Raw genomic sequence first — 72089 nt, forward strand, 5'->3', positions numbered from 1 at the left:
CCACTTACCGCTCACTTTACAGTATATCAGCTAACACAGGAAGTCCTTCTGAACATTCCCTAAAACACCTTGGCCAACACTCCACTAATCCTGGACTCTTCTCCCTACTGACTCCCGAACTGTGGCATAAACTCCCCCTTGCACTTAGAACTGCAGACTCACTCACCATTTTCCACCGCAGTCTGAAAACTCAACCCTTCACACTTCACCTCACCCCCTAGCACTTCTCTTTCCTTATCCCTTCTTGTCACCCATCTTGGTATGCTAATTATTCTATGCAGATATGTATTGGTTACTTGTTATTTGGATTTGTTTTGCTTGACCACAAATGCTAAGAATTTTATTTTTGATAGCACATGTTGAGACGATAGGTTTGATATTCACCTGAAGCCTTGAATTGCTTTTCCTTGTACTCTATTTATGTGATCATTTACCCTGTCGTTTGTTGACTATAGGGTTCATGACATTTACTCTGTTTTTGCGCTTGCAGGCAGCAGTGGCTCAGGAGGTACAGCAGCCACATGAGAATCGGAAGGTCCCCAGCTTGATCCCCGGCTCCTCCTGGGTTAGTGTCGAAGTGTCCTTGGGCAAGACACTTTAAACCCCAACTGCACCCGATGAGCAGGTTGGTGCCTTGCATGGTTTCCTCTGTCGTCTGTGTGTGTGAATGGGTGAATGTAATGCACGTTGGATAAAGGTGCTAAATGCACCATGTACCATACACTTGTAAGCCGCTCTGGATAAGAGCATCTGCTAAATGCCTAAATTGTAACTGAAATTCAAATGAAATGAAATTAAAATGAAACTGAATATTAGTAGGTTAATTTTGTCAGTGTTACCAGCTGGCCAATTTAAATACCTTATTTGGAATATGTATATGCTCATATTTCCCCTCTTTGTCTTTCATTTTGCTCTACATCTTATCTGTCCCCAAGCAATACAAAGGTTTGAGATACTACAGTACTTTGTTGAAACTCCTTCCTGAACAAGGAAACATAGAGGTGTTTGCCTGGCTGGCATCCTAGTTTCTTCGAGGCACTACAGAGTGTTCTCTTTGCTCCTGATTATGTGACTGTTGTTTGTTAACTATTAGGGCACCAGTTCTCAATATGGGGTCCGAGGACCTACAGGAGTCCTCAAGGGGGTTCCAGGGGGTCTTTTGAAACCCCCTGGTCAACAGTTTTTTTGTAATTTTTCTCACAACAATGCAATGCGTTGTGAGCTTTTAGAGCTTATATTTTCAATAAAATCTTTTCAAATGGGGATCTGTGGACATGTTGGGGTCCTTGACATGAAAATGTTTCAGGACTGCTAATTTATTACTATTGACCCTGTTGCTTGTTCATGCTTACTATGCTTACTCTGATTTTGCACTGGTAAGTCACTCTGGATAGTGATGGATACAAGCATCAGCTAAATGCCTAAATTGGAATTTCATTTGGGTTTGTTTGTTTGATTAGGTGTTTTTGGCACCCTCTGCTGGACACATTTGCAGCCAGTGTGACAGACAGACAGACAGACAGACAGACAGACAGACAGACAGACAGACAGACAGACAGACAGACAGACAGACAGACAGACAGACAGACAGACAGACAGACAGATATATTAATAGTTTCACAAATGCTTTCCAGCTCAACTAATTAATTAAAAGTGAATTCTCATGCTTAATTAAAGTTGCAATCCAAAAGTTCTATGTCCCACACTAGATTCAAGCCTAGCCCTTGTCTCCAGAGTGTAAGGCCGGAGATGTTCCGTTGGTAAGTCTTATGATGTCAAGGTTTCCACAGGTTCTCACAACAGAACGATGGGATTCAGCTCAACCCCTATATGGTTGAGCGGAGTCCCTCAGGGCTCTATGCTAGTATCTTTTCGGTTTTCTGTTACGCCTCGTAAGCTTGTCGTCCTGCTATTTTGAGCAAAAGCTTTCCCCACAATACGGATTCTGGGGTTTAAGTGGTTAAAAATTAAGTTATTTATTTCTGTGTTTAACTTGTTGCCAGTGCACTGTGATGATGTCACATGATCACATGTGGGAGCTTAGTGGAGTGTACCTCCCAGCTGTAGAAACATGGACTATGTGTGGTGTCCAGTGAAGTGCCCAGTTCTCCTGTTTAGGTCAAAAGAGAGGCAGAGGAGAGAATGGCACAGAGCCAGCCATAAAGAACTCACAGAGGCCTGTTTCTTCAATCAGTCAATCGTATTAATCAATTATACTGTAGAACATAATCTATAATTCAATAAAATAATTGACTAACAATCTATTCCTATTTTGGGCATGTACTGTACATATTTCTTTGTGTGTGAAAATAGCCCATTTTCAAGCTCACAAAGTGTCGCGATGTGAAGCGTTATGAGCTTGTAGATCGGCTATTATTGTACGACACTGTTGTTTGACTAAGTATAAAATTACACTTAAATGGTTAATAGATTCGTTCGAATCACATCATTTTTTTGGATTAATCGAAAAAGTTATTGATAGAATAAAAAGGAAAAAGAAAAGGTAGTTGCAGTCCTATTCTCTTCACATATAGGCTACTTATCCACCTTTAAACCTTTTGTGTTTTTTCTTAAATTAACACACTATTTGATCATAAAGCGTCACACAAAGTATCAAAAGTAGAAGATCCACAAGCTCGCGAAGTGGCACGCCTTGAGCTTGTAGATCTGCTATTTTTGAATTTGAATCCTGAAAAGGATTTGTTGGGGTTCCACCCAACAGAGACGATATGGAAAGTAATCTGAGATTTGAAAGTAAATAGGATGTCAGTTGATGATCACTTTTCCATGTTCCTACAGACCAAACAGCTCTGTTTGTAATGGTCATTTTAGAACTGGTTGGAAATGTGGATATTCCCTGTGTTCAAAATAAAATATATAGTCCTCCTCCTGGATAAAGTAACAATGGAACAATGGAACAGTGCAATTCATTATTCTGTTTTGATTTACTGGCATGCTTTACCTCAACAAATCATATCAGTGTCGTCAGATTTCCTGTAATTATTAAACAAATATATGATTACTAACAACGTGTATTACCTAGCATACACAATAAAAAATACAAAAAAGAAAAGAAAAACATGATCTAATGTGCCTGATCATTTTCAGATTGTGAAATGAACTAATGTGGTGGAATCTCTCGAGGAGCAAGGCACTTTGAGCTAAGATGACAGACCAGTCTGCATGTTCCCTATTTATTCAGCACGAAGTACATATTACAACAGTAGTTATAGGTCTAATCTAAGCAAGCGGATCAGTACACAAAAGTGTCCAGTAACAGATCTCATATGTGTCATCATGTTGCATTACTCTTAATATAGCCATTCAAGCAAACAGTGATGAAGCAATCTACTAACTAGTCTTAAGTCTGTCTGACCAATAAACAAATGTCTGAGTATTTACTCAAATACATACACACAATGTACAATATGAATTTTGCATATCAGTGCATGTAGAAATTCCCTAACACTAACATAACATTTCTATGCAGATATTAAATGTCCAGGCTTGAAACACTGCACTTAATTTAACAATCCCGTACTAGCTTAATGCTTTTCCAAAAGCTTGTTAAATCACACACACTCTCTCACACACACACACACACACACACACACACACACACACACACACACACACACACACACACACACACACACACACACACACACACACACACACACACACACACACACACACTAAGGGATTCACAATTAAGCTGAATCATGATGCAGGGGTTGGTCGGTTCACGTGGGCCTGCTAACAGCACAGTGTGTCTCTCTCCATTTTGATGAGAAGAGCCATGGAGACAAGACAGGACATGAACTCCACCAACAGCATGGCTGAGGGACTGCGGTACCTCTCTCTCTCTCTCTCTCTCTCTCTCTCTCTCTCTCTCTCTCTCTCTCTCTTTCTGTCTCTCTCTCTCTCTCTCTCTCTCTCTCTCTCTCTCTCTCTCTCTCTCTCTCTGTCGCTCGCTCCCTTTTTCTCAACTGCATGCAAACATGCATGCAAATATGCATGCAAACACACACATTATATGTGCATAATAGTACATCTCATCAATGTAATCTGACTGTCCACTTGCTCTAGTCATGCTTTGTTTATTTTTCATAAAATATTGTCATTGTATTTTCATTCAAATCACATGTAAATACAGACCTTTCAATTTTAGTCATCATTGCTATATTAAGTCACACTGTTTTTTCTTATCCAGTGGGAAGACTGGATAAGACTCTGGGCCATGTTGCCTTGTGCATTGAATTAAGTACTACATTTTAATGTACTAAATTCTATTCTTTTAGGTAGAGCACACACTCTTTGTGCTCTCTAAACGGCAATTGAAGTTCATCACTGATTTTAAATGCTCTCTTTAAAACTAGAACTACAATCACATCATCCATATTTTAGTCTCCCTGTACATCTTATAATCAATTTGAAATTTGCTCTCAGAACTTTAAAGTCACTGCTGGTCTGGCTCTTAGCTACATTATTTGCAGAGCTTATGAGCCTTATGAGGCAGCTTCCTCTTGACTGTCCAGAAAACAGTCCAAAGACCACATAATAGGTTAATCATCCAAATCATGAAAAAAAATCGATCAATCAATCAATGGAAAGGTTTAACCACTTTAACCCTATATGCAGTAGGCCTACAGTAGACTGTTTGAAAAAAGCAGATCTACATGCTCACAACACGTCCCATCGTGACGTGATGAAAAATTTGAAATATTTTCAAATCTTGTATAGGGGTCCCTGGCACAAAATCTTTTCAGATGAGGATCAATTTTTTTTAAAACAAAATAGCCGAGCTTGTAAATCAGCTTTCTTTTTGCAATTTTTTAGAAATTTGGGATGATTTTTGGAAGAGTTTGGAACACTCGCCCGTAATAACATGCTCAATGCAGGGACGCCAGGTTGAAAGTGGTTAAGCCCATGGAACAAGATGTGTCATAAGTTGTGAACCAGAGTCTGTGTGTGTCTCAAATTGGTGCCCTTGAAAAAGCTCAGAGGTACACATTTAATGACTCCTGGGCCTCAACCTTTCCAGCATCCTCTGTTTTCCTTTCCCCAAAGACCACAGCCAATCACCGGTCTGAATTCTTGCCACCTTTGAGGACATGACAACAGGGTCGGCTCAGGTCACTCATGCAGAAAAGTAGGGTGGAGAATCAGCACATTGCACGCTCTCAATTATCTACAGTTCTTCGTACAATCTTACGTATGGAAAGTGACTGCTCTGTCTTAGACAAGGTACACATATTATTTAGTGTGCTCCAGAATACATCCCAGCGATGGCTGTGTTCACAATTGAGCTCCTGAGCTTCCGAGTCGTCTTCTCGATCGTAGGAATTATCGGTAATACGATTCTCATCCTCGTCCTCATTCAGAACAGACTCTCCCGGCTTAAGTCCTTTGAGGTGTTCCTCCTGGGGCTGGCTGTGTCCAACTTGGAGGAGATCGTTATCGTAGATATCTATGATATTATCACACTCCTTGACGAAACAGAATCCCACATCAGCAAATGGGAGTGTCGGACAATGAAGTTCCTGACGATGTTTGGCGAGATAGGCAGCATCATCTTCACTGTGCTCATCAGCATCTTCCGTTATCAGAAGCTGAGAGATGCTGACAAGAGGGGCAACAGTCCAGTCTTCCTGGACAACATCAGGTCAGCCTGGCTGGTGAGCGGTTTTTGTGTGGTTCTCTCTTTGTTAATTAGCATCCCCACTTACACCACGGACCTGGACGGCCACATGGAGAAGGACAACCACACAGCTAACTCCAGCAAATGCCCCCCTGACTTCTTCGAGTGTCACATAGGGAATTGTCCACTACTCAACCGCTTATACAAATACATTTTCATCCTGCTCTGCAACCTGGTGCCTGTGTTAATCGTCACGTTTACAGGCTGCCTCATCGTCAAGGTTCTGCTGGGACAGAGGAACAAGGTAAAACCAGCAGAAAAAACAGCGTCACAACTGTGGGCCAAGAAGAGCAAGGATTCTAAGATGCAGCGGAGCACAGTGTCTGTCCTGTCAGCGATGGCATTGTTCCAGACAAGCTGGACTGCCTACATGGTCCTTCATCTGGCTCTTGACTCCGATGACTTTGATGGATACTACGAAGTAGAGTTCTGCCTCGCTATATTATATACAGCCATTAGTCCCTATGTGTACGGGATAGGAAATAACCTCTTCTCTTTCAAGAACTTTGCAAAGAAGTAATTAGAACCCCTTCTCCAGCCCTTTCCATTCTCTCAGTTTAAGGAGGGTGCCTTGAATTCCACCCCCACCCCCCAACCTTCTGATAAAGCAGAAATAATTCATGAACAAATCACTTTTGACAGATCTGTGTCAATACTGTTTATGTCTGCTCTTTGTGATTGATGAGACTGTCAAATTATTTACACGCAGGGATAGACAGACAGACATGTTATCACCTCTGGGTGGCATATAGCTTCATACATTCCAGCAATATCATATTCTAGAAAGAAAAAAAGCTAAACGCATTGTTGCTTTTGTTGTAATTCATCTGTGATGAAGATGTAGCCTACAGTAATAATATCAATCATGGTAATATTGTCTTGTGTTGTGTGAAATTGTTTTGACATTATCAGCCATTACCAGATGCTCAAGGATAGTTTAAACTAGCATTCTCTCACTATTAAATATCCAATATTATGAAACAGATTTTGTTCACATCCATAATATATATTTAAAAAATGTTTACATGCTATAAATGAAGCTATATGTTTATCTTAACTCGTTTTAGGAATAAAATACCCACCAATAAAACCATGTAAATAGTTAAAACGACATGCTCAAGTCAAATAAAAAAAGAGAAACACAAGATTACTGTGCCCAGCTCAAACATGTGTTATAGAGAACATAAAATACTGTATGCAGATGCCTTACACTGTATGTACTATATACAAGGGTAAAATCCTTTGGTTTAGGCTCCTCAACATTGCTGCAACCAGACAAAATAGCACAACATTGCAATAAAGTCACAATAGTAATACAAAAAGAGTAAATAAAAATTACTAAAATATAATACAATACAATAACAATTGCACACTATGAGGTGGCTAATTAGGTGTTGCGTGCATGAATCCTACCACTAAATATGTGTGTGTGTGTGTGTGCGTGCGTGCGTGCGTGCGTGCGTGCGTGCGTGCGTGCGTGCGTGCGTGCGTGCGTGCGTGCGTGCGTGCGTGCGTGCGTGAGTGAGTGTGCGTGTACACACATACACATATACTATATAAAAACAGTATGTGTTATGTACATTTATCTATATATGTGTGCGTATGTTTGTGTGTCTGTGTGTGGTGTGTGAGTACATATGTGTTTTTTGTGTGTACAATTATATTGTAAATATAAAGGGACCTGTGTGTGTTGAATGTGTTTAAAGAATATAATAATGTGAGGTCTATTTAAGGTGCTGTGTGTGTGTGAGGCACAGCTGCCAGTGTGTAATAGGCAGAGGCAACAGGCCCTTAGTGTCTATTGTTCATAAGCCTGGTTCCCAGGTGGAAAAAGTTGTCCCGGAGTCTGCTGGTCCGGGCCTTGAGGCTGCAGTACCATTTGCCAAACAGTAGCAGCTGAAACAGTCCATGGTTGGAGCGGCTGGGCTCTGATAATCCTTCCGAGTTTACTGACACACCGTCATGCAGTCACTATATGTTACCGTCATTCATTGCTGATTAGGGCTGAAATGTCCTATACACTGGCATGCTGCCAATAACATAGGCAAAAAATGCTAATAATCATATAACAATGATCTTACTATATGCCTTTCTTGAAGAAGGAACACATTAAAGAATGTTCCAGTGAGTTGAATGAAAATTGATTTTCTCCTTAAAGGTAGGGTAAGTGATATTTTTTGGTTAAAACAAAAAGTATTTTGTTAAAAGGTTAAAGCACTATATTCTGATAGTAATCATTGCTATAGAGTGTTTGTTCAGTAACAGGAGTCTCCCCGTCTCTCCAGCTCTTTAATAAACAGAAAATTAATTTTTCGGTAGGTGTCAAAATCTCAGCCAATCAGGAGAAAGTTCCCATTTTTAAGCTTCATTTTTATAGTGTTCCAGTTCCAATTTTGTCTGCTCATTTCTTAGTGTCATCACTTCAAATTTCACTTGTTAAATCTATATCCTGATTGAGTTCTCTATCCTGATTGGATAAAATCTGAAATGAAACTGAAACTGAAACGAAAATGCATTTTCTGTTTTATAAAGAGACAAGGAGACTCCTTTTACTGAACAAACACTCTATAGCAATGAGTACTATCAGAACGTAGAGCTATTTAACACTTATTTTAACCAAAGAAAATCACTTACCCTACCTTTAAGTATGGAGATGATATCATGGTGTGTCACGCATACTCACAAAGTCAAATCTTGTTTTAACTCAGAGAGAGTACAAATAAAAACGGCATCAAATCTAACAGATAATAACAGGAGGTTAAAATGTGAGAGTTAAAACTGCATAAAACATGTCATAAAATAATACAGTGAATATACAATTACACAGTGAACAGAAGATGAAAATGAAGATGATTAGCCTGGCATGGCCAGACTAATATCACTTTTTTTTTGCAATGGCAGATTCGTCTGGAACCAGGCTAGGCGTGCATGAAATGGCGAACCATTTCAAATGGTTCACAGGCCAGGGAGAAAAGGTGTGTTTTGAGTCTTGATTTGAAACTGTCCAGAGACGGAGCAGACCTGAAAGGAAAGGGTTAATAATGTTTGGGTATAAAAGGCAGCAACAGTAAAAGCTTGATCACTCTTTCACTTTCGTGGGACCACAAAGTGCATCTGGTTAGAGGATCTAAAAGTGGCCTAGAGGTGTTGAGGGGATAGCAAGTAGCTCATACATAGGTTCCGATTGGGAGCCAATGAAGGGAGGCCAGCATAGGGATGATGTTACCCACTTACTGTACGGGTGCCAGTCAGGAGTGAGTGACTGTGCACAGACACATATTTCCACCTGTGGAAATGCCATGGCTGCCTCTGGGACACCACAAACAGTAAGCTAGAGTCAAATAATTATCAATGCTGGACTTGTAATAAGTTACAAATAATCATAGACATGGGGAGGGAGGGAGGAGATTTCATTTTCCATAACAGGTTCTTCTGATGAATTCTATTCTCACAGACATCCATCAATGAATAATTTTGACCGAATGCCACCTGGTGAATCTCACCATAGTAGCCTGTATTGTTATCTTGGATTCTCACAGTATAGGCGTGGCTATACCTCCTATAGGGCATGTAGGCTAATAACAGGGGTTCCCAAACACTGGGTCGGGACCCATTTGCGGGTCGTGGACCCATTTTTATGGGTTGCGAGTAAATATCCCTTTATGTTCCATTTCCTACATTTTGTTTTTAATTACAATTATTTCTAAAGATTTTCAAAAAATGCCCCAAAAAAATCACAATTTTACATGAATTAAAAACAAATCAATGTTTTTTCAAAAGAATTTCATGTAGAAAAAAGTCCATACATTTGAAAACATGAAACTTTTAAGAATACAGATCTAGAAGCTCACAATGCGTTGCATCGTTGTGAGCTTGTAGATCTAATCGTTCATCTAAACTTTCATTAGTTTGGGTCCTGTGGAGACATGACATTTCTCTTTTGGGTCTATAGAGCTAAAAGGTTTGGGAACCTCTGGGCTATAAAATGCACATGGATGTTATACATGCTGCAACTGTGTTTTCTGAAAGACTGGGATTTTTATATACACACTACACGCATACATATAGCTTGTGCATCTGTGATTTTCGGCGCACGTGCGGCTCCGTCGTACGACGAAAAAATAAATCCCCCTCAAGCGCGTGAGACTTGAATAGATCCCATAGCCCGCAGAGACAGTCCTAGACCGTGATTGGTTGCTTTGTCAGCAACCAACGACATTGTTGAAGGGTGACTGTTGACTTTTACCAGGTAGCCATTAAACTGCAACGTTCAAACTCTAGTTTCTACTCTAAATAATTCCTAGTCTATATCATTTAGATCCATCTAGGCTACGAATGCTTTGGATTTCCCAGCAGGCACATTTGGTGAGGCTTTCAATGAAGCTGACTTCTGTTCATAATCATCAGTGGTGTAAAGTAACTATAAGTACATTTACTCAAGTACTGTACTTAAGTACAATTTTGATGTATTTTTTACTTTACTGTAGTATTTCTAATTTTCTGTACTTTTACTTCTACTCCACTAGGCTACATCTCAGAGGCAAATATTATACTTTTTCTCCACTAGAATTATTTGACATCTTTAGTTAGTTACTAGCCTATAATAGATTTTTATTATTATTACAAAACATACATTAACCACGATCAGCTCTGATATTTCGGCCGTTTGAAAATAGCCGATCTACAAGCTCACAATGGTTGCAATGCCACCCATTGTGAACTTGCAGATCTGCTATTTTCAAAAGATTTGTATACATTTTAAACTTGTGAAATGGGACAGACTGCATAATGAGTACTTTCTACTTTTGGTACTTAAAGGGATATTTCACTTTCAAAAAAACTTTTGGTCATTTTATCATCTACTCAGGCTTTTGTGAGCCCCCCAGACAGTTTTTAAGTTGCTTGATTCAGTATTTAGATATTTGATATTCATTTTATCAGACACGCCCCCTTCCTATACAAACCCATTATAACTTCAAACTCCATTTTTAACATGTTAGATTCATCAAAAACACCCGTCCTTGGTTCTGGTGACTCACCCTGCCGTCCTAATACACGAGGGGGCCGTGTTTTTTCGATAACTTTTTTCATGTATTTTTAATATTTTTTTGGGAAAAAAAAAATAATTAAATACAATAAAAAAAAAATGAAAAAAGTAATCGAAAAAACACGGCCCCCTCACGTATTAGGACGGCAGGGTGAGTCAGCAGAACCAAGGACGGGTGTTTTTGATGAATCTAACATGTTAAAAATGGAGTTTGAAGTTATAATGGGTTTGTATAGGAAGGGGGCGTGTCTGATAAAATGATTATCAAATATCTAAATACTAAATCAAGCAACTTAAAAACGGTCTGGGGGGCTCACAAAAGCATGAGTAGACGATAAAATTACCCAAAGTTTTTTTTTAAGTGAAATATCCCTTTAAGTAGGCTACATTTTGATACCAATACTTTTGTACTTACTCAAGTAAATCTTGAATTCCGGACTTTTACTTGTAACTGAGTATTTCTACATTGCAGTATTGATACTTTTACTTAAGTAAAAAAATGTGAGCACTCTTTCCACAACTATAATCATAGCCAACTGACCAGAAGGTTCGCCCTTGCCTTGAGTAAGTTAATAACATTATTAAGGACAAAGGACAATGCTAAAGAGATATAGATACCAACCACTGCCATAGAGCACCGAAGTCCTGATGTCACTCGTTCATCCCCAGGTTTGCGGAAGTAATTTCTCTATGGAGAATAACATTGGGTCATCTTAGAATCGTCTCATATAAGAATTGTGGTCCAAAAATAAACACCGCGTGTCGGCGTTATTGTCAGGGAGGAGGTTCTGTATCGTTTATGATAGTCAGTCACTTATATTTGATACAGTCTGTTTCTGGCGAAAATGTAACTAATTCGGCGGAAGTAACATTAGCGTTTTCTCACCGTCAGTTGATGCTTCATATCCATAAGAGTCAACCCGCCGGGGTCATGTGTTTATTTTTGGAACACAGTTCTTATTTGACGCGATATTAAATACGTCTATGGGATTCAGAACGGGGGTGGAAAACTGCGAACCAGGTAGACAAACAAAGGATGTGTAAATGACGTCAGACTTCGGCGGTCTATAGTAGCGTGTTAAGTAAGTGTGTGTGTGTGTGTGTGTGTGTGTGTGTGTGTGTGTGTGTGTGTGTGTGTGTGTGTGTGTGTGTGCGTGCGTGTGTGTGTGTGTGTCACACACTGTGAGCCACTGATAGTTGCGTCAATGAGGAGTCAGAAACACCACACGTCACGTGGTTCATGTATCGCGCGTGGCCGCGTGCTTCATCAACACCCATTATGAGGATTCAATGTTCGCTTCGGACTGCTAGTCTAGTCACACACTTTGTGTGTGTGTGTGTGTGTGTGTGTAGTACTAGTAGGCTAGTAGCCTAGTAGCCTATCTATTGGTTGCCCCAACGACGATGGCGTCTGCGTGTGTGTGTGTGTGTGTGTGTGTGTGTGTGTGCTGTCTCTCCCTCGCTCTCTAAACATGTTTCAAGCTATAGCCTACAAAAAATTAAACATTTTATACGGATGCTGGGAAATATATTTTTAAACATGATTTCGGCCACTCAATATATTTCTCTTGTGTAGGAGTGTCTAACTCCAAAGTATGTGTGTGTTGAGAAGCGTCTGGCTGCAGACCTGTTTCACGAGATGAGCTCAACACGGAGACCCTATTGTGTGTGTTGCCTGTTTTGTGCATTTATGGTGGTTCTGGTTCATCTTCCAGTTCCTTTTCCATGTCAATCCAGGACCTTTTCTTAGCACTGGGGAAGTCCTTTCCTTAAGCACCTCCAGTGAGTCAGTCACAGTGTGGGGTTGACATTGGCCACCACCCTGGTACTAGTAACTGTGGTTTTAGGTTTTGTATTCATGTTTTACTCATATGACTTTTTTTTTTTTTTTGTGTATTAACCACTTCAACCCTATCCCAATTTTGGGCATGTCATATATAGGCAATTTTTTGATGTAAAGAATACAAAATATATTATTTTTTTTTACAAAAAAAGCTGATCTACAAGCTCACAACATGTCACAGCGTGATGGGTTGTGAGCTTGTTGATCAGATTTCTGAAGTAATTTTGATATTCTTTTTTTTTTGTCATGTGGTTAAGTTGTTACACCTGGACATGGTGGGAGACCTGGGTGGGAAAGCACATGGGAGGTTAGGTGTGTTGGGTTGGGATTGATGTGGTTTTACTAAATAAATAAACTATTAGTATGAAATATATATATATTTTTTCTCATCTTTACACAAGTATATTTTTGCATTGGCTTGAACAAAATGGTATATACAACTAGACATAGTTTTATTATTTATAAACTAGACTAGGCATGGCTTCACATGAAAATGCAGTCAATTAATTAGCAGTCATCCAACTGGCTGGAAGCCCCCTACATAGAATATTCTACATCTTAAAATGTCAATTGAAAACATTTCATCAGTCTTACGGTAGTGGGACTGGGAGAATTGATTTCCTTAATCCTTTAGCACTGCCACTCGGCTACAGTGATATGATATATCTGATTCTTGAACAATGCCGTCACGAAGATAACATTGCTTATAAGGAGCTTGGCCTTGTGCTCTGCTGTTTGCACATAGCAAAGTAAACCAAGTTGTTTGGTTCGCTGTATGCATGTAGCAGTGTGAACCTAGCCTGGCTCCAGACGAATCTGCCATTGCAAAAAATCTAAGCAGTGATTAGTCTGGCCATGCCAGGCTAGTGTGAACCAAGTTGTCTGGTTTGCTGTATGCTCATAGCAGTGTAAGCCAAGTTGTGTGGTTTGCTGTATGCATGTAGCAGTGTAAGCCAAGTTGTGTGGTTTGCTGTATGCATGTAGCAGTGTAAGCCAAGTTGTTTGGTTCGCTGTATATATGTAGCAGTGTGAATCAAGTTGTCTGGTTTGCTGTATGCACATAGCAGTGTAAGCCAAGTTGTTTGGTTCGCTGTATGCATGTAGCAACCAAGTTGTCTGGTTTGCTGTATGCATGTAGCAGTGTCAGCTGAGTTGTGTGGTTTGCTGTATGCACATGGCAGCATGAGCTGAGATGTGTGGTTCACTGTATGCACGTGCACAGTGCGAGCCAAGCTGTGATTGGCATGGCAGCGTGAGCTCAGAGCTGTGTGGCTCACTGTATGTGTGTAGCAGCGTGAGCTCCGACGTGTGGTTCACTGTACGCACATAGCAGTGTGTGAGACTGTGAGGTGAACTGTGATTGGCATATCAGCGTGAGCTCAGAGCTGTGTGGCTCACTGTATGCACATAGCAGCGTGAGCTCCGGTGTGTCGTTCACTGTATGCACATACTGTGAGCTGATTGGCGTAGCAGCGTGAGCTCAGCTGTCTGGTTTGCTGTATGCAGGTGGCAGTGTGATTCCGAGCTGTGATTGGTCTACTTTTGTGGTGACAAACGATGATAGAGACAGACAGAGATACAGACAAACCCTGTCAGCTAAGTCCCCTTCAGCATCATGCTGTAAAAAGAGTCATACACAGATGAAAAGCTTTGTATGTATGAGCCATGTTTTATGTATATGGTGCCATGAAGTACAGTACAGCGTGCACATCCAACTCTGTCTATCAGTTTAATACAACAACACCAAAAATATATAATGCGAATCCTATTGTTTTCGCTGCTGCATTTATGAAGCACATTTTCTAAAAGCGCTTTAGAATTCGCCTGCAGATCAGTGGTGTAGTTTACGTTGCAGGTATCAAAATGCCATATACCCACTAAAACGCCAGGGTTTCCGCATAACCACTTAAAAATGTGCAGTCATACATAATAATATAATTTTGTGGCAACTTACTTTCAGTGATTTTGTTTTGAAATACATAGCATGATATTTAGACAGATGCTGTTTACCTGATATCCTAGTTTATTTGAAGTACTACCTTGTTCAATTTGCACTCCAAGTAGGCCTATGAGACTATTTACCCTGTTGTTTGTTGACTATGGTTCATGCTATTTACTCTGATTTTGCACTTGTAGATCACTCAGGATAAGAGCATCTGCTAAATACCTAAGCTGTAATCTGTCATTGTAAATTGCAACGGCAATAAAATATGTTTTGCAGGGGGAAAAGCAGCCCCTCTCCCCCATCCATTCACACTACCATTCATAGTCAAATGCAAAGCTCACACCAGTCAATACATACAGCAGTTCAAGGAACCAGCAGTTCCTACAAGGAACCAGCAGTTCCTACAAGGAACTGCAGTTACTACAAGGAACTGCTGGGTGGCCGTAGGCGAATGGGTAGAGAGGCCGCCTGGGAAACAGTCACAAACACTGGCAAGTTCACAGTATTCTGTAATGAATAAATGAATTGTGACAGAATGATCGCTGTTAAATACTGCTATTAAAACAGATAAGCCGCTTTCTGTAATATTTGCACAATTGTAATCCATGCTTTGCATTGAAAATTGCCAGCTGATAAACGTGTGCTCCAGGAGCCGTATTCCTAAAACATCTAAGGCTAAAAGTAGCCCCTAACTAGCTCTAACCTTAAGGCTAAAAATAGCTCCTAACTAGCTCAGTGTTGCTTATTATACATTGGGTATAGTTGTTAACACATACAGTCATACAGAATGCTCTCAGTTGTGTGGATGCATAATAATAATATTAATATTAATACTAATAATAATAATAATAACTAGAAAAAGTGCTCCTCGGAGCACAGGTCTCCGCCAGGTCAGGTAGGTTATTGTGGCCTCCTGGTGGCGCTATAATAGGCCAATGTGAAAAGGGTGCCATTTCTTTTTAGGCCTTGCATGGCAATAGGACACTGCATTCATGATTTGAGGCATTTTGTTCAAAAAATGTGTTTTGCTAAATTAGGCCTGCTGGTGGCGCTATAACAGGCCAATGTTAAAAGGGTAGCATTTGTTCCTCAACATAGTGTGAATGTGCTTGCAAAGTTTGACCGCAATCGGACTTTAAATGTGAATCTTAGCCAATCAGGATGGAATATGAAAAATGAAACAGATCCGGCTTGATCACATGACTATAGAGATCATGTGTACCGATTTGTGTGAAATTTGGATACAATTGGAAGGAGTAATAAAGAAATATGTTAAGTCGGCCTCCTGGTGGCGCTATAAAAGGCAGAAGTGAAAAATGCAGGGCAAAGGTTTTTCCTTGACCTCTAGGGAGTGCGCATACAGAGTTTTACACAGATCGGTGCAGTTATAGGTAAAAACACAAATGGGCCTGTTATAGCGCCACCATGAGGCTGATTTGAAAATTGGGAATGAGAATGTGCGTGCAAAATATCATGGAAATTGCATGCTGTGTTCATGATTTGTGGCATTTTGTTCAAAACGGATCACTCCTACAAACTTTGGAAGCCATTTTTAGCCAATCAATATGGAATCTGAAAAATCTGAAAGACTGGTTTTGTTTAATGACTATAGAGGTACCGATTTGCATGATTTTTGGGCAAAATCTGTAGGAGTACTGTCAAAAAATATTTTTTGCACAAAGCGGCCTCCTAGTGGCGCTATACAGGCCTATGTGAAAAATGTGAGAGGTTCTGCTCTGGCATCCAGGGAGTGTGTGTGCACAGTTTGGCTGCGATCAAGCCAACGGTGCCGGAGATTAGCTGTACACAAAATGACAGAATGACACACGGACGGACGGACGGACGGACAGGGGGTAAAACATACTCTCTCGCCAGGCCGAAACAATAATAATAATAACTTTAATTTAGCACCTTTCAAGAGACCCAAGGATGCTGTACAACAAAATAAAAATAAAAACTAGCTGCCCAAAGCCTTTGTGAACAAGTGTCTACTGTAGGGATATAGATATTATTGATATTATTATTATTATTATTATTATTATTATTATTATTATTATTATTATTATTATTATTATTATTATTATATTAATAGGCCATTCGTGAGTGTATGGGGGTGCTTTTGGGGTTGTCAGAACTGGGGTTGTCGCTCCGGGACAGGTGTATACAAAGCTGGGAGGGAATCATCACCCACTACAATAAACTAGACTACACCACTGCTGCATCTGGCAGAGGCAGCCAGCAAGGCACTAACCATGCAGTTTGGAGGTTCAGAGTCTTGCTCAAGGAAGTACACTACATTGCAGCACTATACACACTACACAGAAGTCCAAAAAAGTCAAAAGAAAATCCCTTGTGTTGGTACACTTTCTTCTTGTGCCAAGAAGAGAAACAAATCAAAACAAAAGCACAAATCTTTGAGCAAAATATATATATTTTAAATCAATACGTTTTAAATGGCATAATGCCAAGGACTTTCTATTAGAGAAATAATTGCCCTTCTATTTAAATTTGTGCTGTGGGCTACATTTTTAATTAAGCTGTCCCAGTCCATGGGACATAAGAAGGGCCCATTAAACTTTGACCTGCCCTTGAAAAACAGCCATCACTGCCATGCATGAGCCACATCTTAATCAAAGTGACCTATACGTTTAAATGTGATTAGTTTAAATTTAGTTAAGTCGCCAATTCAAGCGCAGTTAGTATGATAAAGTAGTATGACACAAATCCAAGCCACATGGGGACTGGGTAGAATAGATGATCACATCACAAGTTTTTTGTTAAAAGGTTAAAGTACTATATTCTGATAGTAGTCATTGCTATAGAGCTATGTTCAGTAGCAGGGGTCTCCCTGTCCCTCCAGCTCTGTAATAAACAGAAAATACATTTTCAAGTACTGTAGGCGACAAAATGTCAGCCAATCAGGAGTTATCAGCTTATTTTTTTTTTATAGTGTTGCAGTTCCAATCTTGTCTGCTCATTTCTTTGTGTCATCACTTCCAATTTCACTTGTTTAATCTGTATCCTGTCTGTGTTCTCTATCCTGATTGTGATTGGACCTGAAAATGCACTTTCTGTTTAAAAAAGAGATGGAGAGATGGAGACTGTTACTGAACAAACACTAGCAATGAGTAGTATCAGAATATAGAGCTATTTAACACTAATTTTTTAACCAAAGAAAATCACCTTTAATAAATCTACCTTATAAATAAATGTAAAACTCTTAGATTGAGATTGCTCCATCACCAAACTAGATAGATAGAAAGTGTATGAGTCTATACATTTTATAGAATTTATACAATTGCCCCTATGTGCCTCTTTCAGTGCCTACCTTTAAAGTTAAAGATACGAATGCATTTGAATTCAATAACGTGACTCCAGCTTGATATCGCAACGATCGCAACCATGGGCGAAAACCAAACAGGGTTAGCCTGACGGCAGTGCAACGTCATTGTGCAGCCCATAATTTAGTATAAATCCGTTGCTACAATTACACGACCATGTGGTCACTCGCCCCAAAAAACTGATCATGTGTAGACTACAACAAGCTACTGAGAGGTGTTGTTAGATTGTAGATCAATTATTTTTTGGCAAGCTACACCTTCGCACGACTAAAATGTTCGGACTCCACCTCTAACAATATTTGCCTATTTTGCAATCTCTGTTAAATATATAGGATTGGAGCTGTATAAAGTCACGCATTGGAAATGTGTTTCAAACGTTCAAGATCCACCCCAACCACGTAAATAAATAACACCAAGGCGTCCATTGAACATGGAATGAACCGTGCTGATTTGTCCACGTGGAAACGGGTTCGGCCACTTTAATCACGATTCACATCCTGCGTCCTGCGTGGATCGAGTCTGCGGCCGACCGCGAACGCCGCAACTTGGCGCTTAGTTATTTTCGATCAGTTTCAGTGCGAATGTGGAGACTATAGCTTACTATTTGCTTTACATCGTAACTATTTGTAATTGTGTGCGTTAAAGTTGTGTGGCGTGTTTATTTACGTAGCATATCAACAATCTGCGACTTGATCGTCGTTCATTCATCAACCACGCAAATCAACGAGGCGAATGAATGGCTCACGTTGGAACACGCTTCTCGTGGTAACGTATTTATTTTTAATCTACGTGTATGTAACATCAGTTCATTATTTGAGCTAGTCTAATTTTTTTATTTGTTTATTTTGTTGTTGCTCGGCCAAAACTAAAGTGTGAAGTCAACAGGGTCCATTGTTGAAGTGAAGTCCAACCCCCTATGTCCTTCAACTCATAACAAACTGTAGAAACTGAGACGGTGGCCATTTTCTCTGCTGCGGAGGTGATCAGAGTTGCCATGTCGACTTATTATAAGCGAATTTGGGCTTATTTTTCTGTAAAGTTGCTTGTAAAAAAAATGGTGGTTGCGGTTTTTGGGGGTTGTTTCTTAAGTGTACTTGCTTATTTAGGCGTGCTTCGATTTTTTTTTAAATTTATTATTTAAACCATTGGCTCTCAAATATTTTCATGAAAATGTTTTGTGCCCAGGGCAGGGAGCATTTGTGTTGTTAGAATGTTTCAAAAAACATTCCAAATATTCCACATTTTACTGCGAGAGTTTTTGAAATTAGCAGATCTACAAGCCAAGCTCACAACGCATCGCTATGCATATTAGGTTTAAAGTGCTCATGTGGTCTAGTTGCTTCTTTTGGGCTTGTTTTGCTAGATGGCTGCTTATTTCTCTCACAAAATATGGCAACACTGGAGGTGATTCCGCACAGTAAAGCCCTTAATGTTAAGTTGATTCCGAAAGTGTACGAATCACGTAACCAAATTTCGGGGGTTCGTTTGGTTATGTTCGTAAACTCTTGGAGATACAAATAGACAAATCAACACTGAGCATTTGAATGTGTGTGTTACAAGGGTAAATTAACACTCTTTGACTGGTGGAGACAGGCGGTGTTGTTGTTGTTGACAGGCCCTCGTCTCCATACAAAGTCCATTTTAGGACATTGGTTCCCAAACAGTGGGTCGGGACCCATATGTGGGTCGTGGACCAGTATACCCCTTTATTTTTTGTTTCCACATTTTGTTTTTAATTATTTTTTTCAAAATATTTTCAAATGATTCCCAAAAACGTCTACATTTTTCATTAGTTAATAACGAATTCAAACGTTTTTTTTTCCCCATTAAATTCCATTAAATTAGAGGGGGGAAATACTTACTCATTAGTGAAAATAGCAGATCTACAAGCTCAACTCGGTGCGAAGCAACGAGTTGTGTGCTTGTAGATCTGCTATTTTCAGTAGTTTGGGTCCTGCGGCAAACGTGTGATTTCTCTGTTGGGTCTTGAGCTAAACAATTTGATTGATGTAGCCCAATAGAGCTCTCGCTGTCTCGCAGTCAATAATACCAGAATTATTATGTTGAGATGATCTCTCTCGTAAGTCGTAACCATCCGACTTGAACTGTAGGCTGAAAAAGAGAGGAAGGAGCGCAGCGCATCTGTTTGGCTAGAGTAGAAATCTCCAACAAAGTGCTCTTTGGTACAACTGGGTGACAGAATTGATGCAAAAAAAAGGGATGAGACCAAGGCACTCTTGTGGAAAAGGCTTTTAACTCTTCCACAAGAGTGCCTTGTATTGGTCTCATCCCTTTTTTGCATTGAACTGTAGGCTATTTGGACACATTTAAATAAGCGAATTAGTGGTGTAAAGTAACATTTACTCTAGTACTCTATACATTTTTTAGGTACTTTTACTTAAGTGGAGTATATCCAATTATCAGTAGGCCTACTTTTACTTCTACTTCACAACATCTCAGAGGCAAATGTTATAAATTTACTCCACTACAACTTTAGTTACTATTTACTTTATAGATTTAGATTATTATTACAAAACATACATTAACCACTTTTTCCATCATTGGTGAATTATAATAACTACAGTGGGTGTTGATTATAGGCCTGTAAACTGGGCTTGCCTTAGCACTGGGTATCACCCTGTGGACAGCAACATCCCGACTAAAAATGACTATTCCTGACAATGACTAGTCATTTTTTACCGTTAGATTAACTTTTAGAGTCTTACTGTGTGACAGCCGACAGCAGGACTAGGGGTTGGTGGCGAAAATATTTTGATTGATTGATGTCGTTTATGTGTCATATAATAATTAAATAAAGTCAGATCTATGCCAATCCCTCTACATTCACATCATCCTACTGGGGCCAGTAGGCCTAGTAGTACTGGTAACCGGAACCGGAACCGAAAGTTTAGAAATAGGGTTCGGTTTTGGCAACGTTTTACTGAGGTTACGTTTAGGAATAAGGTTAGGTTTAGCCAGGCATAGTTTACTGAGTTTACGTTTAGGAATAATGTTAGGTTTAGTCATAGTTTAACGAGCTTACGTTTAGGAATAATGTTAGGTTTAGGCATAGTTTACTGAGGTTACGTTTAGGAATAGCTACCAGGTGAATACCGCCGGATTTGCGGCGGGGCGACTGTGTTTTGGGGCGAGTGTTTTGGTTTTCGTAGTAAGTTGCCCTTTATGACAACAGATATATATTTTTAAATCGCTTTGTAGGCTCCACTAAAACACTTTTATTTACCTTAATGCCAGTTTATGGGTGAGTTTAAGTTTATTAAACAATTAATGTGTCGATAATTTAACTGCACATTGTGCCGAATCATGACTCAAACGGACGTTGACGGGGTCACAGGACAGGAGCCATGATGAGCAGCTGGTTTATTGATAAGCATTATGGAATTAGAACTGCGTGTGTGTGCGCACGCGGACTATTGACCACGTGCAACCCGCAATGACCGTCCTATACATTATAGAGCGACAGAACTTTTTATTTATTTATTATTATATATGGAGGTCGGTGTTATTGTCTTGCAGCTAGTAGTGAGGAGGACGAGGAGGGGTATCGACCAGCGTTGCCAAGTCTCGTGAGAGAAATACGCCAATCCAACTCCAAAAACAAGCCAAATCTTGCTAGAGAAATAAGCCACATTGCACCTCGGAAAACAAGCCCAAAATATGGCCATATATTTCGAATAAAAAATATTAAATGCATATATAATTTATAATTACTATGTAGGTCTATAATAATTTATGTTTTGGTCATTTATTATAACATTACACACATACTTGAGCTGAGCCAGGGGCTTAATAAGTAGACACCAGACCGATTCTGTCACTCAATGTGATTCACACTCCTCCCCAAAACTACAGGGAATTATAGTATATACATCAAAGACACGTTGGCTTGTTAGGAGAAGAAACGCAACCCGCGACTCGGCATTTTTTACCGCAACTCTGGGGGGGAAAAAAGCCAAAAGTTGCGGTAAATAAGCTGACTTGGCAACACTGGTATCGAGCCGAGTCCCGAATGCACCATGAAAAAGTGACCGGTAAAGGAGAGGAGCGTGCGCATTGGCTGCAGCCATGGCGTTATTACGTCACGCCGAGGATGTGTGTGTGTGTCCGTGCGTGTGTGTGTCACGCGCGTGTGTGCGGTTCAGAGGGGGTGAGAGAAAGAACGTGGATGATCGAAAAGGTGGAACAAGAGCAGTAGAAGAAGAAGTGCACACACTACATACACACACACACACACACACACACACACACACAAGACAGAAGAAACAGAACAGAGGAGCTCCTCACTGAAGATCAGAAAGTAAGAAAGAGGGAAGAAGTCTGGCTAATATTTTCTACACGGACTTATAAGAGAGGGGTGAAGTTTTTTTGTGAGTTATTTATTTATTGCACGAGACCCCGGAGGAGGAGGAGGTGGGGGGAGAAAAAAATGCTTGCGGGATGGACTGTGACTCTCCCGCGTTTCCTCGCGCTTTTCCCGGGAATCACGCGCCATTGAAAAGGGCTGGTTGGTTGTCGCGTGCACGCGCTCTTCGGGTCGCCCTGGTGGTTGCTCCGGTCTCGTGCACATGCAGGGTTGCCATGTCCGCTCATTATAAGCGAGTTTGGGCTTGTTTTTTATGTAAAGTTGCTTGTATATTATTGGTTAGTTACTTGCGGGTTGCGTTAATTTTTTGGGCTCGTTTCTAAAGTGTAGTTGTTGCGTATTTGGGCTTGTTCCCTAAATGTTGTTTAAACCAGTGTTTCTCCAACATTTTCATGTGAAGGACCCCCAAATTAATTAATTAAATGTATTTGTCTGCGGACCCCCATGATCCATCTGAAAAGATGTTATGCCAGGGACCCTCCTATACAAGATTTGTGTTGTTAAAATGTTTCCAAAAATATTCCACGTTTTTCAAATTTTCTTCAAGATTTTTTGGGAAAATAGCAGATCTACAAGTTCACAACGCGTCGCATCGCAACGAGTTGTGAACTCGTAGATCTGCTATTTTCAGATAGCCAATGTATGTTTTAAAGGGCTCGCTTCTTTTGGGCTTGTCTTCATAGACCCCGGTTGCTTGTTTCTCTCGCAAAACCTGGCAACACTGGTGCACATGCTCGCCTCCTGCTGCCTCCTCTCTCTCGCATCGAGCGACGACTGGCGTGGCTCCGGCCTCCATTAGAGAATTAATGTTTACGCTCGAAGAATCCTCCGATCAGCCAGGGCCTTTCTGTTGTGTCGCGACGATCGAGCCACGCACGACGAGGACGCGCAACAGTTTTTATTGTCCCCGATCCTAAATAAACCGCGATCATCGAGCGCTGCAACTGCATTCGGCACGGCATAGAAAAGGTAAGGGTGTTATTTTGAAAGAGCAACTTTTTTCCCCCAACTTGCTGAGTGGTGTTGTGGTGCCTGGTGGTGGGGCCTCACACAGGACACACGGTGTGTGTTGTGGAGATCCAGAGGTGTTGTCAAACAACTTGGATGCCATCGATGGCGTTTATTTTAAGAGTGAAATAGCCGGTTGGAATTAGTGTTGATCACACAGTGAGCAGTGCATGCACGAGTCGCATTAACACCTTTTTTTTTGTCGGGTCACAGACGGCCCCGGTGTGACAATCATTCATCAGTTGTTCACCAGAGGCACACGAGAGCAGCATTACAGCATAGGTTGAATTTCGACGACCGACCCTGTCTGTATAGGCCGGTTGCTTTACACTGCACACAAGCAGGACAAGTGATGGATTTTTTTTGGGGGCTTAATTAGTGCAGCTTCTGTGTGTGTGATTGTCATGTGCATTGTTTGTATACGATTCGGTTTAGATCCGTGCCTCAGTCTGCAGTCAGTGGTCTGTCTATGGCCATTTGCACTCATCATCCCCCACTGGCATGGAAGAGGTGGGACAGACAGGTAGATGTACCTTTGTGGATGTGGGAGTGTAATGTTACATTTCTTGACCACAGATTGGATTAACTGGGTGCTATAAAGTGACTGCACTGGATTTTTTAATGGATTTTTATATATATATATATATATATATATATATATATATATATATATATATATATATATTTTTTTTTGTTTTGTTGTTGTTGTTATATTTACTTTCTTCAGTTGCAGTGCTATAATTCTTGTGTGCAAATGTACTCTATTTTGTGGTTTATAAATGCTATGTTCCTTTTTATATAGCACTATGTTTAACCTCAAGAGAGCCTAATTCAAACTTTTATACATAAATATATAAATAACTCCCGTTCAATGTATTTACAAACATCGATGGACAAACCTTTTATACAACATAAATAAATAACTCCCTCTAAATGTATTTACAAACATCGATGGACAAACCTTTATACACAAATAAATAACTCCCTCTCAATGTATTTACAAACATCGATGGACAAACCTTTATACACTAATAAATAACTCCCTCTCAATGTATTTACTAACATCGATGGAGACAACCAGCTATCCCTGGTGGGATTATCAATGGAAGACATGCAGATTTATTTTTAATTCATTAATTAATCAATTAGCATTTACATGTTCTCATACCCCATGGAACTCTCAACCATTACCAATATCAAGGCAGGTTTTTCTGTTGCAACAGCCTGGCTTCACGTGCGTGGAAAGTGAATGTTTAGTGCAGTAGTAACTTTATATAGACACAACCAAGTAAAATGTTTTCTTTTTATAAAGATTTTGTAGGTTTTTATCTGTTATGTGCAAGGGGCCAGCATCCGGGAAGGTATAGGAAGTGTGACAGTTCATGTGAATGGCCTGTAGTCTTGCTGTTTCACCGCTGTTTCACCGCTGTTTCACCGCTGTTTCACCGCTGTTTCACCCCTGCTGGTTGCAGAAGCAATTAGGCTCAATTCAAGGGGATGGGTTTTTGGCGAACTGTAACTAATTTTATTACCTTAATAAACATTGTCATAAATTCTATACGCTCCCAGTCGATAGATTAAAGTCTTCAATCACCATGATTGCATGATGCGTTTTGGTAAATTATGGTCCCATTTATTTTAAAATTAATGATAAAGTAGGGTATGTTTCTAGGGTTTCTATTGGTTCTACTGAGTGAAGACCCGCCCTCGCTGCCGTTTCAGCCAATAGCATTAATTTCCGTTTGCATTTCGGACCGGATATCAACCGGATATAGAAAGATGGCGGATTTGAAATCGCTGCAAAATAGGCTTCATTTATGGTCTGTAGAAACTAATGGCGTAACGCTGTCCATATGTATTTTTACGGTCTATGGTTATGTATTAACACACAAAAAAATACTGAACAGGTGGTTGCCACAAGGGGCAACCAGAGGTCACAAAATGGTTGCCAAGGGCAACCAGGCAACCATTGATGTCAAGCCCTGTTAGGTGGGAGGATGTTTGGTCCACAATTTCAAAATGACTCTCATATTCTTGCCATCTTGTGTTGTTTTTGTGACTAGTGAGGACATGACTTATCATTGACATGGTTATAACTCCACGAGAGAGTTCTACATATAGTGTGTACATTTGTACACTCTGGGTTGAATATGAGGGTCAGACCACCATTTAGGGCTATGTCAAGGAACTTTTAAATATACAAATGGCACCATTGCAACTAACGAACTATTACTCATTTCTCCCCAATTGCCAGGTCTGCTGTCATGTAACCAATTCCAGAGTCAAGTATTAGTTTGTAGGACTGTAAGGAGAGATAACAGCAACAGCAACAACAGCAACCAAATTTCTTTGGTTGTTCTCAAGAAAAGGTTGTCAGTCACTGATGCTCGTTCACATGTCAGCAGCAGACAAACATGGACACCTGCAGTACTAGCGCTCGGCTGTGCTCTGTGTTGCCTCAGGGTTGGTGCTACACTGAACACACTGGCTGAGTAATTGTTGGACATTAGAGCTGTGGAAGGGTAGCTAGTGATGTCAGTGTAGTTTAGTCAGTTTGTGAAAATCGTTTGATTATTGGATGTGGATGTGGCCTTTTACATAATGACTATTCATCTTGGTTACCGTTCCTGTACATTCATATTGAGACCACATATAGATGGACATATTGTATGAATACATTTAGTGAACTGCAGCTAAACAACAGCAGTTTTATGCATACCATTGCAATATATTGCAAACTAATATGCAATCGGTTTTACAACCATCTGCATATTTATTGAAGGACAATGTTTCAGAAAGCCTCCTGAACATTTATATTTGTATTCTGGTCCTGTGACAAATCTCAGGCATACCAGATATTAATAAATGACTCAAACTGTGCAAATAAGTTCCATTAGCTCTTCCCCTTCTTAAATAGTTTATTAAGTTAAAACAATGCTGGCCCTGGCCTTGGTGTAGGGCAGGCCATATTAGTGGTCGCCTAGTGTAACCATCATTTGTAGGGCGCAGATACAAACGTAACAGAGTCTCAGCTCCGTTAGCAAGCCCTATAGATGCTGTGCTTTTTCCATACACCCAATCGGACCAAAGCGGTTTGAACTGATTGACACTTTGTCTTCTTTAGAGCTCTGGTCTCTTGATAGTGGGGATAAAACGGAGTGCATTTTACTATTTTCTGTTTTGCGGTTTTGTTTGTGCCATTTTCTGTTTTGCTTCTAAATCTAAAAATGGAAACTTTGCACACCTGCCTTCCACAGTGACCCTGCTGTAGTCCCAAATTTGATTTAGCGTCTCACTTCCAGTGCTCAGTGGGATGGGCTCGGTGTGCGTCACAAATGATGCATAGTAGTCATGCATATCCAAATACCGTTTAAAGCAGGTGTTAGAAGACAAATAGAAGACGGCAATGAAAACATGAAAGGATGTCTGCAGACTGTAGCTCCCTTATGTGCAACTTATTGGTACATCCACACCAGTGATGTTACAAGTGAATGCCCTTCTTCAGACTTAAGTTATAATACATACAGAGATGCAGTTTTACTGTAAATACATACACTTTTGTCACATGTTGATACCAGTGCATCATAAAACACACACATACGTCATATTACATACATATTAAGAAAAATGACGTGTGTACACACACACATGTAATCTTTACACACACACACACACACACACACACACACACACACACACACACACACACACACACACACACACACACACACACACACACACACACACACACACACACGTGTAATAATAAACACAATTATATAGAAGGCCCCACAGAACAAAATAATAACATCAGGCCAATCATACCTTCGACATGGCTATGCTTAGTTCAAGTTTGGTGCAGTAAAAAAAAAAAGCCAGATATTTAATCAAGAAAAGGTCATTTGTGCAAGGACAAAAAATGAGAAAAGTGGGGAAGAATGCCCAATATAGAAGTATGTCAGTCATAATGTGTTATTACAACATTTCATTTCATTAAACTGATGTTAATTATCATCAAAGGCACAACATCTCAGTCACAATGTTGAGAAGAAATATATATATACAACCCACCCGTTAGGTGTGATCAGAAGAGTTTTTCTTCAATCAGAAAACACTATCCTTCATTGCTGTTCTTTATCAGTGCCCTACTATAAGATTAATATATCTTGAATGTGACTGGATGGATCTCCAGTAAAGCCTTGTATTGTTAGCAATCCTTTCCAATCTTTTCATATCAGCTGCCAGGGCTGTCAAAGTTAAGCCAAGTCATTTGCACCACAAAGTTGATCTATGGCTTTTTCAAAGTTGAAACTATGGTTTGGCCAGGATGGGGTTCAAAAGGTCATTGAAGCCGGTCCAAACCATGCCTTTTAAATGTAGATGTAATTAAATAAAACGAGAGAGCACCACGTGAGAATTGGTGACAGGAAACATTAAGCACGCAGGTCGCTGTTGGAGAATTAGATGATGTTGGAATTACGAATGAAGAGAAATGTCAATTATCTTTTTTTTTCCTGTGTGAGGTGGATAATGGATGTACATTCATTGTTTAAACATTGTGTCTATTTAAAATGAAAATGGATACAAAGCATCAGGCTGTGATTACTCAGTTCTACGTAATTGTCTTGCGAGTAACAGTATAGTTTGATAATGCAAGTCAATGTTTTAATTTTACAGCTGGCAATAATCTTAGACTGGAATTACTTTATGGTTTACATTTTGTATATTTCTAACACTAAGCTTTCGGGAAAGACTAAATCACATGTAAGGCACCAGAAATTGAGCACTTTGGATAAATCTTTCTCACCATTTCTTTCTCAGATAGTAAATGAAGTGGAAGGAGCAGAGTTAGCAGAGGAGGAGAGAAGGCGATCGTAGCGGAGATCCTGAACCTCCACAATGGACGCTGTACATTCACACCCACAGATGGACTGCGGGGCTGTGTCTGTAGAGGACATGGCAGAGAATCCCCTGGAAGTGGTCCCCCCCTCAGTCTCTGTCCCCCTGCCAGTCGCCTTGAAGGCCACCGCCTCCAGTGAAAATGCGATTGAGAACCAAGCAGCGTCCATGGCCAATCGCAGCTCTAGCCCGCCTCTGTTGTCGCCTGCTGAAGCTAGCCCGGCCAAACCTGCCACGACCATGCCAACGCTCACCAATGGGGTTATAGACACCAGCCCTACTATCATGGACATGGCGTCAGCTTCAGACTCCCTAGCGAGTGTGGAGATGAACCAGGTCAATGCGGAGACCGTGCCATCGGAGCCTCAGTCTACCGGGTCTGAAAACACAGAGGCACCGGTTGCTGTGTCGGAGAACAGCCTGTCCTCTACTTTAGCCTTCAAAGGAATCTCTGTGACTCTGGATAACGACAGGATATGGAAGGAGTTTTACCGCTGCGGGACTGAGATGATCGTCACCAAGCAAGGCCGCCGCATGTTCCCCTGCTGCCGATACCGCCTGTCTGGCTTGGAGCCCACACGCCACTACTCCGTAGTCTTGTCCATATCCCCTGTCGACCAGTTCCGCCATCGCTTTACTGGCAAGAAATGGCATTGGGAGGCCGCCGGACTGTCCGAGAACCTTGCCAACAACAGTTTAGTCCGGGCTTTTGCTCACCACAACTCTCCCGGCACGGGGGCACAGTGGATGAGCGGCCTGGTGTCCTTCCACAAGCTCAAACTGACCAACAGCCCTGGCGACGCGGACGCCGGACACATAATCCTCAATTCTATGCAACGCTACATTCCCAGGCTGCACGTGATACCCGTCCCCGAAGGGACGGGTCCCACAGTCGACCAGCCTGTCATCCAAGGACCAGAGAGCCTGACCTTCACCTTTCCACAGACGGAGTTCTACTCTGTAACGACTTATCAAAACCTCAGGATCACGCAGCTGAAAATTAGTCATAATCCATTCGCCAAGGGCTTCAGGGAGGCCATGCAATCATTTGGCCTCAGCAAGCCCACGTCAGAGGCTCTCCCCATGGGCAGAGAGGATGACCAGTCCCTAGATCTGACAACCTTTAGGCCCGGTGATGGAAGTGAAGAGCATCATGGGTATGTGGGAATGCTTTGTGGGTTCATATTTGATTAGCTGACTTCTCATTGCCATTTCTTGTTTGCTAACATGGTGTGTCTTATCCTACTGTACACATATCAAGTGACTTGTGTATAAGATATGGATGTGTACATTGTACATTATTTTGCAATTAGGGGTGCAGCAGTTAATCAAACTAATCGATTTAATCGAATATAGTGAAAAGATCTATCTATATAGTTTAGCAAAAATAGCAGTTCTATAAGCTCACAACGCATTGTGACGCGTTGAGGGCTTGTAGATGAGAGATTTTCACTATTTTTGCACGACATAGGTTATAGGACATTAGGGGTGTGCCGATATATCGTCCCGCGATATATCGCGATACGTTTTCGTGACGATATGTATCGTTTTGGGGAAAAAAAAAATCGTTTAAAAAAATATATATATATATATATATTTTTTTTTTACAATAATTATAATCAGGCATGCAAACAGCCCCGGGGTGAAAAGGGTGACAACATGTTTTTTTTTCGGGTCAGGTGTCACACTATTGCCCTATTTGGATTCAAAACGGCTATTGAAGCTGAAAAGCTACAAGTTCGCATATCTGAATAATGCAAAAACAGAATTATTTGTTTGCATTTGCTTTTTTTCTCCCCCATATATTTGTCATAATAAAAAAAGTGCGTATCGTATCGAAATCGTATCGAAGTTGTGAGCCAAATATCGTATCGTATCGTTTGGTGAAATTAGTGTATCGGCACACCCCTATAGGACATAGTATGAAATATTGCTTAAGTGGTTAATCTGACTAATCGATTTATTTGATTATAAAAATAATTCAGTTCAGCTATGTTCACTGAATGTTACGGTTCATTTGGTTGAAGAAAAACTCACAGCACTAACATTCTGCACAATCCAAGCTAATGACTTCACTGTAGAATCCTGAGTTAATTTCCACAGATATGTTGAACCATTTTGGGTCCATTTGTACACTCAGGATTCTACTGCGCTGCTTGTGTTAAGAATCGATTCATCGGTTGGATTTCCATTTCATTGTGATTGTCATCCTCTGTTCCACAGTGTGCAGATGAAGCATGCCAGCTCTGCTTCATTCTCTGGTGAGGAAGAGGAGGAGGAGGAAGAAGAGGCTGAAACGCAAGCCAAGAAGACTAGAGTGGCTGAGGAGAGCGATCCTGATATAGATGTTGACCACAGTGATGACACCGACTGTCTCCAGTACCTGAGAGCCCAGCTGACCCCTGTTCCTGAACAGCTCAGTGCGGACCCCCCGCTGACATCAACACCACATCGGCCCTTTCCTCTGGAACCGGTCGAGTGTGGGGGGCCACTTGTCTTCGAACGCCCCAAGAGACGGTACACCAGGATAGCTCCTAAGCCCACCAGCACCCCTGAGTGGTCGCCCGAATCCCCCGAACGCCCCAAGAGACGGAAGAGGGCTTACCGGCGATGGGGGACCTACCATGGACCAAGGGGGTGGGGGAAAGCCAAACCTGCGGTAGCCAAGCCCGCTGCAGCCGCCAAGCCCGCTGCAGCCGCCAGCCAGCTGCGGCCGTACCCTATGCAACCAGAACTAGATGACGTGGAGGGGCTACTGTTTGTGTCATTCACCAGCAAGGTAAATTATTAACTGCAGCCATTATTATTCGACAGAGATGGTTATTTTGACGGTTTATTATTATTTTATTTTTTTACAGTTTTGCCCTTCTCTAGGGCAGTGGTTCTCAAACTTTTCATATCATGGACCCCCAAATTAATGTGTTTTGTGCCAGGGACCCCCATACAAGATTTGTGTTTTGATGCTATATTAACAAATTTAGCTGGGGACCCCTGGCGGTCCGTGGATGCCACTTTGAAAACCACTGCTCTAGGCCTAGGGCTTAAAAATTCATGCCAAATAACATGTTTTGATTGATTGATTGAACACTTACCAGTTTGCAAAAAGTTCAGTGGTACAGTTATACAATAATGCTAAAAGGATAACACAAAAAGCCCTGGGGGCTTGTTTCCATTGTGCTCCTATGTATTCGATTCATCAGACATATAAAGACATACAATACTATACAATAAATCATCAATACTAGAAGCAAAATTGTAGACGGGTGCTCTTTTATGGTGGTTTTGAAGGAGGGTTGGGAGTCGCACATTTTGATGGCAAGGCATTCCACATTCTGGTGGCATAACAGTAGAATTAATTCATCCCCATGTTTGTGCCGAATCTGGGCATTGGTCCCGCGAGTATCTTGAAAATACAGGCCCCCAAGTTGTTGTACTCTGTCCTCTACCCTGAGCCACCCACCCTGTCTCCAGTGCGTTCCTACTAGTGATGAGCGGGCCGACCTGTAATCCGCGGGTGAACCCGCGGCGCGGGTGGTCGAGTCAGGATTTCAGAGGCAATTATGCGGGCTGCGGGTGAGCGGGTCAGCCGCTCTCACACCCAAAAAAAATATTATTATTAACTATTTTGAACAACATGCTTGTTTATTTAGCCCATGACAATGTTGTGCTACTGTAAACATTTAAAGCAACAACAAATCTGAGCTATTATGATGATGATTATCTTTTTTTTTTCATCGCGGGTCACGGGGCGGGTTGAGCCATAGATTTATATATGGGTTCGCGGGGTGGGTTGAGGCGGGTTGGGTTCCGGGGCGGGGCGGGTCATGAAAAAACCCGACCCGCACATCACTAGTTCCTACTGACCCAGGAGATCCTGCCTAAAAATCGTATTCTTTTGTTGACTTTCTTGATTGCGTTTGATGGCATTTTTTCACTGGAAAGATTATCTAAAATACAACCCAGATAGGCAATCTCTCCTTTCCTTGTGATAACATTGTTATTTTGTTATTGTTAGACTTTGCTTCTGTGAACCAGAACGCCCCCCCCCCCCCCCCTCATTCTGATAAAAGTTTATTTTCAAAACACTTTCAACCGGGTGTCCCTATTTTGGGCATGTGGAAAGCTAAACTTGTTGCCTTTTAGCGCAGTGTGAAAGCTGATCCATGCACTATGCAACATGCATGGATTAAAGTGCATATTCCATAAAAACCAGAATGGTCTCGGATATTTCATAAAAGCAAAGGTTAAAGCCTCAATCTGCAATATCCTCAAATGGTTGTCTTTGTGTAGAACAGCAAAAGCATAGGTTTAGAATGATAAAACATCATAATTCTACATATTGTGCTCATTGTTTAGGAAACGCCACGCTAGTGTGCAGGACTCCTTTCACGCTGTTTTCACAAATCACAGTTTTCAGTCGTGAGATACATTTTTTGCTTGAAACCCTGGATGTGTTGTGAGCTTGTAGATCTGGTATTTTCACCAGGCAGAACAGATGAAATATAAAGTAGGGGTTAAGTGTATTGTTGGTGACGGGTATAGACAGCTTAATGGGTTGTTATGGTTTTGAATTGAATCATTGGTCACGCCATTCACAAAGGGGTCACATGGTGTTGGTGCTACGTCAGCCAGCCAGTCAGTCAGTCAGTCAGTAGTAAAGTCAGCTGTTCACCTGCAGGTTTTATGACCGAAATGGAGATGGGGTGAACAGGGGAAGTCCAACTTTGCTGACCGCACCCTATAGCAAACGCAATGCTATGAGATGCTGCTAAATGAACTGTTTTTAAACGTTTCCCCGATTTAGCCTCTCGGTGACTACATAAGTTTGTTTCGATAGTCGCCATACATGTATAATGCAACATTGTGTTTTCTTCCATCATTCAACAGGAAGCTTTGGGGATTCATGTTGGCAGTATGTCAACCAGTAGCTCATTACCAGTGTCACCAGTGTCACCAGTGACTCTCACCCCTCAGCGTACTGGTGAGTCAAGTAGATATCTAATCACTACTTAATTTAAAAATATATATATATTTCATTGTTAATGGAGGAGGTTAAACGGCACAATTACATTACATTACATTACAGTCATTTAGCAGACGCTTTTATCCAAAGCGACTTACAATAAGTGTATTCAACATAGGTAGGGAACGAAAACTACTAATCACCAGAAGTCTTTAGTGCATTATCTGCAAAAACAAGCAACCAAGAGTATACCTAGCGCTAAGGTAAAAGTGCAATATATCAGCTACCTATTTCCTTAAACAGATGAGACAAAATAGCTAAATCAAATGAGCATGAGCTAAAACAAATAAGTGAATCGACTAAACAAGATCCAATAAACAATCCAATAATCCAATAAACAATACAGCAATAGAAAACAAGCGTTCGTACAACTAGTTAACAACAAGTAGGTCAGGCAGAGAGGAAGGGTAGTGTTTCCTGAAGAGGTGAGTTTTCAGCCTGCGGCGAAATATGGGCAGTGACTCTGCTGTCCTAACATCAGTGGGAAGTTCATTCCACCACTGTGGTGCCAGAACAGAAAAGAGTCGTGACCGTGTGGATCGGCCAGAAGGACCCTTGAGTGACGAGGCAATCAGTCGCCCCGAGGTGGCAGACCGAAGTGGTCGGGCAGGGGTGTAGGCATCGACCATAGCCCGGAGGTAGGATGGAGCTGTTCCTTTCACTGCCCTATAGGCCAGCACCAGGGTTTTGAACTGGATGCGAGCCGCTACGGGGAGCCAGTGATAAAAATAAAGTTTCTAATAAAGAGGATGTGTGTGTTCCAGCGACTGACGAAGACAAGATATATCCTCTGCAGGAGGCTTTGCAGCAGGACCTCAGGGTTCTGAAGCACAGACAGGTCATCCATCCTGTCCTGCAGGAGGGTGAGTGGCGTCTCACCATGCACTGTTTCTCACCGTTATGTTATGTTTGTTTTATTTGACATGGACATCACAAATTACATTGGACAAACCAGATGCATTGTTTGAGTGTTATAGCACAAGTGCTAATTTGTCTGACGTCTGGACCACCAGGGGTGTCCAAAAGGACCCTTACGGCTTTGTAACTCTGAGAGTGTACAAATGGAACCAAATGGGTCCATTTGGTTCCATTTGCACACTCTCAGATTAACACTGAGGATTTTACAGTGTAGTTTGGGGTCCCCCCAAAAAAGAAAAAATATATCAAATGGGGGGTCTGTGGCCTAATGCATATCAAACTGGGGGTCCTTGTAATGAAAAAGGTTGAGAATTTCTGTCATAATGTACACATGCACACACAAACCTATATCTCCCATCCGTATGGTTGATCACATTAGTGTAAGATGCTTTCTTACCTCCTTTGACCATTGTGTTTGTCCAATCTCTAGTGGGCCTGAAGCTGAGCCTCTTGGACCAGACTAAGGTCATCGACTTGCAATACCTGGGCGTTCGTCTGCCCCTGCCACCTCCAGTCCTCCCAGAACAGCCCGGTACGACTGATCCCACTCCCATCGGTACGTGTGCTTTTTGGAATGGTTTGCGAACACTAGGGACTAGCGATAATATCGTTGATCGCAATTATTTTTGCCACAATAATTGCGACATGTAATTTTCATATAGTCCCATCCCTAGCGAACACCAATTTGTCCGTCAGTCAAATGCATTAAGCCCCGGTAATTACAGCACTGACAGTGCTGCTGACACAAGATATGGGCAGAATATGTACCAGCCATGTTGTCCTTTCTGTTATTACAGTTCTATTAGATGAAAGAGACTCTGTTTTACATTTGTGTCAATCAAATGGCATTATCCCAGTAATTACACCAACAGAGTGCAAATTAACGCGTGGTGTTAACGGAGGTTGGATGCCTCACTGTGCAATTATTTCCACACTAATTTATGCGGAACCATAAACCGCTGGCCCAAGGGAAAATAGGCCAATAATATCATTAACTGCTATTTTACTAGTAAGAAACCTTTGGTATTTTATTTATTTTGGAACAGCGGTAGAATATTTTTTTTCTTTCACATTTTCAGCCGTAATGAATGCTGCCAGTGAGCATTTAATGAGCAAATACTTCAATGAGACTCCTGAAGCTCAATGAATGTAGTGCTCTACTAGTCAGCCATGCAGATGAAAAAAGGAAAAAGAAAAGCAAGGCAATTCAGAATGGTCTCTTGCCCCAGTTGAATAGTGCGAGTTTAGCGGCACTTAACAATGATATTGTGAAGCAGCGTATGCAGCCATTGTGAAGTGGGGTTTGTTCAAATCGACTGAAGTGGGGGGTTGAAGTGTTAGAATCGCAGCCGTTCACTGAGCGTTAACGGCATATGTTTCCTCCACAGCTGGGGGATTGTCTTTTGTCTCGCGGACAGGAAAGACCAGTGACCTGACAAAGATAAAAGGATGGCGAGACAAGTTCATTAAGGGGAACGAATCATCTGCTCTTAAACGTGACCGTAAGAGTTGCCCTCTCTCATCCTCTTCTTGCTGATTGATTTTTCCCTTTTGTCAAGTTATAGGATTAGCATGCGTATTCCTATTTTAAAAAGCCTTATTAAAATCGAAACGACTTAGGCATTGAGCTAAATGATTCTTACTGTGACGTTTTGGTCAGTAAATAATAATCGCCTTATCCCGCTCTCTCTCTCTCTCTCCAATAGGGTCACAGAAGGACCTATCTGCCTTCTGCAGCAACATGCTGGATGAGTATTTGGAGAGTGAAGCTCAGCAGATCAGCGAGCGTGCCGCTGCCTTCTCCACTAACTCTGAAGACTCAGTGTCGTACCGGCTGCCCTCCTCCAGCACCAGTTACGTGAAGACCCTGGACAGTGTGCTGAGGAAGCATCAAAACACCACACCAAAGCCAAAGGTGTGGTGGCCCCGGACCATCCGTCCCTGCCCTCTCTCTTTCAAACCCCTCCTGTATTCTGCCCTCGTTAGCCCCGTAAGCTCCGCCCTTGACGTGGCGGCGAAGACTAAACACAGACCTATCGCTCCGAAACCCACCTGGGGTTTGGCGGTGAAACCCACCTGGGGTTCGGCGGTTTCGGAGACTGACAACACGCCGGCGCAAAAGCCTGCTGCGAAGAGGGGCCGTCGGCCTAAAGTTATTCAAGAAGCCAGTCCTCCTTCACTGAGGTAATAGGGGTCATCATTGACATGGGACGTCCTTTCTTCACAGGTCTCAATTGTTTTGGGGAAATAACTTTACTTTCTACAGAAGATTCAACTTTTCAGTGTAAATGTATTTATTTTTTGGCTTGTATCAACAGCCACCCTGGTCCCAGCTTCTGTAAATTTCCTTCAGCACATAAATAAACTACATTGAACCTATTCACATTGCAGCCATTTTGCTCTTACTTCATTCTCGGGCGATGCCCACCCCCCGGATATGAAGTAAGAGCAAAATAGCAGCCATGTGAATATGTTCAGCTGCGACCCACGGTGTTCCCCTGCTCCCTCTGTCTTCTCCTGCACTGAACAGTAATCTTCTCTTAATTTTAATTTTCCTCCTTTTCACTTGTCTGTGTAGTTGCCCTCCGGGAACCAGCCAGAAACCAGTGCAGGACCGTTCCCCCCCAGTAACCGGCCTGAAACCAGTGCCGAGCATGTGGTCAAGCGCTGGCTACATCATGGGGCCGACACCTTTCAGACCATTAAAGGCCCAGGTCAAACTTCTGGAAATGGAGACGGGAGCCTTCAACCAGGGTCTCAGAAGAACACACCTGACCCCACAGAGGGTTTCCATAGCTCTGTCCGTTATACTGACGGCTCAGGTAACGGCAACGTCCACTTATAGTTTGTTTTAACCCTTGGACTGACTCAAAAAAGAGGCTTTTAAGTAAAGGTTAAATTGGAAATGAAATGTAAAGATGAGAAGGAGGATTTACAAATAGCGGCTCGTCTGAAATACTACATACTGATAGATTAGTAACTTGGTAACTATCTAGCTTTCCCGTAAACCTCTGTAGCAGAAGATAGTATAAAAAGACTAGAGATGGTAATTTAATATCCCTGGTGCTCCAGACAATGACTTGAAATATCTCTGACTATCTTGTGCTTTGGCTTTTGTGCCCACACACACACACACTTTGAGTCCTGTTTTGACTGACCTTGGCCCCCCCCCTTCGTACCAACCAGATGGATCACTACCACAAAGAGGATGTCCCAGAGTACCAGAAGCCCAGTGGGCCAGAGTGTGGGCAGGAGTTCTGCACACTGGGCTGTGTGTGTTCCAGTCTCAGGAGAGAAAACAGGGGACCACTTCACTGCCGGCGGCCGGACTGCATGTTTGGCTGTGCCTGCTTCAAGGGCAAGTTCATCAAGCGGGTCAACGAGGAGGAGGAGGAGGATGCGAACGTTTACAGTAAGTCTGGGTTTATGTTTGATTAACCCGCCCTCTATTCTTAGTAAAACAAGACTTGAGTTGCTCTGTACTTGGTGTGCTCTTTTTTTCCCGATCTACACCAGATCTCTCTGCCGAAATCAGCCGCTCTACAAGGTCACAACGCGTCGCGTTGGCAACCCGTTGTGAGCTTGTAGATGCTATCTTTGGCGAAATATATAATGCAGCATAATGGTGCGTTCACACGGGCAGATTAAAGATACAAAGATACAAAAATACACTGCATCTTTGTCGCTGTGTCGCTTTATATCTGTGTTGCTCAAAGCGGTCGCTGACGCCATCAAACGTGCGGACATCGGAGCTACAGTTGTAGCTTTGTATCTGGAAGTTGAACCCAGCTCAACTTGAATTTGTAGCTTTGTTTCTTTGTCGCTACAGCTACAGCTACAAACGTCGGATGTATCTTTGTATCGTCGCTGGTTTCCATTGAAAATGAATGGTAGCATGTATCTTTTAATCTGCCTGTGTGAACGCACCATAATACAGCAATCAAATGTGCAATGAGGGGCACGTTGATAACATGGCACAATTAGCTTTACCACATTTGCTATGTATTCATTTATTTTTCACGATTTAAGGTTTTGTTTTTAATACTAGCCTATTCTTTCTTTTTCTTGTTTTTGAATAAAAAATGTTCTTGGCATTTGTAATGATAATAATAATAGCTTGAATTTATGTAGCGCCTTTCATGAAACCAAGGACGCTTTACATCATGATTCATAAACGATGAACAACCAGCAAACAAAACACACAACCAAACAAAACAAACAACTATTTGCCATAAGCCTGAGAGAATGGGTGTCTTTTCAAGGCAGCCTTAAAAGAGAGGGTGTAAGAAGCCTGTATTTGATAGTGTTGAAAGAGACAGAAAGTACAGAGAGAGTAGGGGAATGACATAAGGCAAATGGTATCGAACCGGCATTTAGTGCTCATGTGGTAATGCACTCTAACCACTTGGCTATCGGCTCACCCTATCCCAATCATTCCTAATAAATACTCCCTCATTTTGGTTACAATTCCCTGCATATCTCGTGTTGACCACAACCTTCGATGATCCAACAATTAATCTCATACAACCTTTTTTATGCGTCGTTATAAGACTGTTGTGCAGAAATAGCTGATCTACATGCAACGCGCCCATGCAATGTGTTGTGAGCTTGTAGATTTTCTATTTTTGCAATTTTTGAATGTTTGTATGAAAATGAATGCACCAAAGTCGAAAGGGGTCAATAATGAAATGCTTCTGTCCCTCCCCAGTGGTCCGTAACATGGATGCCCAGCCCGACCCAGGCTCTCATTCTGAGGTACTGTGGGATCAACGCTCTGCTGAAGAAGACCCAGAACCCGTCTTCTCACCCAAGCGTGCCATGGATCTCGATCCGCCCCCTCGGATTCCACCTATCATAAAGCGCTACGTCCCTCGGCTCAGCGATCCGGTAATTTACAGTTCATAGTCTAAAAAACCTTTTAAAAGTCGGAACTTATTATGAAATCTATGTAAATAGTTATCTTTTCTGTTATTGCTGTTTTCAATTCTATACATTTATTGAATTATAAATTGGAAGAGCAGTTGTGATGAAATTTGTTCATGCTCCTTTATTCACATTTAGTAACTTTTAACCACTTATGCCCTATTTTATACTTTTCGCAAATATTTCCGAACGTATTACGACATGCCCCGAAATAGGGATGCCAGCTTGAACGTGTTTAACTCTGGACGAGAAATGACAGGTCTCTCAAACTCTCTTTGCAGATAAGGGAGGAAGATAAAGATCCTGTTTATAAGTACTTTGAGCGCATGATGACTTGCGCCCGCGTGAGAGAGTTCACCAACAAACCTGCTCCTGCTGAGCCCAACCCGCCCCAGTCCCCCAAGTCCACTACGCCAGCATGCCCGGTTCCCCCTAGCAGCAAGGATGTCCCCACCCAGAATGTCCCCACCCAGAATGTCCCCACCCAGAATGTCCCCACCAAGGATGTCCCCACCGAGAATGTCCCCACCAAGAATGTCCCCACCCAGAAAGTCCCCACCACCGTGCTGAAGATGAAGACTGCAGGTAAAGAAACACTTGAGGATTTTTGTATTTAAGTGAATAATTGAGAAGCATTACGAAGCGTTTGCAAATGTTAGAATTTTCTTTTAAACCGTATGCTGGTCTTTAATCTGACCTTGTATAGCACTTTGGTTGACGCTTGGTCATTGTAAATGTCAATGTGCTTTATAAATAAAGACTTGAGTTGAGTCTGTTCATGAATCCATCCCTTTACCTCTTCCAGCAGCACGGCCGTTGCCGAAGGACTCCACCAAAGGGCCTCCAAAAATCAAGCGGTTGTTGGAGGTGCAGTCAAAATGCCAGTGGGCCGCGGACCGACAAGTTGTACTGAGAGATCTGTGCAGTCGCATGACGCAGAACAACTTCCCGCCTGAATTCTCCATTGGACCTTACCGCATCCGCCTGATGGAGAGAATCACCAAACGAAATCACAGCTGGACCACCATGACATACAAGGTATGGAGTTGTCCCCGCCAGGCAGAGGAGGAGCACAATTCAAGAGTTGAATTAGCCTTTCTGATCCTAAATGGAGAGTATGCACATGCGTCACTTTTCCACCGGGACACGCCCCCCTCATCTAGACTGAGTGGCAAAACATTGAGTTTAGAAACGCTCGTTGGAAATCACTCAACGGTCCTGCTTAGCACCTGTTTCTAAATTGCACATAATGCAGGAGGCAGCAGGACGTTGGGTTATTGAAAACATGCGCTTCCAAACTCTGATACTTAGAAAAATAATCACCTGCACAGAATTTATTGACAGAAAGTAGCTCATAACATGTCTACGGTGGATTTTTATGAAACAAAAACTTTGCAAATAGAAAGAGGATAATTCAAGCTTTCCGTACAGCTGCCATGTTGGTGAGTTTAACATTGTTTAAAACAATCAGATAGGACTTTTCTGTTTGGACGTATGGGCTGTCAAGGCCAGAAAGTCGTTTTTTTGCCACTCAGTAGGGGTCCCCGCATAACTTCTGGGTACGATGATGTCACACGCATAGGCTCTATTGGGTTTTCTGGTAATGGAAGTCGACTGGATGCAAAGACCGTCCACAAACTACTTCCCGTGTAATGTTGGGCACCAAAGCAATGTTTTGGTAGTGTGTCCTTATGTCTGCACAAAAAAAAAGCTTTTATATCGCAAGATGGAGACTATGTGTGGGGGCTCTTTGCATTCAGTTCTTCCGATTAAGTATAATGAATTATTACTGCAAAACGAATGTGACTCTCCATCTCTGGTATTTCACAATCTCTTCCACTCTGCCGCCCTTCATTAGGTCCGCATCAGCAAGCCGAAGAAGAAGAAGGTTGAGCCGGTGAAGGTTGTGGAGGTGGAGGCTGAGCCGGTGGAGGCTGAGTCGGAGGAGTGGGGGTGGGACGAGGCGACCGACAACAACAGCTCTGAGGAAGAGCGAGAGCCAGTGGAGGAGGAGATGCCACCCGGAAAGCCAGAGATTCGAGTGGGAGTCACTCCCTTCCTGAGTGGGGTGCTGCCCGCTGGCCATCTCAGAGCCAGGAAGAGACGCGCCGGCAAGGAACCAGTGGGACTCGTAAAGGTCAGTCTGTTAGTAATACCACTTAGTTCTCAACAGCAGTAATGATGAGTTGGTCAATGACAACTGTCCACATAAGCCCTATTATTTATTTTTGTTATAATTTCTGATGGCCTCTAGAGCAAGGGTCTTCAACAGGGGGCCCGGGACCCCAAGGGGGTCCTTAGAGTTACTACAGAGGGTCCGCCAAATCTTTGTGTGATATGATTTATTTTTTTACCTTTTTCTGAGGAAAACCTTAGCCAAAAAATAGCAGATCTACAAGCTCACAACACCTCGCAGCGAGGCGTTGTGAGCTTGTAGATCTGCTATTTTTTGGCAAAGAGGCTTGGTGTAGAGCGAATAAAGAGCAGACCAAGTAAACCAAAAAAGTTTAATCTGAAACACAATTTTATACAATATAGAGGGGGTCCCTGCTTCATCTCTCACTCAGCTAGGGGGTCGTTGGCCTGAAAACGTTGAAGACCCTTGCTCTAGAGCTAACCAAGTCGAGGCTTTGAAGTGAATTCTGGGTATCGTACGTTAGAGAGCCATGTGCCGGTGTTCAGAATGGCACTGAATGTTTTCTTAGCCGGTATTGCATGTAATAAAAAAAGAATCAATGCAGTGCGTCTAAAGTTAAATTAAACCAAACAACAAATACAAATGTTATGTCAACTGCTGTAATCAGGAGTCTGTCCATGTACCTTTTCAGGGGTGCTGCTTTAGTGTTCATTAATTGCAATAGAAAATGACGATAGTCAAATACGTACATATCCATAAACCTAATGGATGGGTTGCCATGTCATTTGCTGTGAACCTTCACGATCAGTAGGTGTGGGGAGTAGCATGGCCCCTAGGGGCCACTAGTGGGGCTTTTAGAATCTCAGCACAGTCAAACGGCATTATGGGTGGGTTGGGTTGTGACGACAGGCTTTTGGGTATGTTCAATTAATACCTGAGGGCGGAGTGCCTGTGGTGAAGGGGGAGAGATTCATACCATAGTGAAACAGACAAGCGTAACATTATAGAGTGAAAACGTCAGGTGTTCAGGAGCTTAAACGTATAACGCGTCTCTCTCTCTCTCTCTCTCTGCCTTTGCAACAGGTGAACCACAAAAGCTACAATCAGGCGCGGCTGCTGCTGGGTGTTATGGGATCTCTGCACCCAGCCAATCGGCTGGCAGCCTACGTAACGGGACGGCTACGCACTGCAACCAAGCTTCCGTCGAAAAACAGTCACAAGAGACAAGAAGCTGACCTCGGCAAAAAGCCCGCCAGTTGTCCAAAGCCGGAATCTGAACTCGGCAAAAAGCATCAGGCCATTCGTCCAAAACCGCAACCCGACCTCAGCAAAAAGCCTGCCATTTGTCCGAAACCACAATCTGACCTCCGCAAAATGCCGGCCATTTGGCCAAAACCACAGTCTTACCTTGGTATAAAGCCCGCCATTTGTCCAAAACCACTAACTTACTTTGGGAAAAATCCCACCATTTATCCAAGACCACCACCAAACTGTAAAAAGCCCACCCCACTGATGGGCCTTACTCAGTTTGTAAAGCTTACAGACCAGGTTGCACCTCTTCCTCCTCCTCCTCCTCCTCCTCCTCCGCTGCAGGAGGCAGCAGTCAAGTCCAAGCTGCAGAGAGGACCAAGGGGACCATATAATGGTTAGAACACTTTTGTTTGACCGCTTGATTGTGTCATTTTGATTGATTTGATTTAGGACTACAACTATCGATTATTTTCTTAGTGATTTATCCTTTCAATTACTTTTTTTTATTAGCCCTTTAAGACCTGGGATGCATCTTGTGTCATTTTTAGATTTGAGCTAAAAAAACATTATTTTACACTTTGGCTATTCAAAAATAGCAGATATACAAGCTCATAGCTTGAGCTCATAGCTTTGAGCTTGTAGATCTGCTATTTTTGAAAATGTGTGCAAATCTTTGAATATATTATTTTAAAGCGAACATTTGTAACTCAAATCTTTGCTTCTGGGGGGTCCCTGGAACAACATATTTTGAGATGGGGGGTCCGTGGCCAAATACATATCATTTTGAGGGTCCTTGACATGAAGAAGTTTGAGAACCCACTGATATAGAAACATAACATTTTCAGAAACTGTTGGGATTTAGAAGACGTTTCTAGAATCGGAACCTCGGGCCTTAATGGGTTAATCAAATCGAGATGCACACTGCGTCCTCCCGGTGGGGGCTCCTCACTGGCAGGTGAACAACAGCAGTGGCAATTATTGTGTGTATATTATTAACCTCTAACATGCCGTCTCGTTTCTCTTCTCCAGTCGCCAAGCCTACTCCCACTCCCATGGTAACTTTCATCAGTAACCGCCACGGCGCTCTCATGCCCTCCGGCAACAACGCCTCCTCCTCGCCCATCTCCCTCACGGTCTCCCCGTCGCTCAAATCGCCCAGCTTCCTGGGACAGAGCGGGACGTATTCCTTCAGGATCTGCCCTCCTCCGGCCGACCAGAGCCAGACGCCCTCCTCACAGGGAGTTACCCTACCCGGGGGCTTCACTCTCATCCAGCTCCCTAAGCCTGAAGACGTACAGCGCGCACAACAGGAGGCCACTGCAAACGCCGAGGTTATTGAGGCTGCTAAACTCCAACAATTGAAACAAAGAGTTGTTTCTGATTCCGCCGCAGCCAATCCACACGTTGACAAACCTGGTTTGGTCTCAGACGGCGTTTTCCTCCGAAACAAGGTGATAGCGAGCATCAGATCCGGTGAGGCCGGCTCCTCCCCACAGCTGAATTGCGAAGAGACGATGCCGTCGGATGAAAGTGACGAAGCTGAGAAGTATAAAAGCAGCAAAGCGATGAAGGAGATAATGGACAGCGTTGAGAGGGATAAATGGAATAGACGGGTGAAGACAGAGCCCACCATTGAGACGGATAATTGGAATACAGGTGTGAAGAGAGAGCCAGACGATGCTTCAGAGTACATCTCTTGTTCTGATTCTTCCGACTACGAGTGTAATGTAAGAAAAAGTGTGATTGCATTTTAAATCACCACCACCTCCCCTTCTTCAGCTCCTTACACACATAAAGACACCATCTCTTCTAAGTTATCAACAGCTTTTCACAGTGGTTCCACGGTGTCTATGCTCTCTTGGTTTGCTATGTGAACCTGCACCTCTTTAACCCATTAAGACCTGAGGCCGATTCTACGAAATATCTTCTAAATCCTAATTGTTTTTTGAAAAAAACGTATATTACTATGTCAGTGGTTCTCAAACGTTTTCATGTCAAGAACCTCAAAATGTATATGTATTTGGCCATGGACCCCCATCTCAAAATATTTTGTTCCAGGGAAGCAAATATTTGAGTTACAAATGTAACAATGTAACGCTTGAAAAATATATATATTCAAAGATTCGCACAAATTTTCACGATTTCTCAAAAATAGCAGATCTACAAGCTCATAGCACTCGGTGCCGCGCTATGAGCTTGTATATCTGCTATTTTTGAATAGCCAAAGTGTAAAATAATGCTTTTTAGGTCAAATAAAAAAGTGACACAGAGGCGTTCCAGGTCTTAAAGGGTTAAAAATGTTAAACTACACACAGAGTTCTATAGCAATACTAAATATTATGTTAACCATTGCTGTGACATGCCTAACCTAGATGAGTTCATGCCACTGTTTAATCACAATGTTGTAGACATGATTATATTTCTAAAACTCAGAGCTACATACTTCTGTTTTCTCCAGGATGACTCGATAGACATTGAAACCGAGCAAGATACAGATCAAATTGTCTCTGAAATGAGGGCTTCTGCGAGGCACATATTGAGGATGGAGTCTGCTGAGGATTCTGGATCATCAAACGGACAGAAAAATAATAATAATAAGGTAGGGTCTTTGTCTCTGTGTTCCCTGGTGGCTGCTTGCATGTCACAACCTCTAATCTCTGTATGTTTCTGTATGTCTTTCTTATGCAGCAGTCACAATTAAACCAGCACACTAAGGCGGCAACAGCCAGGAACCATTCATAAAGAATCAAATGCTGCAGTGTCATTATTAACAATGGGAAGGATGTGCTGTCAGGGTTTTAGAACTACAAGCACAATTAAAATGTAACTTTAAGAAAAAATTCAGCTGGAATCTAAATTGTTCCTTAAACCACTTTAAACCTGGCACCCCTATATTGGGCAATTAAAATCTTTTAAACATTTCCCAAAATATGTCACATTGCAGTGTGTTTTGCGCTTGTAGATCAACTATTTTCACGCAACAGCAAGTATAAAATAGGGCTTAAGTGGTAAGACCAATTGACCAGCACTTGCCACAAGCATCTGATTTGTACTGTTTGTTCCAAAACTGTTAAGATATGCAATTTACAAATAGAGAGCATGATGTGTAACAATCCCATTTACTATTTCAGTGTGAAAGTCAAGTTTAGAATAATAGGTTGGATTGGGGGGGGGGGGGGTTTACCTCCTATCTAGCCTTGGGTATCATTAGTCTATTGTTCTCTCTCTCACTCACACACACACACACACACACACACACACACACACACACACACACACACACACACACACACACACGCAATCCTCCTATCGCAGATTTGTGATTGTTTTAAATTTGGTATTTTGTGGGCAGTCTCCATTGTCTGCTCTATTTGGGTCCACCGATCTGGGATTAATGGTTCAACATTCTTCTGTCCTCCCCAGCAATATGACGGTGAGGAATTACATAAACGGAATTGCCACAATTTGATTGAGAGACGGAGGCGCTCGGAGCACAGAGACCTGTTCACCAGGCTGCAGACCCTCCTCCGCAGTGACCCGCGCGTCCCCAAGTTACATCTCCTCTCTCAGGTAAGACACAACCCCTGAACGGCCAGCCATGCTGCTCAGTAGAGTACTAATAAGGAAAGATGTTGCCATTAGCCACGCAAAGACCCGTGCATGATACACACTTCATCCATGAGCCACCAGGTTACATGCAATTAACCATTTCGGCCTCACACGTCACGAAAATAGCCGATCTACAAGCTCACAACCCACCGCATCACGATGCGTTCTGAGCTTGTAGATCTGCTCTTTTCACTGTACAATACTGCTGTGATGTGTAAAAATTAAGCATATAGGCCTAGGCTATTTTTGCAGAATTTCCACTATAACGGCATGCACAAAATAAGGACACCAGGGTTAATGTGATTGAGTTAAACGGTTTGCTAGTTACAAGAATAGTGCTATAGGTTGTTGCAGTGCAGTACAAAAACATCTGCTGACTCATGCACAGGACACGGTGTTGCCATCATGATCTATGGTACTTTTTAATAGCATGACACGTAAACGTGTATAACAAAAACAGTATAGTATCCCGTCAGGAGGTTTGCAGTGACCCGCAAATAATTGTAATGCGCTTTTCATTCTATGCATGAACGATGCTGCTTATTATAACTCAAAGCTCAAGGCCGCTTGGATCGTTTGAATTGATGATCACCATTTGGGTCACTATCTATCCACTATGTTTCAGGCTCTGACTGAGATCCGCACTCTAGTGGAGACTTCAAAAAATCTGGAGGAGAACAAGAAGATGTTGACGGAGATGCAGTCTATCTACATAAAGGAGCTTTCCCGCTTGTCTGGTATAAAATCCTGTTTCATTTGTCCTGTTTCACACTATACTTTTGCTCTCTATACTTAAGTGCAAAATGAATATCTAGTGATAATGAATTATATATACATCTGGGGGACATACAGATAAACATTGTTCTAGACAATGGCCCCTTCTGTGCCATGCCATAAAAATCCATGACCAGATTTCATCCTATTTCACCCAACCCTGTTGCAGTACTTGAATCTGATGAAGTCTGTCTTACGTTGAACCTCATCTCTGCAGGTAAGCCGGAGGTGTTGATCAAGACAAAGCTGAAACAGATCTATGAAAAGAAGAAATTATTGGATGGTCAGAGAGCGGGTTCGGGGTCGCAAGAGGAGCCTGAAACGTCTACGTACCTGCCGACGCTTCCGCCGAAGCCCCAGTCTTCTTGGGGTTGCTCCGAGTCCCAGCCTCAGCCTGAAGGATCCACAGCTCGCCCTCCAGGCCAGGTCCCTGCAGTCCCTCAGTTCCAACTGAAGTACCAGCCTCAAACACTCACTCAAACACTCACCTCACTGAAAGGCCAGATGGATGCCCAGCTTCAAGCACCCAAAGGCACCGTGCCCTGCCGCACCCTAGTGCTAGTCCCTGCACCTAAAGATGCAACCAAATCCAACTCTGGAGATAAACCCAGTGTCTCTCTCAGTGTGGCCAACTCTGTAGATAAACCCAGTGTCTCTTCATCCTGTCCGTCGGAATCCGCCCCTCAAGCAGCTGGGAAGACGATTGCTCTTCCTCTGATTCGCTCAAAGACTGGCAGGATCATACTTCCCTCATCTCTGAGACCAGGTGAGTTGTAATAAGATGGGATAAATCTATTAGTTTATATTTGTTCCCTCAGATTTCCCTGATTTGGATTCCCTCTGACTTAATACTTGTACGTATGTGTGTCTTCTCACAGCTTCCGAAGGATACTATACACTGATGCTGATGGGATTAAACAAGAGTGCAGAAGAGCGGGAGAAAGAGCGGGTAGAGGAGCGGGAGAAGGCGCTCAAGGCTGCACGTCTGATGGCGCTGAATGACGAGAAGCGGGAGAAAGTTCTCACTGCGTCAAGTATCTTGGTGCTGAATGCAGAGGTGCGTGGGAAATCGCTAATTGCCTCAAGTAGCCCTGTGCCGAACGCAGAGGAGCAGGAGAAAGCGCTCATTGCATCAAGCAACTTGGTGCCTTCTGACCTCAACTTATCTGCAGACCAAGAAAAACCATGTTCCGAGCAGCCATCGGACAGCTTGGAGGAAGAGCAGAATTTAGACAGTACAGGCCCAGTGAAGGCAGAGAATGTGGTGTCCAATCCCCAGGAGAAGATATTCTCCGCAGAGAATGTGGTGTCCAATCCCCAGGAGAAGATATTCTCCGCAGAGAATGTGGTGTCCAATCCCCAGGAGAAGATATTCTCCGCAGAGAATGTGGTGTCCAATCCCCAGGAGAAGATATTCTCCGCAGAGAATGTGGTGTCCAATCCCCAGGAGAAGATATTCTCCGCAGAGAATGTGGTGTCCAATCCCCAGGAGGAGAAGATATTCTCCACCTGGGGATTGTTGGAGAAGACAAAATTGCCCATGAAACGGCCTCTGGTCGAGATCGCCCGTCTCAACAAATCCATCTTCTCGTCATCGGTGCCCCTACAGCCCGTCGACAAGATGGTGAACGGTGGCAGACTGCTGGTTGTCAGCAAAATTGGACAAACTGCCTCATTGTGTTTCAAGCCTGATGTTTCCCAAAGTGCAACTCTTGAAAAGCAAGAAGCAGAACTTTATATTGAAGTTCCTGAGCCATCATCTTCCGTAGCCCGTCGCGGCCCAGGTAGGCCTCGGAAGAATCCATTGGCTGCCCCCGTCGGTGAGCCGCCAATCCGCGTCATTCGCGTCATTCCAAATGGGGGAACCCGTTTCACAAAACTTACCACAAACACTCAAAGTAAACCTACCATAAACACTGGTAGGTTTAGTACAGAAAACCAGCCAGGGAGTACTGAGGAACAACCAGGTAGTACCGCGGACCATCCAGGCAGTACTGCAGAACATACAGTAAGTGCTGCAGAACAAACGGGTAGTACCACACCAGGCAGTACTGCAGAACAACATGGGAGTACTGTGGAAGAACCTGGGAGTACTGTGGAAGAACCGGGGAGTACTGCTGAACAACCCGAAAGTACAGCGGACCAACCCGGGAGTACTGAGGAACAACCCGAGAGTACTGAGGACAGCCTGGAAAAACTCACTGAAGCACCCAAAAGCCCGGCACCAGTCAAACGGGGTGTAGGGAGGCCCCGCAAGAGGCCCCGTTTGGATTCACCCAGCCCTGTGAGTCCAAGTAGAGTCACTCGGAGTGTAGACACACCTGGTCGGGGTAGAGGTACTACTACAGGTCGGGGTAGAGGTGGTAGGGGTAGGGGTAGAGGTACACCTGGTAGGGGTAGAGGTACACCTGTTGGGCAAACGGCAAGCAGTCCAACTAAGGTCGGTCGAGCTGAGCAAAGCCCTGCAGAGTCAACGTGCAGTAAAAACACTCCTGTTTCTAAGCCTAAAGACAGCCCTGTCACTGTCAACCCCACACGGCATATGACTCGAGGTGCTTTAGGAAAGGACTTCCCCAGTGCTAAGAAAAGGTCCTGGCTTGACATGGAAAAGGAACTGGAAGAGGGGGAGGTCTAGAGCTCACACCTGCTTACTGTCACTATATGAACTACTGCTAAATACGCTTAGGATGAACCAATGCATAATGACCCTTCAATCTCCCTATGCAGCAAAACGTATACTGTATGTTGGCATGTTTCAAAATACACAAAAATAGGCAACAAATATATTTTGGACACTCCTTAAACATATATTTCCAGGATCCAGAATATGTTTAAATGTGTTTTTTTGTCAAGTTTGTCAAAAAATATATATATATTTTGAAACATACATGTATTGTTAACACAATATGTCACAGTGAAACCTCATGCCACTATGGCTGTCTAGTGGTATCTCTAACATTATCCCTAATAATGTTATTAACTTACTCAAGGGGGTCAGTTGGCTATGATTACGAACAGAAGTCGGGTTCAATGAAAGCCTCACCAAATGTGCCTGCTGGTAAATCCAAAGGACCTGAGAACTATCGAGACTCCATCCTGCCACTAAAAGTAGTTGATTCTGATTAGTTTCAGTGCATGTTAACAAACCTCAGTATGCCCTTTTTCATCACACTGTGCAGAAAGGCGTTCCTTTCAACAATGAAGTCTTTGAACGAGTATTAACTCGATTTATTATGAATGTATAAAAGGCGAGGAGGTTGCTTCTCTGAACCCCATATTGGGGCAAAACGACTGGTGGGTTAATTTGTTCTTTTGTCCAAATGTAGTCCTTTTTTCCTTTGCCACTGGCATATAAATCTATATTCTGTTGATGTTTTTTGTTGAAGTAATTTATCATTGCCTCGTCTCACACAAGAGTGTGGATTTGAATTGAAAACCATGTTATCTGCAATGTTGTATTTAGACCTTTCTGTTGAGGTCTCAAATATTGTCTCTTGAATAAGGTTTGGATGGTGCTTTGTGTCACAAACACTGTAAAATATCTGTTAATCAGTTTTCCCTTTTTTTTTTTTACTGGGAAGCTGGTTATTGCTTTTGTCGTTTAATTTGTGTTTGTTCATTTGTTGCTGCACTTTATATATTTGGTAGACAACCCATAGTATACATTCTCTCTCATTAATGTGTATTCTGTTCCCTATATGTAATAAAATCTGCTCATGATAATGGTTAGATGAGCTTATTGGTTGAGTGAAAGTATGCAAATAAATGTACTCATGTTTAATATTTGATTTCACATCGTCTCACTCAAGGAATCAAAGATGACAAGTGTGTGTAAAAAGAGTCTGTAAATATCCCTTCACCCTTCATAATTTTATTTTCTCCCAAAAACCAACAAAAATATGAGTGGCCTTGAAAATGAATAAATGCATTTGTGGCACATTTCAGACATCAGCCTTCCTCCTTTTAGTTCACTTTGTCATACAGATCTATTGTGGTCAGGTCAAATTTGACCATTGTCAAGTTAAAATATTTCATAAATATTGTAGGTCTACTGTTGTTTTTTTTTAACCCATGAAACAACTCTTCAAAACGGCTATATAAACAACAAAACAGTGGTTATACATTTTTATTGTGAGGACACCTCTGAGCAAACAGTGACGCAACCTGATTCTCCAAATGACCTATTTCACCTTCCAGTGGACTGAAACAAATATTTGTTTAGATTTTTATCCCCTGAATGATTTAAAACTAGCCTACATGAACAAGGTTAAGCACTTGAAGGGAGTCCCCAGCTAAAGTAGTTAACTTCTTTAATCCTATTTTATGTTGGCAAAAAAAAAAGGTCTGTGGACAAATACATATATACATTTTGTCGGTCCATGTCATGAAAAAGTTTGAGAACCACCTACAGTCTGACATCCGGTGGAAAGAAGCAGTTGATGACGTAGGCCAGTGGTTCTCAACCTTTTCAGGCCACGACCCCCCAAAATAATCATATTTGAACTAGGGACCCCCCACCTGGACAAGCACTTGGAATTGTAGGAGTTGAGGCATTACATTTAGTTTGACTCGGTTCCACAGATATATATTGTGAAAATATCTGGCAATGCAAGGCGTTGTGGATAAGCAATTTTTTTGCCTCTTATTTTATTTGACAATTTGGCCAATGTTTCACCAGTTTGTGCAATTACGGTATTCTTTCTTTTTTGAGCTATTAAAAAGGTCTTAAACGTCCTCAAATTGTCACTCCCAAAATTGTCATCTGGGGACACCCCCCAAAATCAAATGGGGACCCCCCTGGGGGTCCCGACCCACATGTTAAGAACCAGTGACGTAGGCTTTAATGCCCTGTGACGATTACCATCTGTTGCGTTTCTGTATATTTTTTATATTACTGAATGAGAAAAAATGTGTATGTATATATATATATATATATATATATATATATATATATATATATATATATACACATACACGTATACACATACACATACACATACATATATATATATATATATATATATATATACACACACATACACATATTTACATGTAATTATATATATTTTTTAATCTTTTTTTTTTTTTTACAGTCGAACGATATGCTAAAGACTGTTTGGAGCACGTGGTTGTGTCATTGTTAGATTAAGAGAGGATTACGATGTAAGGTGTCCTCGATGGTAAATCAATGGGCTTAACACTAGCTATTATTTCAGATCACTCCACTGAACGATTGATGGTAAACGGGATTTACATACAGTCCACCACCATAGTTAGCAAGCAGTCAACGGGGGTTCAAAGAGATAGTTGTATTTACTTCCCCACATTGATACCAACCACAGTGCTATCAAACTGCCAACTATTGCTGATTAGTATTGAACACCCGTCACCTCTTTACACTCACCTCACCCCAGTCTGTAACTCTATGACCCCACCACTTCTTGTTGACATGTTACGCTCCAGCGGTGTAAAGTAACTAAGTAAATTTACTCAAGTACTGTACTCAAGTACAATTTTGGGGTACTTTTACTGGAGTATTTCCAATTTTCTACTTTTACCTCTACTCCATTACATGCAGAGGCAGACACCTGAGGCAAATATTGTACTTTTTACTCCACTACAATTATTTGAAAACTTGGAGATTATAATTATTTGAAAAATTATTAGTTACTAGTTACTTTGTTGAGTTCGATTTTTTACAAAACATGCATCAACCACTTTATCCCTCTACGACGCGTTGCAAAGCGACGTGTTGTGAGCTGGTAGATCTGCTATTTTCAAAAGATTGTTTATACATGTTTGGTGCATTTGGGAAATGGAACATTCTGCATAATGAGTACTTTTACTTTGGGTACTTTAAGTACATTTTGATGCCAATACTTTTGTACTTTTTTACTCAAGTAAAACACGTGTACTTTCTCCACCACTGCATACAATATATGCACGTTATTTAAATGGATAGACACTCTGTTTGTTTGTTTTTATTTCATTTTTGGGGGCTTTTTAATATGCCTTTATTTTAGAGAGGGATAGTTGAAAGTAGGCTGACAGGAAATGGGGAGAGAGATGGGTGACACGGGCAGCAAAGATCGTCGGGAACGGGAGTCGAACCTGCGACACGCTGTCAGGCTGGCATTGAATGGACCCGACGAATCTGCCAGTCAGTGCAAACAAAATAATTACCCTCGGAGTCGGCGCGTGGCTAGCCTGGTCCGTCACTCTAAGGCCCAGGCAGGCCAACATTATGTTTGTTTGACCAGAAATGTTTAGTTATTATATCGGGTGTCTCGCGTAGCCAGACAACTATTCCACAATCTGGATTGAAATTTGTGGGAGCTGGGAGTCAACAGTCTGGCTCGCGAGACTACATTTAGATGATAATCTCTCAAGACAAATTCTGCTAACAGCAGAATCTGTCAGCACCACTGTCCTAAACATGTAGTGTTGTCGTTAGTAGGAATGAACGCAGAAGCACCCGGGAGGAAGTGGACTAAGAAAGGGGAGGAGCCAACCCGAGTTCCTGTTTCTACACAAAAAAAGGAGCTTGTGCCCACAGAGACAAAACGTTTTTTCTATTAAACGAATGGGTTTCCAGATTGTTTAGAATGATGCATGATGTTTACAGATGCTAATGTTATGGTATCCTAGTAGTAGAGGCTACTTTGTTGCATTTTTGTTGCTTGTTGTTTTCTTTGCACTCCATTGGCCTTGGGTAAGAGTGTGTAAATGCCTACTTTTTAATATCCAGTGGTGTAAAGTAACTAGGTATATTTACTCAAGTACTGTACCAATTTGGAGGTCTTTTCTACTTTACTGGAGTATTTCCAATTTTCAGTATTTACTTCTACCCCACTACATATCAGAGGTGTACTTTCACTCCACTACAATTATTTATTTGAACACTTCAGTTACTAGTTATTTGGTAGATTTTGATTATTATTACAAAACACACATTACCCACTTCAGCCCTATATACACTTCGGCCATTTGAAAATAGCCGATCTACAAGCTCACGATGTGTCGCGATGCGACACATTGTGAGCTTGTAGATCTGCTATTTTCAAAAGATTTGTATACATGTTGCACTTGTGAAATGGGACATTCTGCATAATGAGTACTTACTACTTTTGGTACTTTAAGTACATTTTGATGCCAATACTTTTGTACTTTTACTCAAGTATATTTTTAATTCAGGACTTTCACTTGTAACAGAGTATTTATACATTGCAGAATCTTTACTTTTACTTAAAGGTAGGGTAAGTGATATTTTTTGGTTAAAACAAAAAGTATTTTGTTAAAAGGTTAAAATACTATATTCTGATAGTAATCATTGCTATAGAGTGTTTTTTCAGTAACAGATGTCTCCCTGTCTCTCCAGCTCTTTAATAAACAGAAAATAAATTTTTCGGTAGGTGTCAAAATCTCAGCCAATCAGGAGAGAGTACCAATTTTTAAGCTTAATTTGTATAGTGTTCCAGTTCCAATTTTGCCTGCTCATTTCTTAGTGTCATCACTTCCAATTTCACTTGTTTAATCTGTATCCTGATTGAGTTCTCTGTCCTGGTTGGATAAAATTGGAAATGAAACTGAAACTGAAACGAAAATGCATTTTCTGTTTAATAAAGAGGTGGAGAGACAAGGAGACTCCTAATACTGAACAAACACTCAGAATATAGAGATATATAACACTTATTTTAACCAAAGCAAATCACTTACCCTACCTTTAAGTAAAACATTTTAGTACTTTTTCCACCACTGTTAGTATCAGCAAATATTGAAATGTGCTGAAAATACCTCTTGGACAGACTGGACAACACTTACACAGGTTTATAAATCTCTGTTTCACTCTACCAGGTGGTGAACTTCACAATGAACTATACAGGCTACTTCAGAAAGAAAACGGGTAAGGTACTAAACAATGTAGTCTGATGTAGGACCCCAGGGGTCCTTGGGGGGGAGGGGGTTCCAAGGGGGTCCCCAGCAAAATGAGTTAATATATTATAAAGTTTAACCACTTTAGACCTACTGGCTGTTAGAAAATAGCCAATCTACTACAGCAGCTCTCGGCACATTGAGAGCTTGTAGATCTGCTAATTTAAAGGAATCTTGAATGAAAATGTATACATATTACAATATTTTAACAACACAGGTCTTGTATGGGGGTCCCTCCCTGGCACCAAATCATTTCAGATAGGGCCTAGCGGTCCGCGGCCAAATACATATTCATTTGTGGGTCCTTGACATGAAAAGGTTTGAGATCTGATGTAGACCTGCTGTATGTATGTATTTCAAGGTCACTAATTTTAATATCTCACAATTTAATCCTCTCGCTCTCGCTCTCGCTCTCTCTCTCTCTCTCTCTCTCTCTCTCATGCTAATCCTACTTCATCAGTTCAATGCAAATAAAGACTAATGTAATCATTGGTTTAATCAGGAAGCAGCTAACGTACTCAGATAACCTTAAACGACTGTCATTGATCTAAAACGCCACAAGGGCTCTTAAGGCACAGTGGAGTAAAGCTACAGGCCCTATATAAGTTAGAGAAACACACTCTCTCACACACACACACACACACACACACACACACACACACACAACAGCTAGAAGGAAGGCAAGCTGAAAGGTTTAATCCTCCTACATGGTTCTTTTATACCCAACAACACTCAGGGGATTTAAAGTACACATGCCTCGGAATGAGGATTTAAGCGCAAGTTTGTAAACCTGGATTTGAGTAAGGTACTGCAGTCTGTAACAAGCCCAGACACTGAGCTGCTTTGGTCTGAGAGTAAAGGTTTTTATTCCTCAGTGCGTCTCCACATAGAGCCAAGGCAAAATGACCGGCGATGACTCAACCATCAGACGGTGCATCAGAAAACTAACCTTACTGCGTTCTCCATCTGCCAAGCTCAAGAAGTCTCTGGCTAGAAAGGTGAGTGGTATTAACCCTTCCACACAATAGGATAAGACAAAGGAAAATGCATTAGTTCTGCAAGGACAAACATTTATTCATGAACATTAATATAAAAAAAAGAAGACATGTCTATTATGAAAACACAGACACAATATTGTCACCTTAAATGTATCCAAAGATATTAATGGCTACATTACACTCAAGACACTAGTCTACTAAATAATTAAAGGTAGGGTAAGTGATTTACTTCGGTTAAAATAAGTGTTAAATAGCTCTATATTCTGATGGTACTTATTGCTATAGAGTGTTTGTTCAGTAAAAGGAGTCTCCATGTCTCTCCAGCTCTTTATTAAACCGAAAATGCATTTTCAGTGCTCTCTCCTGATTGGCTTAAAATGTGTCACCTTAATGAAAATGTACTTTATTCATTCTGTTTACTAAAAAGCGGGAGAGACCCCTGTGACCGAACACACACTCTGTAGCAATGATTACTATCATAATATAGTACTTTACCCTTTTTAACAAAAAAAATAAAAATACCAAAAATATCACTACCTTTAACATTTTTAAATCACTGTAGAACTATAAAACATCTACTGGCCTATACTTGCTACCTTGTTTTAACCCAGACTGACTGTGACTTGCCAAAACTTTTGTCCAGTCTGATTTCTGTATACCTCTTTTGGTGATGGGTTATTATTCTAATTTCATACAGTTTACGTGTTTGTCTTTGCAAAGTAGATATGTATTCGCACATCCACTTAGTTCAGATGCAGGTGTGTTGGACTTGGACAGTAACAATCACAAAGAAACAAAAATCCTGCACACTGCTCTTGCTCAGCAGCATCACTTTTATTCAAGCATTGACAGACGTTTCGGTCCCTCTCTGGACCTTCCTCAAGAGTGTGTAAGACACGAAATTAAACAAATTGCAGTTATTCTATAACGTAAATACATTCTTGAATTGAGATGTTTTTGGGTTGTGTAGTTTTTTGTTTTACTGTAGTTGATGAGTCACTTTTAATCGTTAATCTCTTCTCAACATGGCTGGTGTGACACATTATAGAGTTATCTCTATACACACACCACTGCTCTAAATCAGTGGTTCTCAAAGGGTCATTGGGGGGGTTCCAGGGGGTCCCCAGCAAAATGTGTTAATACAGCATCACAGTAATTGCAACCACTTTATCCATATTTTATACAGGGACCCCCAGGGGTCCTTGAGTGGGTTCCAGGGGGTCCCCAGCAAAATGTGTTAATACAGCATCACGATCATTTTAACTACTTTATCTATATTTTATACGTTGGCTATTAAATAAATGGCAGATGTACAAACTTACAGTGTGTCACTTCGTGCCGTGATGCGAGCTTGTACATCTGCTGTTTTTTTGTTATAAAAAAAAAAAGATCTTGAAAGTATTTGATCATTTTGAATAATTTTGAATTATTTAACACAAATATCTCTTCAGGGGATCCCTGGCACAAAACATTTTCAGATGGGGGTCCGCAGCCAAATACCTATCATTTTGGGGGTCCTTGACATGAAAAAGATTGAGAACCACTGCTCTAAATAAAACATGGTTGTGCCATTATTGTGTGTCTGTCTCCCCACAGGTGACATTGGAGAAGGTCCTGGGTCTTACTACTGCAGGGAACAGTACCCTGACCTGTGACCCCTGCTCTGGCCTGGTGGCATATCCTGCAGGGTAAGAGACAGAGAGAGAATGTGGTGCATGAAACAAAAACCATCTATATACAGTACCGTTTCCTCTTGATAAATGACACCCACTGAAACCTTTATCTCCAAATCCTTTGAGCTTTGATTTATCAGTCCATGCCTGGCTGTCACCTCTTTATCACACACACTCTTGGCACATACATTTGGCTTGCAAATCTATGACAGCTGACTGTCATACATGTGTGATACATGTGTGATATCTGTTTGTGTGTGTGTGTGTGTGTGTGTGTGTGTGGGGGGGGGGGGATCACACACACACGTGTGTGTGATCTATGTCTGTGATATCTGTGTGTGTGAGTGATATCTGTCTGTAGGTGTAGGTGAGCATCATGTGATGTTTTATAGCGTGTTCATATGCACGACTCTACATAACCAGTTGCTGCTCTCTCAATGTCCATTTTATTGCATTTTATTTTAAACTAGTGTGGAGGGCACAGAAGAAAACAAATGCTAAATTTAAACTTTTAGCAGACCCTCATATACAGAGCGATTTATAAAGTGCAAGATCAGAGTAAATAGCATGAATCGTCAACCAATGACAGGGTAAGCAGCTAAGAAAACAATTCAGTGCTACTACAGTGTTACTAGGATAGCAGGTAAACATCAATCCTAGCATCTGTCTTAACAAGATACTAGTTAAATAACACAGCAGCTGTAAACAGGTAACAAGTAACAAGTAAACAGCATACTGAGCAAGTAACCAACATTACTGTACGGTACATCTCTGCATAACTAGCATCTATTGAAATAGGCAATTGTATTCGGTCATACACTGGGATCAATTCGCTTTTGTCAAGCTGCATATACAAGCTTGTAGATCGGCTATTTTTGGTGAACGTTACCCCCCAGAATAGCAATGCTGGGGTTCAAAGTGGTTAACAAAAGTGACATTGTAAGAGTTTTAAGCATATTTTTGATTATCGCGATAATATCGCAGTTATTTTGGCCACAATAATCGAATCGTCACATGAAATTTTAATTTGGTGCCATCCCTAGAACACAATGTTCCGTGGTTGTTTCAGCGACACCCTGGGCTGGTGTTTCTCAGGGTCTTGTGGTTGTTGAGATGCCGCGCCACGTGTTTATAGGCTACATAACACAGGGTTCATAACAAACAGGAAGTTTCAGCATAACAGTGCGCCTCCTTTGTATTTCTGTATTACATAACACTAAGCAGGTCAACGTGTGAACCTGAACAACAACACAATTAAAGCGGTTTATGACATGGCTACGGCTTGTGACTGTGTGTGTGTGTGTGTGTTTGTGTGTGTGTGTGTGTGTGTGTGTGTGTGTGTGTGTGTGTGTGTGTGTGTGTGTGTGTGTGCGCGTGCGTGCGTGCGTGCGTGCGTGCGTGCGTGCGTGCGTGCGTGCGTGCGTGCGTGCGTGCGTGCGTGCGTGCGTGCGTGCGTGCGTGCGTGCGTGCGTGCGTGGGTGATGATCAATAAAATAAAGTTTATTGATCTCTGGGGGGGAATTTAGGTGTCATAGCAGGATGAAACACAGGAGAGGTGAAAGTAAACCCCTGTCCACACGATTTGCGATGCAACGAGTTGCAACTTGCAACCACTTGCAACAGAATCGCCCAAACTGCACCGACCTGCAACCGGGCAGTTCAGACCGCTGCAATTTCTCTCTGCAATGTATTGCAACGGTTTGGTTGCATCATTGGTGTGGACTGGGCTGAAGAGTCAAGAGCCAGACCAAGATAGATAAGGATGAAAAATTAAGTCAAACAGTTAGTACTGCATGTACAGTCTATCAATAAATATAAGTATAAATGTACAGTCTATCAGCAGTGTCTATCAGCAGGGGCTATATGAGTGAAAGTACATCTACTGTATTGCCAGTCAATATATGAATGGATATATATGTTCAGACAGTGAAATTGAAACAGTGAATATGCACATTACTGTGTGTGTGTGTGTGTGTGTGTGTGTGTGTGTGTGTGTGTGTGTGTGTGTGTGTGTGTGTGTGTGTGTGTGTGTGTGTGTGTGTGCGTGCGTGCGTGCGTGCGTGCGTGCGTGCGTGCGTGCGTGCGTGCGTGCGTGCGTGCGTGCGTGCGTGCGTGCGTGCGTGCGTGCGTGCGTGCGTGCGTGCGTGCGTGCGTGCGTGTGTGTGCACAGCTGGATAATATAACATAAAATATGAGCAACAACTGATAGCAGGAAATGACATGAAATAACCACTATGATAGGGGAATGAATGCGTAGACCAAAACCAAATGACTGAATCATTTGAATGAATTAATCAGTCAGTCAATTTATCTATGAATGAGAATGACTGATTGAATAAGAATGTAATGTGAGTGAGTGAGTTAGTGAGTGAGTGAATGTGTGATTTTACCAACTCATGTTGTTGGGTTCTGTATTTTGTGTTGTTATGTTGGACTGTATGGTATTGTGTTGTGTAGTTGTGTTGCACTGTGTTGTGTTGTGTTGTGTTTTTGTGTTTCTAAACACTGTACAGTGCCGGTGCATGTGCGATACCACAAGTGTGATGAAACCAAACAGTTACTTTCATCACTTTAAATTGAATGTTCCAGTTCATACATCTATTGATTTGTGTGATTCGCGCGACCATAAACAAGTGTATGTGTTTTTTGTCGTCACATGGCTGATTTGTCACATCAACACAAAAGCACATTTTGTCTTTCTTGGCAATGACGTTTTCCATCAGCCACAGCCGTGACCTCAATACCAAGCTTTGAAAATATTTTCAAATATTTAATACAGATCAAAGCATTGCAGTGTAATATCGTAATGAATTATCATGTAATTCCAAGCCTCATAACTGATGGATTCTGTTTGTTTGTCCATGTTTCCTTGTGTAGTTGTGTGGTGGTCCTGCTGAGCCCAGAGACGAGCACACAGCGTCATATCATCAACACTTCAACGTGAGTCATCTCTACACAACACACACTCTGTAATATTAATGGGATATCGTTGCTGTCGAGCAGAAACCTCTTGTCTCCATATTTGAACTTTTTGTGTTTTTCAAAAGTTTCACTGCGAGCTCGAAACCCAGTGCAAAAACACGCGTTTTGAGCTTGTAGATCTGCTACTATTTTTTTATTTGAATCCTGAAAAGTAACAGTTTTGGACGTATGAGGTAGGTTTCCACCCGACAGAGACTATCTGATATGAACTGTATTGTTTCCCTGAACTTGTAATTCACCCTCATTCATGAGAGGGCAGCATTTCAGTATTTTTCACATACAAGGAATTAGATTTGGTGCATTATTGCTCAAAGACACTGAGGAGAAATTACATACAGCAAACAAGAGAAAAGAAAGTATTAAATATAAATAAAAAAAGTAATTAATATAAGTATAAAAGTAAAAATTGGAATATAAGGAATACTCCTGTATCAGATCATGTGTGAGCAGTATTTGGAATTCATCTTATGATGAGACAAGACGTGCATCATTTACTGTTACGCAGTTAGAAATATAGCAATAACGATAAAAATAATATAAGATTTTAAGAAAAGCATTGTGACACCATCGTACGATGAGGTATAAACATTACAGTCCTTATTGATCATCATAGATAGAGGAAAGGTCCAGCCAAAACATATCCCAGATGTTGCATATTTGATAGATATCTTATTTTCTCATAATAATAATAATAATGTATTTTATTTGTATTGCACTTTTCATTCACAGGGAATCTCAGAGTGCTACATAGTTAAACATATCATCAATCATAGAAGGTTAAAAGCAGGGTTAACAAAATTAAGTACAAAAGAATACTGCTGACAGTAGTTACACTACAATTTAACACAAAAAGGCCTTCCTAAATAAATAGGTTTTTAGGCCTGTTTTAAAAGGGTCCAGGGTCTGCGGTGCCCTTAAATGGCTTGGAAGGCTGTTCCACAGGCACGGTGCAGCCGAGCAGAAGGCCCGCTCCCCCATGGCGTGGAGCTTGGTACTGGGGACCTGGAGGAGGAAACTGTTCGCGGATCTGAGGGTTCAGATCTGAGAAAATAATATATTATTTTCTCATTATTTATCTCCCTCTCTGTCCATCATAGGAAGTCCATCACAGCTCTGTCCTTCTCTCCAGATGGCAAATACTTGGTCACAGGGGAGGTAAGTTCTAGATACCAGTCTCTCGTTCCTTTTGTTCTCTCGTCATGCTGTCTGATCTAGCTGGGATCTGACCCAGATCCCAGTATATATATTTTGTGTGTGTTTGTGTGTGTGTGTGTGGGGGGTAAAAACAAGCCATATTGTTATGACTTTGTTAAAGTTGCAATCCCTAACTTTTCTTTAGTGAGTTAAGTGTTATTTAAACTGTCTCCAGTTCTGTATCCAGGGGATATGAAGGGGCCAAGGATAGAGCCCAGGGGGACCACAGTCAACAAATTATAATAGAGTTTAAGTGATTTATACTTTAAGGCTAACAAGCAGCAGTGATTATCTGGGTGTAGGGGTGGGGCTGGGGGCAGGGGTCAGAGGATTCTGCTATCAAGTATTCAATTAGTTAAACTATGGTCACTTGTATTTTGAGGACAGGAATTATTTTATGTTAGTTTTGAGTTTGGGTAGGCAGTTGAGAACCTTTACTGTACGTCTTTTGGTGGGTCATTCCACATTTCGGTGGCAGTGTAGCAGAATGCATTTTCTAAAACGGATAGTCCCGATCCTTGACTCTGATTGGCTGCTTTCCGTGATAAAACAGACTATAATATCCTCCTTAGATCAGCTTATATCAGTCTCAGGTGCGTTATTTGTTTCTATGGTGATCCAGTGTATCCGCAGCAGAACAAGTTAAGGGAAGCACTTATTTTCCTTACAAGCACCGGCCACACAGGGCTTCTAAGAACCGCCCGCGCCCGTAGGATGGCAAGGTATATTACATATAACTTATTATATCGTCTCTGTCGGGTGGAAACATAAGTAAGGGAGCAGATCTGCAAGCTCAAAACGAGCTTGTGGATCTACTTCTTTTGGTGTAGTATGAAGTAGGGCATTAATTTATGAAAAAACACAAACATTTCTGCCCGACAGCAACGATATATTACATCTGCTGTGTAAGGGTTAGTGATTTAGTCCTTGAGTTAGAGCTTCCACCATGTAAACATATGTTGTCACCTCGCTTGAAGGGTTTGCAGTCTTGCTATGCAGTCATGTTACTCAATGCGGCAAGCTATAGTCTAATCCTCCCCAGCCAATCGGAGCCGATTAAAGACTTCTCTCTCTAAGTGGATGATAGCGAGCTGGTTACCATGACAGCAAGGACCAAAGTTCCAAACGCCAAATACCTCTTAGACCGTGGCATGCTGCTATGATGTAAGAGTAAGCCAATGCTGCATAGCACAAAACTGTAGCCTACACCAGAGGTTCTCAAACTTTTTCATGCCAAGGACCCCCAAAATGTTTTTTTTTTGTGCCAGGGACCCTCAGAAGGGAAGATTTTGTGTTAAAAAATTCAACATTGTCCAAAAATGTTAAAAAATAGCAGATGTACTTGTATGTCTGCTATTTTTAAATAGCCATGGTAACAAATTTGCTGGGGACCCCCTGGAACCCCTCCAAGGACCCCACTTTGAGAACCAATGGCCTACACTGACCTTAAACCCTTAATCACTTAGACCTTCTGTACTTACTACTTGGTAACTTACTACCTGAGTTGGCACTGTACTTGGTGCGCTCTTTTCCCCCCCTCTACACCAAATCTCCTTGCGGAAAATAGCTGATCTACAAGCTCACAACACGTTTTTAGTTGAATTATTATTATCTATTTATTTTCTGAAATTCTTTTAAACGTTGACACCTGACATGACACCTGACATGCCAAAAATAGAGATAGACCAGTCAGGTTGAAAGTACCTGCATATACACTTGAAAACCATCAGATGTAAGATTATAGGCGTCATTCCAAACCAAATAGTAATACAATGTCTCATCAGTCTCACTTCTCATCAGAGGCAGTTTTGTTCCACTTGTTACCTATTGTGGTCTACAATGTATGATCAAAGCTGTGGGACGACCACGTTTTATTCACAGGCTCTTTCTGTTGGTTTGGAGGCATTGATTAATCATCTATTGATATGTAAGGGTTCCTGACCTCTATGAGTGGATGATCAGATAACAATATGTCATCATCAATGATCAATGATCTACGATGATTCATCTGATAAAACACCAACAGCTAACACATATCATGATGGATGGGTTGATGACATGCATGCTTGTACCCTTTTTCATCTATCTTTCCTTTCCCTCATTCTTTCTTTCTGTCTTTCTTTCTCTCTTTCTTTCTTTCTTTCTTTCTTTCTTTCTTTCTTTCTTTCTTTCTTTCTTTCTTTCTTTCTTTCTTTCTTTCTTTCTTTCTTTCTTTCTTTCTTTCTTTCTTTCTTTCTTTCTTTCTTTCTGTCTGTCTGTCTGTCTGTCTGTCTGTCTGTCTGTCTGTCTGTCTGTCTGTCTGTCTGTCTGTCTGTCTGTCTGTCTGTCTGTCTGTCTGTCTGTCTGTCTGTCTGTCTGTCTGTCTGTCTGTCTGTCTGTCTGTCTGTCTGTCTGTCTGTCTGTCTGTCTGTCTGTCTGTCTGTCTGTCTGTCTGTCTGTCTGTCTGTCTGTCTGTCTGTCTGTCTGTATGATACGAAAGAAAATGATTCTTATCTACATCCACACTACACTATGTGTCATGTCATTCTTATGTTTCCAGTCTTTAGTTGAAGGTCATTCATGTTCGGCCCCCTTCAGGCTGGCTGTCCCGTCGGCCAGATGTGCCTTGACCGTTGCAAGTTCATGCCATCTTTATTTGATTTTTTTTGTTGTTGCACAAATAGCTTCTCTGTTGACCTTTTGATCCCTGAAGGGGAATGATGTGAGCAGGTCAAGCACTATAAACTGCAAGCAAAGGCCGTGGAAACGCAGTGGATAATCTCATACTAGAACAAGGCCACGCGCGCGTACACTGTAAAAAGGAGTGTACAAAGAATGTACAAATGGAACCTTTCGGGTCCATTTGCACACTTTCAGATTTAAATTTAGATTTAAATTCAGATTTAAATTTAAATGAACGCAGAGGATTTTGGTGTAGTGACAGGTTACTGATCGCTACATGACATTAGCACAGAAAATGTTATTAATATAACATGGCATACTAAGTTGAACCCATTTTAAACAAATACATTTGTTTTTTCTTTTCACAATGCATTTAAAGGCATTTTAAAATAAAGAATAAGAGACCGCAAAAATTGTGGTTGGTTTTTAAGATTAATTACATACATAATAACATATCGTCTCTGTCGATTGAAAACCTCATATGTTCAAAACTGTTTGACCAAAAAAACACAAAAAGTTAGAACGATATACAACCTCTCCCAATTCCCTCTTCCTACAGTACCTCAACCCTTCCCCAGCCTCATCCGTCATTCACAATTATCTGTCTCCCTCAGGGGGTGCGCTGGTAACATTAGATGACCGGATGTTGCATCAACCGCATAATCCCAATGTCCCCGGTTCGATTCCAGCATGTCCTTTCCCCTCTACCCACATGCTCAACACCCTCTGTCTCTCTACTCTGTCCTCTCTGACTAAAAGCAAAAATAGAAACCTGTCTCCTTCAATTCTCTCCCTTTGACCCTGGTCTTCCATCCTGTGTGCCTCCAGAGCGGCCATCTTCCGGCGGTGCGCGTGTGGGACGTGGCGGAGTGCAGGCAGGTGGCGGAGCTGCAGAGGCACAAGTACGGCGTCTCCTGCGTGTGCTTCTCCCCCGACGGCAAGTCCATCGTCAGCGTCGGGAACCAGCATGACATGATGGTCTACGTGTGGGCGTGGAAGGTACATCAGCCAATGGGAATCCTTTACTTTCCAGGGCTAATGCTCTGTGGAGGAATGGTTGGGTTGCTTGTGATATAGGCTACTTGTCTATAAGACATTAGGAAAATTTTACACTTGCTCTCACAAAGTAATTGTTGACGTCAGGGTTGCATTGCTCATGGGACGGCCTAACACGCCGTGCAACAACCTTTTTGAACAGGAGCATGTGCAGGCACATGCATACAGTAGATTTAAAACAACTTTAAATTCACACCTCAACAAAGTTTACAAAGGCTCCCGACTCACACCAGGTGAATTAACATAGGAATGAGCCTAGATGCATATCAATTGTCCATTGTGTGACCTGTAGTGTAGGTGTTAAGCCATTAAAATAGAGTGCAACCACGTTCCAATTCAGCAATGCAACACTGGTTGACGTGATGTGGGGGCGGCCATAGCTGAGTGGTTAGTGAGCCCGCCTAGGGAGCCAGAGGCCCTGGTTGCCCCAGGTACAATTCCAGGCCACGCCAGCATATGTGTCGATTAAATGAAATTTGTCCCTGAGCAAGACTCTTAACCCCTAATTGCTCACACGCCCTCATTGGAAACAAGCCCGCAAGGACTTTCATGAACGTCCTGTTAAAAGGAATTATCCTTATCCTTATCTTGTGAATCCCAATGAGATATAATTAACTGACCTCAAATCAGGCTGAAGGGCTGGGTTTAGAACACATTTTCACAATTTCAAATAGAAAGATGAACCCATGCTCTATGTAAGAATAGAGATTAACATGATGACATGAAATGTTGCACAAACATGATAGTGATGCCATTCGGGCGCAGGTGAGATAATAATGGTTGTTTAATTTTCAAGAATATTATTTTGCGTTCATCCTCAGTACCAAAAATGTCTTTGATCTCACACAACATAATATATTCTGTAAACACCAGCTTTCTTCTTGTCCATGTTGCAGAAAGATGTGGTCGTGGCTGCCAACAAGGTGTCCAGTAAGGTGACGGCTGTGGCTTTCTCTCAAGATAGCTCCTACCTGGTGACAGCGGGGAACAGACATGTCAAGTTCTGGTACCTGGACCACTGCAATACCGTCAAGGTGATTCTACTAAAACTCTGCCTTACGAACAGATTTACTTGTAGATGACATTTGAACATGATCTTCTGTTGAAAACTAACAGGCGTTACCCAAAAATAGCTGAGCTACAAGCACACAACGCGTCACAACATAAATGATCAAATGGTAAATGGTGCATTTATATAGCGCCTTTATCCAAGGCACTTTACAAGAATTGTGCATTACATTCTCTCACACACACACACACACACACACACACACACACACACACACACACACACACACACACACACACACACACACACACACACACACACGCACACAACATGACACGTTGTGAGCTGCTTGTAGATTGGCTATTTTTGGCGAAGAGGTTTGGTGTAGACAAAGAAAAGCAGTCCAAGTAGTTTTGATAGTTTACCAAGTCTAGAGTTTAAGTGGTTAACAACCTCATTTTGTCAACCTGTATTAAAGTATATGTACTATATGAGCTGTTTGAACTTGTAAGATGTGTGTGACTGATTCCACAAAATAAGGAACAAAGTGTGTTCCTCGTCAGTTCAATAAGAGACACGTCTTTTTAGTTTCCAAATAAGGGACGGTTGTGTATTTCAAGGGACGGTTGGCAACCCTTCTGGTGTGTTTTGTGTGTGCAGAGCAGTACTCCAGTGCCTCTAATCTCTGGTGTGTTTTGTGTGTGTAGAGCAGTACTCCAGTGCCTCTAATGGGCCATGCAGGGCTGCTGGGCGAGCTGAAGAACAACTTATTCTGTGATGTGGCCTGTGGGCGGGGCTCCACGGCTGACTCGACCTTCTGCATCACTTCCTCCGGGATGCTGTGTGTGTTCAACTGCAGGAGGACACTGGACAAGTGGGTGGACCTACGGGTGAGTCACTGACTGACTGACAGGCGGAAACAACCAATAGGGACAAAGCAACGAACCCAGACAATGGGTTCGATCATATAAATATCATATAAATTATAATAATCTAATGAGTTGAATAATTAATTACAGATACCCAAACTAGCTTTTAAGCAGATAATTTAGCATTCATTATTGTTACCTATTATGGATGTTTTTACAAATTTTCTTACATTCATCATGGATGCTAGAGGTGTGTGTGTGTGTGTGTGTGTGTGTGTGTGTGTGTGTGTGTGTGTGTGTGTGTGTGTGTGTGTGTGTGTGTGTGTTAGGGGTGTGCCGATATATCGTCCCGCGATATATCGCGATACGTTTTCGTGACGATATGTATCGTTTTGGGGAAAAAAAATTTCGTTTTGAAGAATCCCCCCCCCCCCCCCTTTTTTTTTTTACAATAATAATAATCAGGCATGCAAACAGCCCCGAGGTGAAAAGGGTGACAACATGTTTTTTTTGGGTCAGGTGTCACACTATTGCCCTATTTGGATTCAAAACGGCTAGTGGAAGCTGAAAAGCTACAAGTTTGCATGTCTGAATAATGCAAAAAAATAAATATTTGTTTGCATTTGCTTTTTTTCTCCCCCATATATTTTCATAATACAAAAGTGCGTATCGTATCGTATCGAAATCGTATCGAAGTTGTGTGCCCAATATCGTATCGTATCGTTTCGTGAAATTAGCACACCCCTAGTGTGTGTGTGTGTGTGTGTGTGTGTGTGTGTGTGTGTGTGTGTGTGTGTGTGTGTGTGTGTGTGTGTGTGTGTGTGTGTGTGTGTGTGTGTGCGTGCGTGCGTGCGTGCGTGCGTGCGTGCGTGCGTGCGTGCGTGCGTGCGTGCGTGCGTGCGTGCGTGCGTGCGTGCGTGCGTGCGTGCGTGCGTGCGTGCGTGCGTGCGTGCGTGCGTGCGTGCGTGCGTGCGTGCGTGCGTGCGTGCGTGCGTGCGTGCGTGCGTGCGTGCGTGCGTGCGTGCGTGCGTGCGTGTGCGCCCGTGCGCCCGTGCGCCCGTGCGTGTTTGTGTCCTGGTGCTGCCGTCTGTGTCTGGATCAAACTGGGATTAGCAGCACAGAACAAGATGTGTTTGGGAGGGTTGCAATGAGGGCACCTCTAGATTCTGACTGTAACCTATACATCATTACTGACAGGACCATATGCTGGCTTATAAAGCAGTTAAAGAACAGGGCAGGGTTTGGACACATCTACAAGTTTTTCTTATTATTTCTTTCCTTCATTTTCATTAGTAGGCTTTTATGATTGACTGATTTAACCATTTGAACACAGTAAATGTACCATAAATGTATTTATTTCTTTATATAAATGTTAATAATACCATATCGTCTCTATCGGGTGGAAACCTCAATATGTCCAAAACTGTTAATTTTCAGTAACTGTTACTTTTAAAGCTCAAAACGTGTCGCTTCACGCCGCATTTCGAGCTTGCAGATCTGCTACTTTTGATGCTTTCGTGTGACACTGTAGAATGATCAAGTAGGACGTTCATTTACGAAAATGCACAAAAAGTTGAAATATGGAGATAAGAGGTTTCTGCTCGACAGCGACGATATTTAGACATGCGGTAATGACAACAGAGCTATGCCAAAAAGACTTAATAAAATGAATGTTACCCAGTATGACTTCAACTTAACACTGATTATTTTGACTGTGCATGTAGACCAGCGTGGCCCAGTCCCTGGCTGTGTGTGAGGAGCTGGTGTTCTGTGGCTGTGCTGACGGAACCGTGCGTGTCTTCAGCACTGCCGAGCTGCGTTTTGTCTGCACGCTGCCACGCCCACACACCCTAGGTACCGCCGTAACGGGCAAGACCCCCGGCAGCATTCTGCCAGTCCTGCCGCACACCGTGGGCACCAGCGTTACGGCCACCAACAATCAGGCCAGGTGAGGAGAGAGCTTTTTATGTTTCAAATATTTTTATTGTGAAGCACAGGTTAAAGATATACATTTTCAGTTCAATCACTTGGGGTGCTTCCCTATTTCCCAAAAACGAACAGACATACACACAAAATAAACAAGGTACAATGAAAAGAATACAATGTCAAAATAACTGTGCTGTCCCTCCACAATCATTCTTCAAACACTAACGGCTCTATCCTATGTCCCATCAGCCACACGTTTTCTGCCCAGACGGCCGCCCGTTACCCAGACACGGTTGCGGTGACCTATGACCCGGCCAGCCATTGGCTGAGCTGTGTGTACAGCGACCACAGCCTGTATGTGTGGGACGTGCGAGATGTCCACAATGCGGCGACGGTGCACTCTGCCCTCTTCCACAGTGCCAGTGTCTGGGACCTGCAGGTATAAACACACACGAGAGTACTTTCATTTCATAAACGTTTTCTTTCTCTTTCTTTCTGCTGTTTCCCCAGTCTCCTGATACCGTAAACACTATCAACCTGGCGTCCCTATTTCAGTCATGTTGTTATAGGTGAAAATATAAAAAAAACTTTAAAGAATAGTGAAAGTAGCAGATATACAATGCGTCACTATGTGACGCAAAAGTAGCAGATCTGCAAGCTCAAAACGCGACACTTCGCGTCCCGTCGTGTTTCGATGATGCGCCACATATCTGCTACTTTTAATACTTTTGTGTGACGCTGTAGTATGATCAAATAGGGCTTTCATTTACGAAAAAACATAAAAAGTTAGAATATGGAGATAAGAGGATTCTCCCCGACAGCAACGATATTCACATGGTGGCTAACAAAATGGCTGGGCATTACCCAGGTAATAAGTAAGAACAAAATAGCCGCTGTATGAAACCGAACGATTCTTGTGTGTTCCTACGTCTTTCAACATTTCAACATTTCTCTCTCCTTCAACGTCTCTCAGATGTGCCCAGAGGTTTCCGGGGAGTCAGATGGTGGACTGTTCTTCAGCTGCTCGGCTGACAACACCATCAGGCTGTGGACCATGGAGGGTCAGGGGCAAAGTCACATTCACACACACAACAGCATCATCAGTGACGTGAGTTTGAGGTCCTATGTGTATTAGTGTGCGTGTGTGTGTGTGTGTGTTTGTGTGTGTGTGTGTGTGCGCACGTGCGGCGCGCGTGCGTGTGCGTGTGCGTGTGTGCGTGTGCGTGCGTGTGTGCGTGCGTGCGTGTGCGCGTGCGTGCGTGTGTGCGTGCGTGCGTGTGTGTGTTTTTCCCCGAACACAGCTCATTTCTCCTCTGAAAGCATATAGACTTTTGATGAATGAGCTACCAGCTGTATTATAATGCTAATATAATAATATAAAGGGTACTGTTCGTAACGGTACATTGTACTGTAGCATTAGGGTACACTCATTGCACAAACACACAGCTGAAGGTTGACTACGTCATTGTGTGTGTGTGTGTGTGTGTGTGTGTGTGTGTGTGTGTGTGTGTGTGTGTGTGTGTGTGTGTGTGTGTGTGTGTGTGTGTGTGTGTGTGTGTGTGTGTGTGTGTGTGTGTGTGTGTGTGTGTGTGTGTGTGTGTGTGTGCGTGGTCACATTGACGCTCTCCTCTAGCTGTGTAATTGTCATCTGCATCACGCAAGCAGAGCAACTGAGAGCAATCTTGAAAGCATTCGCGGCCCACCCATCTGACCACTTAACATGGCAGCCTAGTGGTCAGATGGGTGGGCAGCATGCATTTTCAGAGCACGATTGACGATTAATCAATTGATTGTGTTCCACCTTTGATCAGTGGAATTAACATCTTATTCATTGGTATCACTTAATATTAAATGTTAAATTATCATTATAATCCAATTATTTGGGGGCCCACTTGCAAAACCCTCGCGGCCCACCAGTGGGCCCCGACCCACAGGTTGAGAACCGGTGCTATATGAGACCTTTATTGTACAAACTACTGTCCCTCCACTTGCATAGGGCCTTCACAGACTTCCCTGCTGCTATGGTGGTTGTACACGGACAGCCATCCATTACTTCCTTCCTATTTGCAGGCCTGTCTACTGGTGTAATAATTACTGTAACGTGTAGAACAGGGGTCTTCAACGTTTTTCAGGCCAAGGACCCCTTAGCTGAGAGAGAGATGAAGCTTGGACGTGGTGTAGAATACTACCATGTAGGGATGCATATCAATGCATGTATAGCAGTGGAATTTCCATGCCCCGATCCTCCTCTCTCTCTCTCTCTGTGTGTGGAGAAGTATAAGATGTGTGAGATTGTTGCTCTTGGGGATTTCTTTTGTCCTTGGGGGCTTTTCGCCTTTGGGCTCTTTTGGGGGGTTCGATAGAACTTAGCAGTAATGTATTTATTGGATAGTGCTTTGGGCCATGCGGCCATGAGGCTGGCTCGCTTTGTATTTTTCTGCTGTTTAAAGTCTCGATAATCTTTGGCTTATGCCATCACCCTGAGTGGATATATATCATTTTTCCATGACACTGGGTTCAAGTCTAACTCATCAGTCAACAGGCTTTAGATCTTATTGACAAAGTTCATTTACAGTAATACCTGGCTTAAACGTTATCACCCCCCCCCCACACACACACACACACACACAACATAAAAAATAAATTTCTTCCACGAATACAATAAAACTGCTAATAAAGATCTTGGTGTCCCCCATATTCCATGTATGTTCTGTAGCCATGTCATGCGGCGTGGTTTTCAGCACTACATGGTGGCATCGCATGAACTCCTCCTGATATCCATGTATGTTGTTGGTAGTCCCCTGGTTATTGTTATGATTTTATATTGAGCATCTCTGCTCTCATGCCAAAACAAATTCCTAGCGTGAACCTCATACCCTTCTCTGAATTGTCGTTGCTGCTCTTCAGGACCTTCTGAACATCATCCACAAGGACGGATACTCTGCCGCCGCCCTGCAGGTTTCCAGCAGCCCTGCGCGCGTGAACA

The 72089-nt window shown here is 42.1% G+C and overlaps 1 protein-coding gene across 2 annotated transcripts; it reads left to right on the plus strand.

Moving 5' to 3' along the window:
• Positions 1–23034: 23034 nt before the first annotated feature.
• Positions 23035–50731, plus strand: mgab (MAX dimerization protein MGA b). 2 transcript variants are annotated; one of them, XM_080453608.1, is made up of 21 exons: positions 23035–23230; positions 28091–29325; positions 30392–30947; positions 33056–33149; positions 33956–34054; positions 34540–34665; positions 35498–35611; positions 35816–36293; positions 36688–36931; positions 37296–37521; positions 38818–38996; positions 39314–39617; positions 39838–40070; positions 40891–41169; positions 42253–42814; positions 43450–44147; positions 44879–45019; positions 45844–45990; positions 46655–46766; positions 47021–47569; positions 47682–50731. In XM_080453608.1, the coding sequence occupies exons 2-21, from the start codon at positions 28169–28171 to the stop codon at positions 49436–49438; spliced, it is 8055 nt and encodes a 2684-aa protein (XP_080309734.1). In that variant the 5' UTR covers positions 23035–23230; positions 28091–28168; the 3' UTR covers positions 49439–50731. The 2 variants fall into 2 exon arrangements, with proteins under 2 accessions (XP_080309734.1, XP_080309735.1); XM_080453609.1 differs by having other exon boundaries at positions 28095–29325.
• The last annotated feature ends 21358 nt before the right edge of the window (positions 50732–72089 follow it).

This window comes from Gymnoscopelus braueri (genome assembly GCF_963280865.1).
Source record: "Gymnoscopelus braueri genome assembly, chromosome: 16".
In the NCBI taxonomy this organism is placed as follows: domain Eukaryota; kingdom Metazoa; phylum Chordata; class Actinopteri; order Myctophiformes; family Myctophidae; genus Gymnoscopelus; species Gymnoscopelus braueri.

Bases quoted from the DNA above. Each gene is read 5' to 3' on its own strand.
- mgab (XM_080453608.1), top strand. From the start codon at position 28,169: ATGGACGCTGTACATTCACACCCACAGATGGACTGCGGGGCTGTGTCT. The intron at 30,948-33,055 runs GTAAATTATTAA...ATCATTCAACAG, and splicing joins TTGTGTCATTCACCAGCAAG to GAAGCTTTGGGGATTCATGT. The intron at 36,294-36,687 runs GTAATAGGGGTC...TTGTCTGTGTAG, and splicing joins GCCAGTCCTCCTTCACTGAG to TTGCCCTCCGGGAACCAGCC.